General features: G+C 46.0%; 4 protein-coding genes across 7 annotated transcripts; all 4 read right to left on the bottom strand.

Moving 5' to 3' along the window:
• Positions 1-250: 250 nt before the first annotated feature.
• On the bottom strand, positions 251-1,189 carry LOC101941984 (olfactory receptor-like protein OLF1). The gene has a single exon (XM_005309751.3). It carries the CDS (start codon positions 1,187-1,189, stop codon positions 251-253), a length of 939 nt encoding a protein of 312 aa, XP_005309808.3.
• An 11,245-nt stretch (positions 1,190-12,434) lies between these two features.
• Positions 12,435-31,659, bottom strand: LOC135972124 (olfactory receptor 5AR1-like). 2 transcript variants are annotated; one of them, XM_065591222.1, is made up of 2 exons: positions 28,000-28,590; positions 12,435-13,373 (listed from the first exon to the last, which is right to left on the bottom strand). In XM_065591222.1, the coding sequence occupies exons 1-2, from the start codon at positions 28,588-28,590 to the stop codon at positions 12,435-12,437; spliced, it is 1,530 nt and encodes a 509-aa protein (XP_065447294.1). The 2 variants fall into 2 exon arrangements, with proteins under 2 accessions (XP_065447294.1, XP_065447295.1); XM_065591223.1 differs by lacking the exon at positions 12,435-13,373 and adding an exon at positions 31,651-31,659 and having other exon boundaries at positions 27,652-28,590.
• Positions 31,660-41,262: 9,603 nt separating this feature from the next.
• LOC101949314 (olfactory receptor 5AR1-like) lies at positions 41,263-62,263 on the bottom strand. 3 transcript variants are annotated; one of them, XM_065591219.1, is made up of 2 exons: positions 58,112-58,702; positions 41,263-43,278 (listed from the first exon to the last, which is right to left on the bottom strand). In XM_065591219.1, the coding sequence occupies exons 1-2, from the start codon at positions 58,700-58,702 to the stop codon at positions 42,340-42,342; spliced, it is 1,530 nt and encodes a 509-aa protein (XP_065447291.1). In that variant the 3' UTR covers positions 41,263-42,339. The 3 variants fall into 3 exon arrangements, with proteins under 3 accessions (XP_065447291.1, XP_065447292.1, XP_065447293.1); XM_065591220.1 differs by lacking the exon at positions 58,112-58,702 and adding an exon at positions 44,871-45,137 and having other exon boundaries at positions 41,263-43,349; XM_065591221.1 differs by lacking the exon at positions 41,263-43,278 and adding an exon at positions 62,255-62,263 and having other exon boundaries at positions 57,764-58,702.
• Positions 62,264-67,458: 5,195 nt separating this feature from the next.
• On the bottom strand, positions 67,459-68,397 carry LOC101943348 (olfactory receptor 5AR1-like). Its single transcript, XM_005309756.3, has one exon. The coding sequence runs from the start codon at positions 68,395-68,397 to the stop codon at positions 67,459-67,461; it is 939 nt and encodes a 312-aa protein (XP_005309813.2).
• Between the last annotated feature and the right edge of the window lie 2,719 nt (positions 68,398-71,116).

The raw sequence follows: 71,116 nt of genomic DNA, 5'->3' as shown, positions 1-71,116 counted from the left end.
TTCCCGTGTTCTCTGCACTGCTTATAGAATCAATCTCTCTTTCTGGACCTGTGATTCTTCCCATGTTTTGCCCACTGATCTCATTTGGGGCCTGCAGACCTTGTTGGAATACAAACAAATTAATAATAATAACAATAGAATAATGAACAATACTGCCATGGGCTGTGGGAAATTACATTGCAATGGACTGGGAGTTGAATTCACCTGTTTTCACTCCTCATCAAAAAAACCAGTACTAAGTTAAATTGATTCAAGAATTGCTTATGAGTTTATTCATTGCTTTCCTCAGGGAGTCCTTCACCTCCGTGTTCCTCAGGCTGTAGATGAGGGGGTTCAACATGGGGATCACCAGCGTATAAAACACTGAGGCCACTTTGTCCGTGTCCATGGAATAGCTGGAGGTGGGACGTAAATACACAAAGAGGAGGGTGCCAAAAAACAGGATCACAGAGGTCAAGTGGAAAGTGCAGGTGGAGAAGGCTCTGTGCCGGCCATTGGGGGAGCGGATCTGCAGGATGGTGGAGGTGATATAGACATAGGAGAGGAGGACAGGCACAAAGCTGATCACCTGAATGCCGCAGGTGAAAGCAAACATCACAATCTCATTGATGCGGGTGTCAGAACAGGAGATTGCCAGCAGTGGGGGGATGTCACAGAAGAAATGATTGATGATGTTGGAGTTGCAGAATGACAGCCGAAATGTAAAACACGTGTGTATCATTGAATCCACCACCCCCACAGCGTACACCCCAGCCACCAGCACTTTACAAAGCTGCCTGGACATGGTGACCGTATAGAGCAGCGGGTTACAGATGGCCACATAACGGTCATACGCCATCACAGCCAGCAACAGGCACTCAACATCTGTAAAAGCGATAGCGAGATACATTTGCACAGCGCAGGCAGTGTAAGAAATACTTTTCCTCTCAGCTAAGAAATTCAGCAGCATCTTAGGGGAAATTATCGAGGAAAAGCAGAGGTCACAGAAAGACAAATTACTGAGGAAAAAGTACATGGGGGTGTGCAGTCGGGGATCAATGGTGATTAATAAGATCATCCCCCCATTCCCCACCAGGGTGATACCATAAATCACTAGGAACACCCCAAACAGGGGAACCTGCAGCTCCGGACGATCTGTCAGTCCTGAAAGAATGAACTCAGTCGCCTCTGAGTGATTTCCCTTTTCCATCTCCTCTGAACAGAGATCAGACAGATACAGAGATGTGAATAGGGGGATGGCTTCGGCAACCCATCCCTTCTCTGTAATGAAGTGAGTGAAAATAAACAGAGATCAGTTTCTGAATGGACAACAGTACCCGCTCAGGGAAGGGCTTCGTCCACAGAGCCAGATGTTCACAGCTGGTCAATGCAATTGTTCGATAAAATACACACTGCGTAAATATAATGACATGCAGGTTAATCATGCCCCACACAGGAATGCTCCTGTTCACTAATCCAAACAGAAAACAGTGACTCGTGACTCTGCTGTGAGAGAATCAATCTGAAGAGATTATTCCTTAGCTAAAGAAGGGGTGAGAGTAAAGAAGTCTCAATCTTTCTACCCTCTTTGGGGAAGGGGAGCTCTGTGGCTTGGCAGGTCGGTTTGGGGTAACATTTCCTTACTGTGCTAATTAAGCTTTTTGGCATTTACTTTAGCCTGTATGAAAACCCAGAGACATAATGGAAAGCACTGGCTTAGGTGACTATGTAATTGGCTATTTTTTACAACCAAGGAGGTCGCTCCTTTAGCTGAAGAGGTAGCAGTTGGGGCTGAGGCTTTTAGTGCTGGAGGTCTTGAATTCAATACCTGCTGATCCCCATGGTGTCTGCGTGTGTGTGTGACTGTAATTCCGGACAATCGCACGTACCTGCTGAGAAGAGAGGGAGAGATGTGTTGGCATTTCCCCATAAATGGAAACTGCCAGATTGGAGCATTCGGGAAATTTTATACTGAGATCATTGATCTGTGGGACATGATCCCTGAAGCAACTGGGAATACCTGAGCTCCGAGAGCCATAACACCTAATAAAGGCATTCAGTGAACCAAAGCCACCTTCGGTGTAATTCATGCCCTGGGGATTAATTAGTCCCACTCTTTCCTACTGTGTTATTACATGATGCAATTTCTACCAGAATTACAGAGTATGAGGTTAGGGGTATATTTCATCCTGCTGTTTTCAGTGCAAGCCGGGTACTGCGTAGAGCTGATACACAAAGGGGGTTTGTTTGTGGAGACCAAAATCTTTTTGCTAAAATCTTAATATTTCGACGGGGGTACATCTGATACCGCACACCACCAATCTCTTCCATGGGCCAGGCCCGAGGTTGGACTACATCCCTCATGATGCATTATGGTTTCTCCTCTTGCTGAACTGCCCTGGAACATCAGCAGAGTCCCACAGCCATGCTTTGGGGAGGAGGGGAGTTTGGTCTCTTGATGGAAATCTTATAATTTCCAGGGAAAAGATGGAAATTCCAATTTCCCATCAAAAACCCTTCTCAAAAAAAAATTTCCACCAGCCTTAGCAAGAAATTTGGAATCAAAGGAACAGAAAGTTAGATACAGGTGAGACGTACTAATTGTTTGCATCTGTAGCTGATAGCTTCTCAGTCATTCCTGGTTTCAGAATCACCTCATTGTCTGGGCCCCAATAGGTGGAATGTAAAACCTGTAACACATGTAAGAGTACTCCACATTACCTAGCTATTTATAGCATGCCAATCACCATGGTATCCTGTGTCCTTCCCTTGTTAGGTTACTCCCCAAAGTAGGAAAGATAGATTCACTCATTTTGCCTGATAGAGACCACATGATGACCAGAGGAGCTCAGGAAGAAACAACAGCATGGTATGGAGTTCTGCAGTTCACAAAACTATCCCTCTTGCATGCCTATTATCTGGACACAGAGCTAAGCTTTAAGATGCTAAAAACTCTGAGTCAACTAAAAATACTCATCCTTTCATTGCAAATATTAATAAAAATTATTTTGATAATTTATGGGAAGTTATAAGATTTCAGTGTATCATGTTCTTAATACATGTTCAAAACTGAGGCTGGCAAACTGGTCTGTCTTAAACAAAGAAATGTGCGCTCTGCTTAATTTTGTGTCTAAACAGTAACCAGAGTGATTAAGCAGGAAGGGAAACAAAGGTGAGAAAAAAACAGCAGGGAACATCCTTCTACATAGACATTTTGTCTTCTGGTAACCAGGTGGAAATGTTTCTCAAAGGGGGGATAGGACTATAAAAAGAAGGGACAGACATCCCAAGACAGCTCTCTCTCTCTATATCTCAATTCACTGCATGGGAAGGGATAAAGGAAGCAGCCATTGGACTGGGGGAGGGGATCTGACCTAAGCAGTTTGGTCAGTAAGACGGCTGAAAGCATGTGGTGAGGAAACTTTTCCTTTAAATTTTACATCATTTGTTAACTTAGGCACAAGTTGCATTGTAGCTTTAGTTTTCTTGTAACCATGTCTGACTTCTATGCCTCCTTATTTGCACTCACTCTTTGTAGTCAATAAACTTTGTTTTATTGTTGTATCTAATCTACTGTGTTTAAATAAAAGTGTCTGAGGAAACTAAGTTGCATACATATTAGTGCTGTTAAAGAAATAATGGACAATGTAACTTGTATTGTCCAGGAGAGGACTGGGCAGCACAGGACATAAATTTTGGGAGGGAAATCGCAGACTATGGAGTGTTTTGGGGTCACCCTGCAGTATGACCAAGGGTGGTGAGAGCCTGAGTGTAACTCAACTATTCCTGGCCAGGCTGCAGTTACACACACACGCTCAGGGTGTGATTTTCATGCTAGACGGTTGTTTGTGAGTGACCCAGGTGGAAGCCCCTTCAGCAAGGCATTGCCAGGTTGCAGGCAGGTGTGACACAGCTGCTGATTAGTCTGGGTTGGACCCTGGTATGTCACAGCCACCAACCTAGAAACTATCCCAGAAACACCAAAGGTGTGGTGCTGACTGACAGTCGTGTTCGATTGACATGAAAGGGTGAGGTCACCACAGGGATGGGCCCATGCACTGATCCATGGCTGCAGATGCACAAGGATATCGTGGTCATCACCTCCCCACAAGGAGATCCATGGCAGGCCCAGTGATGACTCTTCTCTTCTTCACTATGGTAGCAGAAATTATCCCCCATGGAATGCTATAAGTTTTAGTGGGCAATGCTTCTACCCATCCTGAAAAGGAATCAATTATTACTAACAAGTATTGGAAATCCTTCTTTACTTCTTGGTAACTTGTCAATAAAATCAATCTGAACCCTATGCCAGGTCCCAAGCCTCCGTTGGTGTATCATGGGTTGCCAGTGAGGGAGTCTTGCTCTTTCCTGTGCACACCGAATGCAGTTCCTTACCCATGTTCTAACATCATCTTCCATGTTTTACCATTCTGCAACTTGTCTTAACCTATTTAAGGTTCCTTTTACCCCCTCATGCATGAACTGATGGGCTACATTAATCAGTTCTTGCCTTTCCACTTTTCCTGGAATTCGGTGATTTATAGCAGCACCCAATAGTTCAGGGGCATCAGTAGGGGCACTTTTAGCTTGACTTCTAGTTACAATCGCTATAGTGTGTTGTCCAGCTATAGTATCCACCCAAAATTTATCTCAGCTCCTTGCAGCTTCCTGGATGTATATGCTACTGGAACCAGTCTTCCATCTTCATTCCAAATGGCTTCCTTGCCTGTTCCCTTGTTGTGGGCTTTCACATGCCTGATTTTCAATTGCTTAGGATTCTCTGTTGCCCACTGGTAAATCTATTTCCACTCATCTAAGTATGTCATATCTTTACCATCCGCCGCCTTCCACCCATTTCTTTGCCAATCCTGCATCCAGAACTGAATTCCCTGTACGCAAAAATCACTATCAGCGTAAATATACACTGGTCATGGGGAGCCCTCATATTGTTTCAGAACCTGATAAACTGCATGTAATTCAGCATGTTGGGCTGACTCATGGTCCAGATGGCCCTGAATCATCTCCTTATCTAAATTGATTGCTGCATATTTTACACACCGTTTCCCATTTATTACCATTGCACTTCCATCAATGAACCAAATATGCTTCTCTTGTCCTACAGTATCCAATTCCTCTAGTGGGGGTGCCTCCACTAACGCAATTCTCTGTTCCAGAGTGACCTCCAGAAAGTCGTGACGGTTTCCTTTTTCAATTAAAGCATGTGTTAACTTACCTGGTTTGGACACAGTTTCCGTGGTTACCCCTCTGTTAATTAAAATCAGCGTCCATTGTGCCATTCGAGTATTAGAGACTTTCCTCCCCGTCAGTTTTCCTGACAAAATGTATGTTAGTGGAGTGTGGGTGCTTTGAATAGTGACTGGAGCTATTCCTGTGAGTGGCTCGAAAGATTGCACTGCCCAGACGACTGCCAGGCGTTCGCGTTCACAGGGATCAAAATTTATCTCAGCTCCTTGCAGCTTCCTGGATGTATATGCTACTGGAACCAGTCTTCCATCTTCATTATTTTGTAACAGTGTAGCAGCCAAGGCCGTATTGTTGGCAGCCAATCGAATAACAAAAGGCTGTGACTCATCGGGAAAATGCAGTGCTGGAGCTGTGAAGCCTTTTGCTTTAAAAGCCTTAAAGCAGCACCCTGCTCTTCCCCCCACTACCAATTTGCCTTTTTCTTTAGTAATAGTACTCTCAAGGAGAGTAACAAATTTTGCCAAGTCTGCACTTTTTTTCTGAAGCTTTGCTTCGGAACCCCAGGGATTATATACCACTTTGGTGAGAGCCCTCTTCAGCCGGGAGAGGTCCTCACCCCCCTTTGAAATAGGCAGCAGGGTCCTGTCCCTCTTTGCTGCCTCCCCTGTGTCTTGGGCATCAGGTCCACCTGCCTCCCGTGACACCAGCTGATTGGGCAGCTGGACCATCGTGTCCGCGCTCCCTAATGCCCGTACATCCAGCCCTGAACCCATCATTGATGCCATAGCCCACGACTGCGGGACTCCCGAGTCCGCAGCTGTACCCTTCTGTTTCCTGAACATGTTGTCACAATTCGTTAGTACCACTTTTAAGATTTTTAATTACTTGAGGTTTTACGTAGCCCACGCCGGCACCTTGGGCCGGAGGGAGAGAGGCTAAGTCTCCCTCCGTATTACTCGGCCCAATATTACTGAGGGCCCATACACCAAAACCCTTTCCAGGCAGAGCGAGACACCCTATGTTTTTCTTTTTAACTTAGGCATGCTACGGCTGAGGGTATATGCACCAAGGATTATATGCATGGAGCGAGACTCCCTGAGTCCTCCTCCCATTACCCAGGACTTTTACAACCTGGGAGTATACCCACCTGCACCCTACCCCTGCGAACTGGAGAAAGGAATGCTAAACCTTTTTTTTTGGTTTTTAGACCTGCTACGGTTGAAAGTGGGCACACCTTTAATTATAAAATTCTTAACATGTAATACAAACAGTGCCGGACAGAGCAAACATGAAATACCAAGGGCAAAACAGTTGGTGTGCTCCACAGGGCCCCCTCTTTCGCAATTCTCCACCAAAACTGTGACAGATTTATGTTACCAATTTGCCTGAGGTGTTAGGTGATCAGGCTGAAGCCGCAGGATTGTTTGGGGAGGAGATGACGAAACACACCAAGTGTTTAAATCATAGAATCATAGAATCATAGAATATCAGAGTTGGAAGGGACCTCAAGAGGTCATCTAGTCCAACCCCCTGCTCAAAGCAGGACCAATTCCCAACTAAATCATCCCAGCCAGGGCTTTGTCAAGCCGGGCCTTAAAAACCTCCAAGGAAGGAGACTCCACCACCTCCCTAGGTAACCCATTCCAGTGTTTCACCACCCTCCTAGTGAAATAGTTTTTCCTGATATCCAACCTGGACCTCCCCCACTGCAAAATAATAAAATAACTGCGGAGAGTGCTGGGGGTTCCCTACGTCACTCAGAGGAAGGAAGAAAGTGTTAGTGCCCCAAGCCCTAATCCACTTTCATACTTATACCCGCACTACCCGAGGCTGGCCAAGCCTGGGGTGTAACGTAAGAAGAAGAGGGGGTGGGGTGGACGGGAGTTTTTGTCCCGTGCATGGGTTGTTTAGGGTCCGCTGTGATCTCTGACTTGCTTTGGATTTTGGGAGGGTTTTTCAGTCCAGGGTTTCTTTGGGGGTGGTTTGTTTCGCGACCTCTGCTTTTGGTGTTTTTTGTACCAATTTAAACCGGCTTTTTGTGTGTGTTTTTTTTAACTTTCCCAAAACACACCGGCTAGACTTTGGTTTTTTGTTTTTTTCCCTCCATGCAGGCCTTTGCTTATTTTGCTTGTTATGGGCTGCCTCTGCAGATTTGTTTAGCTGCATCTTTCTTGGCAGGCAGCCAAGCGTCGGCTGTGAGCTGCGGCCTTGGGCTGGAGTTGGTGCCTATTTTTTGACTGAGTGAGCTGGAGTGTCGAGTTAACCTGTTTTTTGCTTTTTTCCTCCTTCCCCCTCTGGCCTCTTGCAACCTGCACGGGAATCTTTTATTCCACACTCACATACCTTTGACCCTTTTTAAAATGCCCTGTGATGCTTGCAACAGTGTTAGCAATATGCAATGCTGACCTGCCTCCCCCAGGGGAACCCCTTGAGGGAGGGGTCCATTGGGGTATGACACTTTAAATCAGTGGCCGATACTGGAACTGTGGTAACGGTTGTGCTACCCCCACCATCTATGGGAGTCATACCATCGTGCGTTGGATCGTTGCTACTGGGGCTATGGGAGTGAGCTCATCATGCCTACATGCCTGCGGATTGTCCCATATATCCCACTGTATTTATACCTTTTCACTTTCCCTCAGTCCCTCTGCACTGGGACTTTAGTCTTACCACCGTTGCTTTCAGTCACTTCTCATGTCTCTCATTTACTGGCTTGAATTATTTAATGTTGCAAAGTATCTGGAGTTACAGCTTGTGGAAGATCAAAATATAACGTGTTAAATAAGACCAGACAATTGATAACTGAGGGCCCTTTCAATGTGATGCTGAAGCGAAAAATGTAATTGTTCTCTGCAGAGGCTGCTACAAAATATCTCCAAACATGCCAGTGCCCTCCTGATTCTTTTGCTAATTTTATTTATTTCCTATATTTTTTAGTCCATGAAACAGAGTTTAGGAATAGGAGAAGAAGCAATGGGCTTCAATTACAGCAAGGGCGGTTTCGGTTGGGCATTCGGAAAAGCATCCCAACCAGGGCCGGCTCCAGGCACCAGCCGACCAAGCACGTGCTTGGGGCGGCACCTTGTAAGGGGCGGTGTAGCAGGGTGGACACCTGCTCCTTCCTGGAAGGGCCTGAGATAGTCCAGGGAGAAGGCAGCTTGAAGGCTGAGCTGATCGGGGGAAGTGGCTGCAGCTGGGGCCACGTCCCAAACAGACTCAGCTGGCCCTATAAAAGCAGGGAGCCAGGAGCTCAGACACAGTCTCTCTTTGTGTTCAGAGGGAGAAGGGCCTGGCTGCAGGGAGCTAGACACAGGGTACCTAAGTGGAGCAGGGCTGGGGAAAGGCTGAGGAGCTGGGGAGCTCCAGCCTGGAAAGCTCCAGGCTGCAGCCTAGGAGAAGGCCAAGGGGTACTGGGGGTTGCAGAGGGCAGTCCAGGGCTAGGCCAAGGCAGCAGGTCCAAACCCAACCTTGCCTGTGATGAGTGGCCTATACTGCAGTCTGCCCCAAGGAGGGGGGGCTAGCTGGAGACTGGCAGTGGCCTTATCCTGAGGTGAGGTAGGGATAGTGGGTGGGAGTTCCCCGGGGAGGGGAAACCCTAGTACTGAGGGGTGTACTGCCAGGGGGCAGCACCCCAGATAAAAGGGCACTGGGGTCTGGGAGGGACACGGGAGCCGGAGGACAGGTGGACCACCGGCCTGCAGCGGGCGCTCCAATGCTGGAATGAGCTAATTCACGGAGACGACCAGCAGGAGATGCCACAGGGGTTAGTCCGACACCTTACAGGCCAATCTTGGGGTGGCGGCGGTTGCTCAGGGGTTTTTTTTGTTTGTTTATTTTTTTTTTTTGGTTCAGCGGGGCAGCACTTGAGGGTTTGGTTTGTTTTGTTTTTGTTTCGGCCGGGCGGCGCTCGGGGGGCTGGATTGTTTTTGTTTCGGCAGCGCGGTGCTCGGGGGAGGCGTGTTTCAGCAGCGCGGTGCTCGGGGGAGGCGTGTTTCGGCAGCGCGGTGCTCGGGGGAGGCGTGTTTCGGCAGCGCGGCGCTCGGGGGAGGCGTGTTTCGGCAGCGTGGTGCTCGGGGAGGCGTGTTTCGGCAGCGCGGCGCTCGGGGGAGGCGTGTTTCGGCAGCGTGGTGCTCGGGGAGGCGTGTTTCGGCAGCGCGGTGCTCGGGGGAGGCGTGTTTCGGCAGCGCGGTGCTCGGGGGAGGCGTGTTTCGGCAGCGCGGTGCTCGGGGGAGGCGTGTTTCGGCAGCGCGGCGCTCGGGGGAGGTGTGTTTCGGTGGCGCGGCGCTTGGGGGTGTGTGTTTCGGCAACGCTCGGGGGGTGTTACGGCGGGGCGGCGCTCTTTTTTTTTATTAGGGCGGGAAAAAAGTTAGAGCCGGCCCTGATCCCAACACTGAGGGTGACTAAGCACTGGAATAAATTATCTAGGGAGGTTGTGGAATCTCCATCATTGGAGGTTTCTCAGAGTAGGTTAGAAAAACACCTGTCAGGGATGGTCTAGATAATACTCAGTCCTGCCATGAGTGCAGAGGACTGGACTAGATGACTTCTCAAGGTCCCCTCCAGTCCTATGATTCTATGGTCTCACAAAGGGCCCTGCACCGGGGGGGGGGGAGGGGGAGATGCCATCCTGAGCACTGGGCAGGGCAAGGGACATACACACCCACCTACACTTGACATTCAGCTCCACTGTACCCCCCATCACACACACAGTGCCCACTGCACACCAAACACACACAGAGACAGTGCACACCAAACACACACAGAGACAGTGCTCATTACACACACACACATACAGAGACAGAGTGCCCACTACACATGTGCACACACACAAAGTGCCCACTGCACACAAAACACACAGTGCCCACTGCACACACACACAGTGCCCACTGCATACCAAACACATACACACAGAGTGCCCACTACACACACAGTCTGACACGGAGATCAATCAGAACGCAGAATAATCTCTACTGGGAAGCTGGGACAGCTGGAATATTTCCAACTAGCCTGAAAAAAAGAACCAAAGGGGATTCTGCTGCCCTGGCAGGGAGATAGGACTGGATTTCACAATGAGGTTTTTCCATTGGTAGCTTCTCTGAGGCCTGATTTATGCTTTAAAATTAGATCAACAGAACTTCGTCACACCGGGCAGGGAAACTTTTCACACCCTGTGCGAGGCAGTTAGCTTGAAGTGACCCTCAGTGTAATTCTTCCATTGACCGAGCTACTGCCTCTCGGAGACGTGGATTAATTACATCGAAGGAAAAACCCTTCCATCAATGTGGAAACAATCTACACTACGGCTGCTGCACACCATAGCTGAGTCAATGTAATGGCTTTAGTAGAGACATTCCCTGAATCGATGGGGGGGTTTTCCCCCTTTCCTTTTAAAGCTATTTCTCTCTCCTTTTCCAGTCACTCTTCTCCCTCCCTTGGTAAAGCTCTTTCCTGCTTTTGATAGGTAAATATGTTCAGAAAAGTTTAAATTTCTCCTCTCAGGATAATTCCTTCCTTCCCTTCCCATGAATGGCTCACTGTCATTTCAATTAAAGGCCGAAATGCTCTGAAAATCACTTGTATGCCCATGACTTGGTGACACCTCTTTGTTTTCTCTCCCTTCACTTACAATGAGTTGAGGACGGAAGCAGTACCTGCTCAGAACCCTAAAATCAGACTTAGGGAAAGATTCGACTCTGTTTCCTAAACACACCAACGTTAGCCTTAATATCTCTGTAGCTGCTTCCTTTGGCGGCAGAGGTTAAATCTGGCTTTGATGACTTTGAGATTTGCTCCCTGGAGCATCTTTGCTCCTAGGAAAACAGGTGTGCACAGCACATGCAATTAATGTTGCTGTTTTTTTCCTTGTGGAAATGGAACACAGGGGGCCACAGCATGAGCTGGTCTGGATCGCTGTCTCACCCGTGAGGTCTTTTTAACATGATACAAAACTGAGCTGAATGTATTCCACTTTATTTGTTGGTCACTGCTCCAAATATCTCTTTAAGTAATTTCCCAGCATTGGGACACAAAGGTGTCTTGAAATGGGTGAATTTCTTCTGGACTAATAATTCATTGTCAAAAACAATACCGTTTGGATTGACCTGAAACTATTCACAAATGTGTTACAAATAATCCTAATAGCTTTGTCCCAGAACAATGTGTGTGTGCGGGGGGAGGATTTAGGTGCCGGTCGCAATGCAGCCACCATAGGAGACAGTGGTGGGCTTTCCCTTTGTAATTTTAGCCCAATAATTGGTCATAAAAGGCGTCGGATCAGAGAAGGATTTTACCTGAAGTAACAACTGGGGTGAGAAGTTAACATTTGTAACTCATTTCTGAGTGCATTTAGCTTAGCCTGGCGTGTTTTGTTTTATTTTGCTTTGTGATTTACTTTGTTCTGTCTGTTACTGCTTAAAACCTCTTAAATCCTACTTTTTATACTTAATAAAATCACTTTTGTTTATTTATAAACTCAGTATAAGTAATTGTTACCTTGGGGGGCAGACAGTTGTGCATAGCTCTCTTGCAGTGATATGGATGGTGAACATTTATCATTTTACACTGTATACACTTTATACAGAGTAAAAGGGATTTATTTGGGGTTTAGATACCGTTCGGAGCTGGGTGTCTGCGAGATGGAGACAGGTATCCTGCTGAGCTGGTTTCAGTCTAGATCTCCAGTTTTGCGTGTGTGGCCCAGACCTGGGTCTGTGCTGCAGCAGGCTAGCGTGTCTGGCTCAACAAGGCAGGGTTCTGGAGGTCCAGGCTGGCAGGGAAAATGGCCTCAGAGATAATTTCAGCACATCAGGTGACAGTCCCAATAAGGGTCTCTTTGACTAAATGTGTCACACTATGCACTTGGGTTTCCTGGATTTCCAGAAAACATCCCAGCCCCTGAATGATGTGCTCTTCCAGTCTGGGTTGCTCTCAATCTCTCTCTTCAAGGTTGTTCTACTGTGGTTAATTGGAAGAGAGATGTGAAGTTGACCATCTCACCCACTAGGTGGGAGTTCCTAGCCATCAGCCTACAGAATTATTCTCTGTTTATGGCCCTGTGATGCTTCCCATGTTTTGGCAACTGATCTCAGCTGGGGCCTGCAGACTTTGCAATACAAACAAATTAATAATAACAATAATATAATAATGAACAATATTCCCATGGGGTCTGCAAAATTGTTTTGTAATGGGCTGGGAATTCAGTTCACCTGTTTTCACTCCCCATAATTAAACCAGAACTGAGTTAAACTGATTCAAGAATTGGTTAGGAGTTTATTCATTGCTTTCCTCAGGGCGTCCTTCACCTCCGTGTTCCTCAGGCTGTAGATGAGGGGGTTCAACATCGGGATCACCAGTGTGTAAAAAACTGAGGCCACTTTGTCCGTGTCCATGGAATAGCTGGAGGTGGGACGTAAATACACAAAGAGGAGGGTGCCAAAATACAGGGCCACAGCCGTCAAGTGGAAAGTGCAGGTGGAGAAGGCTTTGCGCTGGCCCTCGGCGGAGTTGATCTGCAGGATGGTGGAGGTGATATAGACATAGGAGAAGAGGACAATCACAAGGCTGCTCATAATAATGCAGGATGTGAAAGCAAACATCACAATTTCATTGATGCGGGTGTCAGTACAGGAGAGCGCCAGGAGTGGGGGGATATCACAGAAGAAATGATTGATGATGTTGGAGCTGCAGAATGACAGCCGAAATGCAAAAAACATGTTTATCATTGAATCCGCCAACCCCACAGCGTACACCCCAGCCACCAGCACTTTACAAAGCTGCCTGGAAATGGTGACCGTATAGAGCAGCGGGTTACAGATGGCCACATAACGGTCATACGCCATCACAGCCAGGAAGAGGCATCCAACATCTGTAAAAGCATCAGAGAGATACATTTGCACAGCACAGGCAGTGTAAGAAATGCTTTTCCTCTCGGCTAAGAAATTCACCAGCATCTTAGGGGAAATTATCGAGGAATAGCAGAGGTCACAGAAAGACAAATTACTGAGGAAAAAGTACATGGGGGTGTGGAGTCGGGGGTCAATCGTGATTAACAAGATCATCCCCCCATTCCCCACCAGGGTGATACCATAAATCACTAGGAACACCCCAAACAGGGGGACCTGCAGCTCCGGACGATCTGTCAGTCCTGAGAGAATGAACTCAGTCACCTCCGAGTGATTTCCCTTTTCCATCTCCTCTGAACAGAGATCAGGCAGCTAGAGATGTGGGCAGGTGGATGGTGCGGAAAACCTGTCTCTTTTCTGTAGTGAAGTAAGTGAAGATAAATGGAGGTCAGTTTCTCAATGGACATCAGTACCCACTCAGGGAAGGGCTTAGTCCACAGAGCCAGATGTTCACAGCTGGCTGGTCATTCCAGGTTTTCGATAAGATGCACACACTGTGCAAATACACTGACACACAGGTTAATCATGCCCCACATACAAACACTCCTGTTCACTTATCCGAAAAGAAAACAGTGACTTGTGACTCTGCTGTAAGAGAATCAGTCTGTAGAGATTATTCCTTAGCTAAAGAAGGGGTGAGAGTAAAGGAGTCTCAATCTTTCTACCCTCTTTGGGCAAGGGAACCTCTGTGGCTTGGCATGTCAGTTTGGGGTAAAGTTTCTTACTGTTCTAATTAAGTTTTTGGCATTTACTTTAGCCTGTATGAAAACCCGGAGACATAGTGGAAAGCACTGGCTTCGATGACTATGTAATTGGCTATTTTTTCCAACCAAAGAGGTTGCTCCTTTTGCTGAAGGGGTAGGAATTGGGGCTAAGGATTTTAGTGCTGGAGGTCTTGAATTCAATACCTGCTGATCACCAAGGTGTCCGCGTGTGTGTGTGTGACTGTAATTCAGGACAATAGCACATACCTGCTGAGACGAGAGAGATAGATGTGGTGGTTTTTCTCCATTGACCGAAACTGCCAGTTTGGAGCATTCGGGATGTTTTATACTGAGATGTGTGATCTGTGGGACATGATTCCTGAAGCAACTGGGAATAGCTGACCTCAGAGAGCCATAACTCCTAATTAATGCATTCAGTGAACCAAAGCCACCTTCAGTTTAATTCATGCTCTGGGGACTAATTTGGCCTACTCTTTCCTACTGTGTTATTAAATGATGCAATTTCTTCTGTAGTTACAGAATATGAGCTTAGGGTGTATTTTATCCTGTTATTTTCAATGCAAGCCGGGTACTGCATAGAGCTGATCCATAAAGGGGGTTTGTTTGTTGTGACTGAAATGTTTTTGCTAAAAAGTTAATATTTCAGCTTGGAAATACCATGGGGTTTCATCAGATACAACACACCAGCAATCTGTTCCATAGGGCAGGCTCCCAGGCTGGACTACATCCCCTAAGATGCATGATGATCTCTCCTCCTGCTGAACTGCCCTGGAACATCACCAGAGTCCCACAGCCACAGTTTAGGGAGGAGGGGAGTTTGGTATTTTGATGAAAAGCTGATAATTTCCAGGGGAAAGATAATTTCATGGAAAAAATAGTTGAATGGAAACTCCAATTTCCCAACCAAAAAAGAAATAACATGAATCATGTTATTAATACATGTTCCAAACTCAGGCTGGCAAACTGCTCTGTCCTAACAAAGAAATGTGTACTCTGCTTAATTTTGTGTCTAAACAGTAACCGGAGTCATCAAGCAGGAAAGGAAACAAAGGAAGCCCAAAAAGGTGAGGAAAAAGCAGCAGGGAACATCTTTCTACATAGACATTTTGTCTTCTTGTAACAAGGTGGACCTGGCTCTCAAAGGGGGGGAAAGGACTCTAAAAAGAAGGGGGAGACATCCCAAGGCACCTCTCTCTCTCTCTCTCTCTCTCTTTCTTTCTTTCTTTCTTTTTTTCTCTCTCTCTGCCTATTGATTCACCGCATCTGAAGGGATAAAGGAAGTAGCCATTGAACTGGGAGAGGGGTACTGACTTAAGAAGTTTGGTCAGTAAGACGGCTGGAAGCATGTGGTGAGGAAATTTTTGCTTTGAATTTCACATCATTTGTTAACTTAGGCACAAGTTGCATTGTAGCTTTAGTTTTCTTGTAACCATGTCCGACTTCTATGCCTCCTTATTTGCACTCACTTAAAATCTATCTTTGTAGTCAATAAACTTTGTTTTATTGTTTTATCTAATCCAGTGTGTTTAAATAGAAGTGTCTGAGAAACTAAGTTGCATGCATATTAGTGCTGTTAAAGAAATAATGGACAATGTAGCTTGCATTGTCCAGAAGAGGACTGGGCAATACAGGACGTACATTTTGGAGACTGGGGAGTGTGTTGGGGTCACCCTGCAGTATGACCAAGGGTGGTGAGAGTCTGAGTGTAACCCAACTATTCCTGGCCAGGCTGCAGTTACACACACATGCTCAGGGTATGATTTGCATGCTAGATGCTTGTTTGTGAGAGGCCCAGATGGATGCCCCTTCAGCAAGGTATTGCCAGGCAGTTGTGACACAGCTGCTGATTAGTCTGGGTTGGACCCTGGTATGTCACAGCCACCAACCTAGAAACTATCCCAGTAACACCAAAGGTGTGGTGCTGACTGACAGTCGTGTTCGATTGACATGAAAGGGTGAGGTCACCACATGGATGGGCCCATGCACTGATCCATAGCCGCAGATGCACAAGGACATTGTGGTCATCACCTCCCCCCAAGGAGATCAATGGCAGGCCCAGTGATGACTGTTCCCTTGTTCACTATGGTAGCAGAAATTATCCCTCATGTGTGTGCAGGTTTGGCTGGTATTTTGTGTGCTCTGGGGCATGTCGGTGCCCCCTTCTCCTAAGTGGTGCCAACCTTTGAGGCATTGTAGTTTTGATTGTATTAGGATGAAAAATTGATGATATAAATCAGCTCCATTCTTTGGTATAATCCATGGGGGAGGGGTTACAAAGAATGTGCGCAAAATCCTGTTTCCTGGAACACCAGTAGAAATAACCAACAGCCAGCAATCTCTGTATTCAGAAACTCCCATGTCTGTCACTCCAGCTCTGTGCCCAGGAAACACTATGCCCCTACTTCCTCTAGGAGTCATGCTCATAACTCGTCCTCCTGGCTTCTCTGCCTCCTCTGACCTGGAAGTGCCTGGGACAGTCCTCACTGAAAATGCCAAGGTTAGGGCAGGCTGCAAAAAGGAATCTATTCCCAAAACTGGTGGTTAACACCGAAGATCTCTTCAGCATCTCTGCAGACGCTGTTCATAGATTCATAGACACTAGGACTGGAAGGGACCTCAAGAGGTCATCGAGTCCAGTCCCCTGCCCGCATGGCAGGACCAAATACTGTCTAGACCATCCCTGATAGACATTTATCTAAGCTACTCTTAAATATCTGCAGAGATGGAGATTACACAACCTCCCTAGGCAATTTATTCCAGTGTTTAACCACCCTGACAGTTAGGAACTTTTTCCTAATGTCCAACCTAGACCTCCCTTGCTGCAGTTTAAACCCATTGCTTCTTGTTCTATCCTTAGAGGCTAAGGTGAACAAGTTTTCTCCCTCCTCCTTATGACACCCTTTTAAATACCTGAAAACTGCTATCATGTCCCCTCTCAGTCTTCTCTTTTCCAAACTAAACAAACCCAGTTCTTTCAGCCTTCCTTCATAGGTCATGTTCTCAGGACCTTTAATCATTCTTGTTGCTCTTCTCTGGACCCTCTCCAATTTCTCCACATCTCTCTTGAAATGCAGTGCCCAGAACTGGACACAGTACTCCACTTGAGGCCTAACCAGAGCAGAGTAGAGCGGAAGAATGACTTCTTATGTCTTGCTCACAACACACCTGTTAATGCATCCCAGAATCATGTTTGCTTTTTTTCAACAGCATCACACTGTTGACTCATATTTAGCTTGTGGTCCACTATAACCCCTAGATCCCTTTCTGCCGTACTCCTTCCTAGACAGTCTCTTCCCATTCTGTATGTGTGAAACTGATTTTTCCTTCCTAAGTGGAGTACTTTGCATTTGTCTTTATTAAACTTCATCCTGTTTACCTCAGACCATTTCTCCAATTTGTCCAGATGATTTTGAATTATGACCCTATCCTCCAAAGCAATTGCAATCCCTCCCAGTTTGGTCGTCTGCAAACTTAATAAGCGTACTTTCTATGCCAATATCTAAGTCGTTGATGAAGATATTGAACAGAGCCAGTCCCAAAACAGACCCCTGTGGAACCCCACGTGTTATACCTTTCCAGCAGGATTGGGAACCATTAATATCAACTCTCTGAGTATGGTTATCCAGCCAGTTATGCTCCCACCTTATAGTAGCCCCATCTAAGTTGTATTTGCCTAGTTTATTGATAAGAATATCATGTGAGACCGTATCAAATGCCTTACTAAAGTCTAGGTATACCACATCCACCACTTCCTTATCCACAAGACTCGTTATCCTATGAAAGAAAGCTATCCGATTGGTTTGACATGATTTGTACTTTACAAATCCATGCTGGCTATTCCCTATCACCTTACCGCCTTCCAAGTGTTTGCAGATGTTTTCCTTAATTACTTGCTCCATTATCTTCCCTGGCACAGAAGTTAAACTAACTGGTCTGTAGTTTCGTGGGATATTTTTATTTCCCTTTTTATAAATGGGCACTCTATTTGCCCTTTTCCAGTCTTCTGGAATCTCTCCCGTCTCCCATGATTTTCCAAAGATAATAGCTTGAGGCTCAGATACCTCCTCTGTTAGCTCCTTAAATATTCTAGGATGCATTTCATCAGGCCCTGGTGACTTGCAGGCATCTAACTTTTCTAAGTGATTTTTAACTTGTTCTTTTTTTATTTTATCTTCTAAACCTACCCCCTTCCCATTAGCATTCACTATGTTAGGCATTCCTTCAAACTTTTCGGTGAAGACCGAAACAAAGAAGTCATTAAGCATCTCTGCCATTTCCAAGTTTCCTGTTACTGTTTCTCCCTCTTCACTGAGCAGTGGGCCTACCCTGTCTTTGGTCTTCCTCTTGCTTCTAATGTATTGATAAAAAGTTTTCTTGTTTCCCTTTATTCCTGTAGCTAGTTTGAGCTCATTTTGTGCCTTTGCCTTTCTAATCTTGCCCCTGCATTCCTGTGTTGTTTGCCTATATTCATCCTTTGTAGTCTGTCCTAGTTTCCATTTTTATATGACTCCTTTTTATTTTTTAGATCATGCAAGATCTTGTAGTTAAGCCAAGGTGGTCTTTTGCCACATTTTCTATCTTTCCTACCCAGCGGAATAGCTTGCTTTTGGGCCCTTAATAGTGTCCCTTTGAAAAACTGCCAACTCTCCTCAGTTGCTTTTCCCCTTAGTCATGATTCCCATGCAACCTTACCTATCAGTTCTCTGAGCTTACCAAACTCCGCCTTCCTGAAATCCATTGTCTCTATTTTGCTGTTCTCCCTTCTACCCTTCCTTAGAATTGTGAACTCTATGATTTCATGATCACTTTCACCCAAGCTACCTTCCACTTTCAAATTCTCAATGAGTTCCTCCCTATTTGTTAGAATCAAATCTAGAACAGCTTCCCCCCAGTAGCTTTTTCAACCTTCTGAAATAAAAAGTTGTCTCCAATGCAGTCCAAGAACTTATTGGATAGTCTGTGCCCCGCTGTGTTATTTTCCCAACATATATCTGGATAGTTGAAGTCCCCCATCACCAACAAATCTTGGGCTTTGGATGATTTTGTTAGTTGTTTAAAAAAAGCCTCATCCACTTCTTCTACCTGGTTAGGTGGCCTGTAGTAGACTCCTAGCGTGACATCACCCTTGTTTTTATCCCTTTTAGCCTAACCCAGAGACACTCAACACTTCCGTCTCCTATGTCCATCTCCACCTCAGTCCAAGTGTGTACATTTTTAATATATAAGGCAATACTTCCTCCCTTTTCCCCCTGTCTATCCTTCCTGAGCAAGCTGTACCCATCCATACCAACATTCCAATCATGTGTATTATCCCACCAAGTTTCCGTGATGCCAACAATGTCAAAGTTATATTTATTTATTAGCACTTCCAGTTCTTCCTGCTTATTACGCATACTTCTCACATTTCATAGAATCATAGAATATCAGGGTTGGAAGGGACCTCAGGAGGTCATCTAGTCCAACCCCCTGCTCAAAGCAGGACCGACACCAACTAAATCATCCCAGCCAGGGCTTTGTCAAGCCTGACCTTAAAAACCTCTAAGGAAGGAGATTCCACCACCTCCCTAGGTAACCCATTCCAGTGCTTCACCACCCTCCTAGTGAAAAAGTTTTTTCCTAATATCGAACCTAAACCTCCCCCACTGCAACTTTAGACCATTACTCCTTTTTCTGTCATCTGCTACCACTGAGAACAGTCTAGATCCATCCTTTGTATATAGGCATCTAAGATACTGATTTGATCTTGCCTCCCAGTTTTGCCCTGACCCTCCTTTCTCTCTGCCATTATAGCCCACGCTCCCTCCTATTTCCGACCCATCTCCCAGGTCTCCATGTTCTCCACTCACCTGTGGGCATTGCTCACCTGTCCCCGTTGAACCTAGTTTAAAGCATGCCAGCTCCCTCCCGATACTTTTGTTAATTTTATTTATTTCCAATAATTTATAGTCCATGAAACAGAGTTTAGGAATAAAATTGCACAACAATGGCGGAGAGGGGGAAGGATAGGACAAGAACTTATGGACTTCAATTGCAGCAAGGGCAGTTTAGGTTGGACATTAGGAAAACATCCCAAGAGTGAGGGTGGCTAAGCACGGGAATAACCAGGAAGGTTGTGGAATCTCCACCGTTGGAAATTTTTAAGAGCAGGTTAGACAAACACCTGTCAGGGATGGTCTAGATAATGTTTAGAACGGCCATGAGTGCAGGGGACTGGACTAGACGACCTCTCGAGGTCCCCTCCAGTCCTATGATTGTATGATCTCAAAAAGGGCCCTGCAACAGGGGAACGCCAGCCTGAGCACTGGGCACAGCAAGAGAACACACCTGCCTACACTTGACATTCAGCTCCACTGTATCCCCCATCACACACACACATACACATAGTGCCCACTGCATACCAAACACACACACACACATAAAGCATCAACTATATAACCCCACACAGAAACCACTGTACACCAAACACACACACACACACAGAGTGTCCACTACACACACACGCACAAGAAACACACCGTGCCCACTACACACACACACAGTGTCCACTGCACACAAAACACACAGAGAGTGCCCACTACACACACACAGTCTGACACTGAGCTCGGTCAGAATGCAGAATAATCTCTACTGGGAAGCTGGGACAGCTGGAATATTTCCAACTAGCCTGAACAAAAAGAACCAAAGGGGATTCTGCTGCCCTGGCAGGGAGATAGGACTAGATTTCCCAACTGGGATTTTCCATCGGTACTTTCTCTGAGGCCTGGTTTCTGCTTAAAAATTAGATCAACCGAGCTCTGTCGCACAGACTTTTCATACCATGTTCGAGGCAGTTAGCTTGTACTGACTCTCAGTGTAATTCTTCCTTGACCTAGCTACTGCCTCTCGGAGATGTGGATTAATTACATCAATGGAAAAACCCTTCCATCAATGTGGAAAACATCTACACTACGGCACTGCTGCACACCATAGCTGAGTCAATGTAATGGCTTTAGTATAGACATTCCCTGAATCGATGGGGGAGTTTCCCCCCTTCATATTAAAGCTAATTTTCTCTCCTTTTCCAGTCACTCTTCTCCCTCCCTGGGTAAAGCTCTTTCCCTCTTTTGATAGGTAAATATGTTCAGAAAAGTTGAAATTCCTCCTCTCAAGATAGTTCCTTCCTTCCCCTCCCAGGAATGTCTCACTGTCATTTCAATTAAAGGTCGAAATGCTCTGAAACTGACTTGTTTGCCCATGACTTGGTGGTATTTCTTTGTTTTCCCTCCCTTCACTTACAATGAGTTGAGGATGGAAGCAGTACCTGCTCAGAACCTTAAAATCAGTCTAAGAGTTGAATCTTTCCCTGTTTGCTAACCACACCAACGTCACCTTTAAAACCTCTCTAGCTGCTTCCTTGGGTGCTGGAGGTTAAATTTGGCTTTGATGACTTTGAGATTTGCTCCCTGGAGCATCTTTGCTCCCAGGACAACAGGTGTGCACAGCACATGCAATTAATGTTTTTGCCATGTCTTTCCTTGTGGAAATGGAACACAGAGGGCCAGAGCATCAGCTGGTCTGGATCTTTGGCTCTCCTGTAACGTTTTCTTAATATGATACAGAAGTGAGCTGAATGTATTCCACTTCATTTGTTGGTCATCTCTCCAAATATCTCCTTAAATATTTACCAGCGTTGGGACACAAAGGTGTCTATAAATGGGTGAATTTCTTCTGCACTAATAATTTATTGTAAAAAAAACCAAACAATTTGGATTGACTGAAACTATTCAAAAATATGTTACAAATACTCCTAATAGCTTTGTCCCAAAACATTGTGTGTGTGCGGGGCAGGGGGATGGGGAGGATTTAAGTGCTGGTTGCAACGCAGCCAACGTAGGAGGTGGTGGTGGTCCTTTCTTTGTAATTTTTAGCCCAGTAATTGGGGTGTTCACCTGTGAGGTGGGAGCTCCAAGTTCAATTTCCCATTCTGTCCAGTGCAGGGCAAAGCGATGTATGACATTGCACTCCATATACTTTATGAAAATATGCTTATGAATATGACATAACTGAAATATGCTTTATACTAAGTGCCCCATGTAACATATCATTGTAAGGTTATAATCTACTAAATGTGTTCATCCTATTTGTTTACATGGATTATGTCTCTGTCTGGAGTTAGGAGAATAAGGTATAAACCTGTATTACTGATGTAGACATATTAATTGGAGGCCATTAAGGGTGCTTCAGAATCAATGAACTGCAAATTGCTCTGTTTACCTGCAAGCCTTCCTGCGTATGTGTGGAACAAAGCAGGATACTGAAATCCATCTTGAAGTTTGTACCAAAAAAAACGGTTTTCTGCCTTAGGGTATGTCTACACTACGGGATTAATCCGAATTTACAGAATTCGAATTTTGGAAACAGATTGTATAAAGTCGAATGTATGCGGCCACACTAAGCACATTAATTCGGCAGTGTGCGTCCATGTACCGGGGCTAGCGTCGATTTCCGGAGCGTTGCACTGTGGGTAGTTATCCCATAGCTATCCCATAGTTCCTTCAGTCTCCCCCGCCTATTGGAATTCTGGGTTGAGATCCCAGTGCCTGATGGGGCAAAAAACATTGTCGCAGGTGGTTCTGGGTACAGCCTCACCCCTCCCTCCATGAAAGCAACGGCAGACAACCATTTCGCGCCTTTTTTCCTGGGTGAACACTGCAGACTCCATACCACGGCAAGCATGGAGCCCGCTCAGCTCAAGACAGCAGTCATGAACTTTGTAAACACCTCGCGCATTCTCATGCAGTTTATGCTGAACCAGGACCAGAAAAACGAGGCAAGGAGGAGGTGGCGACGGCAGCGCAGCAACAAGAGTGATGAGGACATGGACATGGACACAGAATTCTCTCAAACTGCGGGCCCCGGTGCTTTGGAGATCATGTTGTTAATGGGGCAGGTTCTAACCTTGGAACGCTGATTCTGGGCCTGGGAAACAAGCACAGACTGGTGGGACCGCATAGTGTTGCAGGTTTGGGATGATTCCCAGTGGCTGCGAAACTTTTGCATGCGTAAGAGCACTTTCATGGAACTTTGTGACTTGCTGTCCCCTGCCCTGAAGCGCCAGAATACCAAGATGAGAGCAGCCCTCACAGTTGAGAAGTGAGTGGCGATAGCCCTGTGGAAGCTTGCAACGCCAGACAGCTACCAGTCAGTTGGGAATCAATTTGGAGTGGGCAAATCTACTGTGGGGGCAGCTGTGATGCAAGTAGTCAAAGCAATCACTGAGCTGCTGCTACAAAAGGTAGTGACTCTGGGAAATGTGCAGGTCATAGTGGATAGCTTTGCTGCAATGGGATTCCCTAACTGTGGTGGGGCGATAGATGGAACCCATATCCCTATCTTGGCACCGGAGCACCAGGGAACCCAGTACATAAACCGCAAGGGGTACTTTTCAATGGTGCTGCAAGCACTGGTGGATCACAAGGGATGTTTCACCAACATCAACGTGGGCTGGCCGGGAAGGGTTCATGATGCTCGCGTCTTCGCGAACACTACTCTGTTTAAATGGCTGCAGCAAGGGACTTACTTCCCGGACCAGAAAATAACCGTTGGGGATGTTGAAATGCCAATAGTTATTCTTGGGGACCCAGCCTGCCCCTTAATGCCATGGCTCATGAAGCCATACACAGGCAGCCTGGACAGGAGTCAGGAGCTGTTCAACTACAGGCTGAGCAAGTGCAGAATGGTGGTAGAATGTGCATTTGGCCGTTTAAAAGGTCGTTGGCGATCGTTACTGACCTGCTCAGACCTCAGCCAAACCAATATCCCCATTGTTATTGCTGCTTGCTGTATGCTCCACAATCTCTGTGAAAGTAAGGGGGAGACCTTTATGGCGGGGTGGGAGGCTGAGGCAAATCGCCTGGCTGCTGATTATGCGCAGCCAGACACCAGGGTGATTAGAAGAGCACACCAGGAAGCGCTGCGCATCAGAGAAGCTTTGAAAACCAGTTTCATGACTGGCCAGGCTACAGTGTAAAATTTCTGTTTGTTTCTCCTTGATGAAAACCCGCCCCCTTTATTGACTCATTCTCTGTAAGGAACCCACCCTCCCCCTTCAATCACAGCTTGCTTTCAAAGGAAATAAAGTCCCTATCATTTAAAAATCATTTATTCTTTATTAATTGATTATAAAAAGAGGGAGAGAACCCGGATGGGGTTTGGGAGGAGGATCGGTGGGAAGGAAAAGGCCACTATAAAAAGGTTAAAAAAATGACAGCCTTTTGCTTGGGCTGTCCACTGGGGTGGAATGGGAGGGGGCACAGAGCCTCCCCCCCCCCCCCCCGCGTTCTTACATGTCTGGGTGAGCAGGCTATAGAACATGGTGAGGGGGGTTATACAGGGGCTGTAGCGGCACTCTGTTATCCTGCTGCCATTCCTGAAGCTCCACCAGACGCCGGAGCATGTCTGTTTCCTCATGCAGCAGCCCCAGCGTTGCATCCTGCCTCTTCTGATCTTCCTGCCACCACCTCGTATCTCGAGCGTCTCTCCTCTCCTCACGTTGGTCCCTCCTGTCCTCACGTTCACTGGCATCTTTCCTATACTTTGAAACTGTGTCCTTCCACTCATTCAAATGAGCTCTTTCCCTGCGGGTGGATTCCATGATTTCCGCAAACATCTCGTCTCGCATCCTCTTTTTCCAATGCCTTATCTGAGATAGCCTTCGGGATGAAGGAGGGAGGCTTGAAAAATTTGCAGCTGCTGGAGGGAGGGAAAAAAGGAGAGAATTTTTTAAAAAGATACATTTTACAGAACAATGCTTATACTCTTTCACGGTGACCAACACTATTCACATTACATAGCACATGTGATTTCTGTGCAAGGTTGCATTTTGCCTTTTAATATTGAGTGCCTGTGGCTTTGCTGCTAGAGATCACAGACGCAGGTCCGGGCAACAGAATTCGGCTTGCATGCAGCCATGGTAAGCCACTGTCTTTCGGCTTCTGTGCCCTCCTTTCCCACATACCAAGCAAAGCCCGTTGAGTGCTGCAGTTTTCCTGTTAACCTTCAGCAGCAGAAAACAAACTAACCCCCCCCCATCCAATTCTCTGGATGATCACTTTATCCCTCCCCCCACCGCGTGGCTGGTATCAGGGAAGATCCCTGCAGGAACCAAACTAACACCCCCCACCCCGCCATGAATTCTCTGGGATGATCGCTTTACCCCTCCCCCCACCATGTGGCTGGTATCAGGGAAGATCCCTACTAGCCAAATGTGAAAAGCTCAGGGCCAATTCCCCCCCCCACACACACACACGCTTGGCTAACTGCAGGGAAGGATTTCTTTTCAGCCACAGGCAAACAGCCCAGTAGGAATGACCACCTCTGTCCCCTTAATTAAATTCCCATATTTCAACGAGGTTACCATGAGCGATATCGCTTTCCTGAGGATTACACAGTGAGATAAAGAACGGATGTTGCTTGAATGCCAGCAAACACCGGGACCATACGCTGCCAGGTTGTCATGCAATGATACCAGATTACTTGCTACTAGTGGAGGACGGAATAAGGCTGCACTGCCCAGAAACCTTGTGGAAAGGCTTTTGGAGTACCTCCAGGAGAGCTTCATGGAGATGTCCCTGTAGGATTTCCACTCCATCCCCAGACACGTTAACAGACTTTTCCAGTAGCTGTACTGGCCGCGAATGCATCCCAAGTCCTCAGGGCAAAGTAATCATTAAAACACACTTGCTTTTAAAACAAGTTTTACATTTTAAAAGGTAAACTCACCTGAGGTCCCTTCCATCGGGTCATGGTCTTGTATACTGGCTTGGGAGGGTACTTCAGTCAGGCTGAGAAAAATATTCTGGCTGTTGGGGAGAATAGAGTGCTGTGTGCTCTCCGCAAGTTCATCCTCCTCCTCCTCCTCCTCCTCCTCTTCCCCGTCTGCAGAATCCTCAGGTATGGCTGATGAGATTATCCCTGCCTCGGAATCCACGGTCAGAGGTGGGGTAGTGGTGGCTGTGCCCCCTAGAATTGCATGCAGCTCAGCGTAGAAGCGGCATGTTCGCGGCTCTGACCCAGAGCGACCGTTTGCCTCCTTTATTTTTTGATAGGCTTGTCTGAGCTCCTTGACTTTCACGCGGCACTGATCTGAGTCCCTATTGTGGCCTCTCTCCATCATGCCCTTGGAGATTTTTTCAAATTTTTGGCATTTCGTCTTTTCGAACGAAGTTCTGCTAGCACTGAATCCTCTCCCCATATAGCGATCAGATCCAGTACCTCCCTCACGGTCCATGCTGGTGCTCTTTTTCGATTATCGGCCTGTATGATTACCTGTGCTGATGAGCTCTCTGTGGTCACCTGTGCTCTCCACGCTGGGCAAACAGGAAATAAAATTCAAATGTTCACGGGGCTTTTCCTGTCTACCTGGCCAGTGCATCCGAGTTCAGATTGCTGTCCAGAGCAGTCACAATGGTGCACTGTGGGATAGCTCCCGGAGGTCAATACCATCGAATTGCGGCCACACTAACCCTAATTTGAAATGACAATATCAATTTTGGCACTACTCCGCTCGTCGGGGTGGAGTAAAGAAATAAATTTTAAGAGCCCTTTATTTTGAAATAAATGGCTTCGTTGTGTGGACGGGTGCAGGGTTAATTCGATTTAACATTACTAAATTCAAATTAAACTCATAGTGTAGACCAGGCCTTAGGGAAGTTCTATATAAAGTGGGAGAAGCAAACAATGAGTGTCTTCAGCTGGCTTAAGAGACAGCCTCCCGACCCCACAGAGATACCTGCACGCACCTGGAAACAAAAGGACTGTAACCACAGGGGTGGGTGAGAACATGCTGGACCCAGGTCAAAAAAAGCATCTGACCTGAGAAGAATTTTACCTGAAGTAACAACTGAGGTGAGAAGTTAACATTTGTAAATAATTTCTGAGTGCATAAAGCTTAGCCTTGCGTGTTTTGCTTTATTTTGCTTTGTGATTTACTTTGTTCTGTCTGTTACTACTTAAAACCATTTAAATCCTACTTTTTATACTTAATAAAATCACTTTTGTTTATTTATAAACTCAGTGTAAGTAATGGTTACCGGTGGGGGGCGGGGGAAGAGTTGTGGATATCTCTCTTGCAGTGATATAGAGGGCAAACATTTATCATTTTACCCAGTATAAGCTTTATACAGAGTAAAACAGATTTATTTGGGGTTTAGATCCCATTGGGAGCTGGGTGTCTGCGTAATGGAGACATGTAACCTCCTGAGCTGGTTTCAATCTAGATCTGCAGTTTTGGAGAGGTGGCCCAGACCCTTGGTCTGTGTTTTGCAGCAGGCTAGCATGTCTGGCTCAGCAAGGCAGGGTTCTGGAGGCCCAGACTGGCAGGGAAAACAGGCTAGGAGGTTATTTCAAAACATTCGTTGACAGTACCAATTGGGGTTTCTGTGACCGAACCTGTCACACTCTGCACTTGGGTTTCCAGCATTTCCAGAAAGCATCCCAGCCCCTGAGTGCTGTGCTATTCCAGTCTGGGTTGCTCTCAAGCTCTCCTTTCAAAGTTGTTCTACTGTGGATAACTAATTAAATAACCCTTGGAACAAAGACGTGAAGTTGAGCACCTCACCCTCTAGGTTGGTGCCCCTAGCCACCAGTCTACAAAATCATAATTTCTTCTGGCCCTGTGGTGCTACCCGTATTTTGTCCACTGATCTCAGTTGGGGCCTGCAGACCTTGTTGAAATACAAACAAATTGATAATAACAATATAATAATGAACGATACTCCCACGGACTCTGCAAAATTATTTTGTAATGGGCTGGGAATTGAATTCCACTCCCCACCACTAAACCAGTACTGAGTTAAACAGATTCAAGAATTGGTTATGAGTTTATTCATTGCTTTCCTGAGGGCATCCTTCACCTCCGTGTTCCTCAGGCTGTAGATGAGGGGGTTCAACATGGGGATCACCAGCGTGTAAAACACTGAGGCCACTTTGTCTGTGTCCATGGAATAGCTGGAGGTGGGACGTAAATACATGAAGAGGAGGGTGCCAAAAAACAGGACCACAGCGGTCAAGTGGAAAGTGCAGGTGGAGAAGGCTTTGCTCCGGCTTTCAGCAGAGCGGATCTGCAGGATGGTGGAGGTGATATAGACATAGGAGAGGAGGACAGTCACAAAGCTGCTCAGTATAACGCAGCAAGCAAAAGAAAACATCACTATCTCATTGATTTGGGTGTCAGAACAGGAGAGCGCCAACAATGGGGGGATGTCACAGAAGAAATGATTGATGATGTTGGAGCTGCAGAATGATACCTGTAGTATAAAATAAGTGTTTATCATTGAATCCACCACCCCCACAGCGTACACCCCAGCCACCAGCTTTTTACAAAGTTCCCTGGACATAGTGACCGTATAGAGCAGTGGGTTGCAGATGGCCACATAACGGTCATACGCCATCACAGCCAGCAAGAGGCACTCAACATCTGCAAAAGCGATAGATAGAGACATTTGCACAGCGCAGGCAGTGTAAGAAATGCTTTTCCTCTCAGCTAAGAAATTCAGCAGCATCTTAGGGGAAATTATCGAGGAAAAGCAGAGGTCACAGAAAGACAAATTACTGAGGAAAAAGTACATGGGGGTGTGGAGTCGGGGATTAATCATTATTAACAAGATCATCCCCCCATTCCCCACCAGGGTGATACCATAAATCAGCAGGAACACCACAAACAGGGGAACCTGCAGCTCCGGACGATCTGTCAGTCCTGAGAGAATGAACTCAGTCGCCTCCGAGTGATTTCCCTCTTCCATCTCCTCTGAACAGAGATCAGACAGCTAAAGAGATGTGGGTAGATGGATGGTGCGGAAAACATGTCCTTTCTCTGTAACGAAGTAAGTGAAGATAAATGGAGATCAGTTTCTCAATGGACATCAGTACCCACTCAGGGAAGGGCTTAGTCCACAGAGCCAGATGTTCACAGCTGGTCATTCCAGGTGTTCGATAACATGCACACACTATGCAAATACAATGACATGGAGGTTAATCATGCCCCACACACAAACACTCCTGTTCACTAATCCGAACAAAAAACAGTGACTTGTGACTGTCCTGTGAGAGAATCAGTCTGAAGAGATTATTCCTTAGCTAAAGAAGGGGTGAGAGTAAAGGAGTGTCAATCTTTCTAATCTCTTTGGGCAAGGGGAGCTCTGTGGCTTGGCAGGTCGGTTTGGGGTAAAGTTGCTTACTGTGCTAAATGAGGTTTTTGGCATTTACTTTAGCCTGTATGAAAACCCAGAGACATAATGGAAAGCACTGGCTTCAGTGACTATGTAATTGCCTATTTTTTCCAAGCAAGGAGGTCGCTCCTTTAGCTGAAGGGGTAGGAGTTGGGGCTGAGGCTTTTAGTGATGGAGGTCTTGAATTTAATACCTGCTGATCACTGTGATGTCTGGATGTGTGTGTGTGACTGTAATTCAGGATAATAACACGTACCTGCTGAGAAGAGAGAGATGTGGTGGTTTTTCTCCATTGACCGAAACTGCCAGTTTGGAGCATTCGGGATGTTTTATACTGAGAGGTGTGATCTGTGGGACATGATTCCTGGAGCAACTGGGAATAGCTGAGCTCCGAGAGTCATAACACCTAATTAATACATTCAGTGAAACAAAGCCACCCTCGGTGTAATTCATGCCCTGGGGATTAATTAGTCCCACTCTTTCCTACTGTGTTATTACATGATGCAATTTCTACCAGAGTTACAGAGTATGAGGTTAGGGGTATATTTCATCTTGCTGTTTTCAGTGCAAGCCGGGTACTGTGTAGAGCTGATCCACAAAGGGGGTTTGTTTGTGGACACTGAGAGCTTTTTGGTAAAAAGTTAATATTTCAGATTGGAAATACCACAGGAGTGGCTCAGATACCTCACACCACCCATCTCTTACATAGTAAAGGCTCCCAGGCTGCACTACGTCCCCGATGATGCATGATGGTCTCTCCTCTTGCTGAATTTCCGTGGAACATCACAGCAATGGTTTAGGGAGGAGGGGAGTTTGTTATGTTGATGGAAATCTTATAATTTCCAGGTGAAAAAAGTTAGTTCAATTGAAAATCCAATGTCCCATCAAGAAAACTTCACAAGAAAAATTTCTAATCAGCTTTAGCAACAAATTTGGAATCAAAGGAACAGAAAGTTAGATACAGGTGAAACATACTAATTGTTTGCAGATTTAGCAGATATCTTCTCAGTCTTTCCTGGTTTCAGAATCACCTCCTTGTTCTGGCCCCATTTGGTGGAATGTAAATTCTGTAAGACACGTAAGAGTATCCCAGATTATCTAGCTATTTATAGCATGCCAATCACCCATGGTATGCTTTGTCCTTCCCTTGCTAGGTTACTCCCCAAAGTAGGAAGGATAGGTTAACTCATTGTGCTTGATAGAGACCACATGATGACCAGAGGAGTTCAGGAGGAGACCACAGAGTGCTCCGGACTTCTGTAGTTAACAAAACTATCCCTCTTACATGCATATTATTTGCACACAGAGCTCAGCTGTGAATGCTAAATCGATCTATGAGTCAACTAGAAATAGTCATGCTCTAATCGTAAATATTAATACAATATTTTTCGATAATGTGTGTGAAGATATAAGATTACACTGTATCATGTTTTTAATACATGTTCCAAACTGAGGCTGGCAAACTGGTCTGTCTTAAACAAAGAAATGTGTGCTCTGCTTAATTTTGTATCTAAATAGTAACCAGAGTCATCAAGCAGGAAGGGAAACAAAGGAAGCCCAAAAAAGGTGAGGAAAAAGCAGCAGGGAACATCCTTCTACATAGAGCTTTTGTCTTCCGGTAACCAGGTGGAAATGGTTCTCAAAGGGGGTGGTTGGACTATAAAAAGAAGGGGGGGACATCCCAAGGCACCTCTCTCTCTCTCTCTCTCTCTCTCTCTCTCTCCATTGATTCACTGCATCTGAAGTGCTAAAGGAAGCAGCCATTGGACTGGAGGAGGTGTGCTGACCTAAGAAGTTTCTTCAATAAGACTGCTGAAAGCATGTGGTGAGGAAACTTTTGCTAATTTAGGCACAATTTGCATTCTAGCTTTATTTTTCTTGTAACCATGTCTGCCTTCTATGCAAATCCACCATTGATTTGCTGTTAATCTTGTCTTTTGCTACTTCATCTATGGGTCAAGACAAAGGAGCTTTATTTTTCTTGTAACCATGTTTGACTTCTATGCCTCCTTTTTGCACTCACTGAAAAATTATCTTTGTAGTCAATAAACTTTGTTTTATCTAATCCAGTGTATTTAAATAGAAGTGTCTGAGAAACTAAGTTACATGCATTTTAGTGCTACTAAAGAAATAACGGACACTGTAACTTGTATTGTCCAGGAGAGGACTGGGCAGCACAGGATGTACATTTCGGGAGGGAAATCGCAGACTGGGGAGTGTGTTGGGGTAACTCTGCAGTATAACCAAGGGTGGTGAGAGCCTGAGTGTAACCCAACTGTTCCTGGCCAGGGTGCAGTTACACACACATGCTCAGGGTGTGATTTGCCTGCTAGACGGTTGTTTGTGAGTGACCCAGGTGGAAGCCACTTCAGCAAGGCATTGCCAGGTTGCAGGCAGGTGTGACACAGCTGCTGATTAGTCTGAGTTGGACCCTGGTATGTCACAGCCACCAACCTAGAAACTATCCCAGTAACACCAAAGGTGTGGTGCTGACTGACAGTAGTGTCCGATTGACATGAAAGGGTGAGGTCACCACAGGGATGGGCCCATGCACTGATCCATGCCTGCAGATGCACAAGGACATTGTGGTCATCACCTCCCCCCAAGGAGATCCATGGCAGGCCCAGTGATGACTCTTCTCTTCTTCACTATGGTAGCAGAAATTATCCCCCATGGGGGTACAAGCTTGGCTGGTATTATCAGTGCTCCGGGGCATGTCGGTGCCCCCTTCTCCTAAGCGGTGCCGACTTCTCAGGCATGGCAGGGTTGATTTTATTAGGAGGAAAAATTGATGATACATGTTAGCTTATTCTTTGGTATAATCCGTGGGGGAGGGGTCACAAAGAATGGACACAAAGTCCTGCTTCCCTGAACACCAGTAGAAACAACCAACAGCCAACAAGCTCCTTATTCAGAATCTCCCAAGTCTGTTACTCCAGATCTGTGCCCAGGAAACACTATGCCCCTACTTCCTCCAGGAGTCATGCTCATAAATCCTCCTCCTGGCTTCTCTGCCTCCTGTGACCCGGAAGTGCCTGGGGCAGTCCTCACTGAAAATGCCAAGGTCAGGGCAGGCTGCAGAAAGGAGGATATTCTCCAAACTGGTGGTATACACTGAAGATCTCTGCCGCATCTCTGCAGATGCTGCTACAGAATATCACAGAGTATGCCAATTCCCTTATGATTCTTTTATTAATTTTCTTTATTTCTTATAATTTATAGTTCATGAAACAGAGTGTGACGTTACAACCCATAATTCTTTATAGAAATATGCTTATGAATGTAAATATGACATAACTGGCATATGGTTTATGCTAGATGTGCCATGTAACATATCTCTGCAAAGGTTATGATCTACTGGATATATTCATCCTATTTGCATTCACGTATCATTTTTGTATTTGAAGTTATGAATACTGGCTATGTACTTGTTTGATTTTACCCTCAGTGAAGCAGTTAGTCAGCTTCTTGAGAAAAGACTATTCTCTGTAAGTGCCCAATCAAGAAACACTTAAGCTAACAATGAACTTTGAGAGACACCAATCCACTTCTGAGCTTTCCTGGGAATTTGGCATCCGCCTGTAAGGAACTGATTCATGTATGGACATGTGACTTGCCCATATGATTCCAAACCTCCATCTTGGAGCTGGATTCTGCATAAGAGAGGGGAAGGGAGAGAGACACACAAGAGAGAGTATATAAGCCCCTGGGGAAACCCCTCCATTTTGCCTTCAGTTGGCACAAAAGATAGCCTCTCCACACCAAGAAGATGCCTGAAAGAAACTGGTACAAAGGAGTGTGAGTGATTGCTGGACCCTGACTAGGAGGAAGTCTAGTCTGTAAAGAGACTTATTGGAACATCTCTGAGGGTGAGATTTACCTGCATATAGTCTTTACTGTTTTAGGCTTAGGCTTGCGGGTTTTATTTTACGTTGTTTGGTAATTCACTTAAAACACGCAAGTCTAAGCCTCATACAGTAAAAACTATATGCAGGTAAGATAGGGCAAGGACCTATGGACTTCAATTGCAGCAAGGTGGTATAGGAAAAACTTATAATAATATAGGTATTAGGAAAAACATCCCAACAGTGAGGGTGGCTAAGTATTGGAATAACTTGCCCAGGAAGGTTGTCGAATCTCCACCACTGGGGACTTTTAAGAGCAGGTTAGCCAAACACTTGTCAGGGATGTTCTAGATAATACTTCGAACTGCCACGAAGTTCGTGCAGGGGACTGGACTAGATGAGCTCTCGAGGTCCCTTCTAGTCCTATGATTCTATGACCTGACAAGGAGCCCTGCACTGGGAGGAGGGGGGACACCAGCCTGAGCACTGGGCAGGGCAAGGGACACACACCTGCCTAGACTTGACATTCAGCTCCACTGTACCCCCCACCACATGCACACACAGAGTGCCCACTGCACACCAAACGCACATACACACAGTGCCCACTACACACACACAGCCAGACACGGAGATCAATCAGAATGCAGAATAATCTCTACTGGGAAGCTGGGACAGCTGGAATATTTCCAACTAGCCTGAACAAAAAGCACCGAAGGGGATTCTGCTGCCCTGGCAGGGAGATAGGACTGGATTTCCCAACTGGTCTTTTCCATCGGCAGCTTCCTGAGGCCTGATTTATGCTTAAAAATTAGATCAACAGAGGTCTGTCGCTCAGGGCAGGGAAACTTTTCACACCCTGTGCGAGGCAGTTAACTTGTGCTGACCCTCAGTGTAATTCTTCCATTGCCCTAGCTATTGCCTCTCAGAGACATGGATTAACTACATCGAAGGAAAAACCTTTCCATCAATGTGGAAAGCATCTACACTATGGAGCTGCTGCACACCATAGCTGAATCAACGTAATGGCTTTAGTATAGACATTCCCTGAATCGATGGGGGAGTTTTCCCCTTTCCTATTAAAGCTATTTTTCTCCCCTTTTCCAGTCACTCTTCTCCCTCCCTTGGTAAAGCTCTTTCCTTCTTTTGATAGGTAAATATGTTCAGAAAAGTTGAAATTTCTCCTCTCAGGATAATTCCTTCCTTCCCCTCTGTTGCGGATTGTGGGGGAGTTAGGGCCCTGCACCCCTCTTCCCGAGATTCACTGCGACTCTCAGCCAGCCAGTAAAGCAGAAGGTTTATTTAAGGACAGGAACACAGTCTCAAGCAGAGCGTGTAGGTACGACCAGACCCCCTCAATTAGGTCCCTCTGGGAGGTTCAGGGAGCTTAGACCCCAGCTTGGGGTTCCCTGCGTTGCACCACCCAGCCCCAACCGAAACTAAACTCCAAACTCCTCCCGCTGCTCCTCTCCTTTGTTCAGTCTCCCGGGCAGAAGGTGTTAATTCTCCCCACCCCCGTTCCTGGCTCAGGTTACAGCTCAGGTAGCTTCCTTCAAGGGAAGTCCCACATCCCCACTGCAACCCCCCTGCAACATTCCCAGGTCAAATCTGCCCTGCTCCCTGCTCCGTCACATCTCTCCCCCCTTCGAGACTGAACTGAGCGGGGTCACTCTGACCAGTGACCTGGGGAAGTTCAGGGCTCCCTCTCCGGGACAACGCGTCCGCTATCAGGTTGTCACGTCCCTTCACATGGACCACGTCCATGTCATAATCCTGCAGGAGCAGGCTCCATCTCAGGAGCTTGGCGTTGGCTCCTTTCATCTGGTGCAGCCAGGTCAGGGGAGAGTGGTCGGTGTGCACGGTGAAGTGACGCCCAAAGAGATATGGCTCTAGTTTCTTGAGGGCCCACACCATGGCCAGGCATTCCTTCTCGATGGCCGCGTAGTTCTGCTCCCGGGGTAGTAACTTCTTGCTCAGGTACACGATGGGGTGTCTCTCCCCCTTTTCATCCTCCTGCATTAACACCGCCCCCAGTCCTGTGTCTGAGGCGTCGGTGAACACCATAAAGGGCTTGTCAAAGTCTGGGTTTGCCAGAACTGGGCCACTGACCAGAGCCTCCTTCAGCGCCCGGAGAGCCTCCTGGCACTCCTCGGTCCAGACCACTTTGTCTGGCTTCCCCTTCTTGCACAGCTCAGTGATGGGGGCGGCTATGGCGCTAAAGTGGGGCACGAACCTCCGATAGTACCCTGCCATCCCAATAAAGGCTTGGACCTGCTTTTTGGTTTGAGGAGCGGGCCAGTCTCTGATCACCTCCACTTTGGCTGGTTCCGGCTTTAGGCAGCCGCTTCCCACCCGGTGGCCTAGGTAGGATACCTCAGCCATCCCCACCTTGCACTTCTCCGGTTTTATGGTCAGCCCAGCCTTCTGGAGTCGGTCCAGCACTTGTCTAACCTGGGATATGTGGTCCTCCCAGGTCTGGCTAAAGACACAGATGTCATCGATATACGCCACGGCAAAACTCTCCATCCCCCTCAGTAGCTGATCCACCAGGCGCTGGAAGGTGGCCGGCGCTCCCTTGAGGCCGAAGGGCAGGGTCAGGAACTCATAGAGCCCCAGAGGGGTGACAAAGGCCGATTTCAGCCTGGCATCTGCATCCAGCGGCATTTGCCAATAGCCCTTTGTAAGATCCATGGTGGTAAGGTACCGAGCACCTCCCAGCTTGTCTAGGAGCTCGTCCGGCCTGGGCATGGGGTAGGCATCGGCTACAGTGATGGCATTGAGCTTCCAATAGTCCACACAGAACCGGATCGACCCGTCCTTTTTGGGGACCAGCACCACCGGCGAGGCCCAAGGGCTGGAAGACGGCTGGATCACCCCCAAAGCCAGCATGTCATTGACCTCTCTTTCCAGGTCCTGAGCAGTTTTCCCTGTGGCTCGGAAGGGGGAGCATTTTATAGGCGGGTGCGATCCTGTCTGCACCCGGTGGACAGTCAGATTAGTGCGTCCAGGCTGGTTGGAAAACAGCTGCTGGTACAGATGCAGCACCCCTCCGATCTCAGCTCGCTGGGCAGGGGTTAGCCGATCAGAGAGGGGAATTGCTTCCAGGGGGAAGCCAACTCTTGTCCCAGGGAATAGATCTACTAAAGGGTCATCTCCCTGCCCCTCCCACTGTCCACACACGGCCAACACCATATTCCCCCTGTCATAATATGGCTTCATCATATTCACATGGTACACCCGGTGGTGGTGTGCCCGGTTCGACAGCTCCACCACATAGTTTACCTCGTTTAGTTGCTTGACAACCTTGAAGGGCCCTTCCCAGGCGGCCTGGAGTTTGTTTTTCCTCACGGGGATGAGGACCATCACCTGATCCCCAGTGGCGAAGGCGCGGGCCCGTGCTGTGCGGTCATACCAGACCTTCTGCTTCCTCTGGGCTCTGGCCAGATTCTCCCTGGCCAGGCCCATGAGCTCGGCAAGTCGTTCCCGGAAGGTCAGGACATACTCCACCACCGACTCTCCGTCAGGAGTGGCCTTCCCCTCCCATTCGTCTCTCATCAGGTCCAGGGGCCCCCTTACCCGCCTTCCATATAGCAGTTCGAAAGGCGAAAACCCGGTAGACTCCTGGGGTACCTCCCTGTACGCAAACAGCAGGTGAGGTAAGTACTTGTCCCAGTCCTGCGGGTGCTGATTCATAAATGTTTTCAGCATCATTTTTAGCGTCCCATTGAACCTCTCCACCAGCCCGTTGGATTGGGGGTGATATGCTGAGGCCCAGTTGTGCTGGACCCCACATCTCTCCCACAAGCACCGGAGTAGGGCCGACATGAAGTTGGACCCTTGGTCCGTCAAGACTTCCTTGGGGAACCCCACTCGGCTGAAAATGGTCAGCAGCGCATCCGCCACAGTGTCTGCTTCAATGGACGATAAGGGCACTGCCTCGGGGTAGCGGGTGGCGAAATCTACCACCACCAGGATGTATTTCTTCCCAGACCGGGTCGTCTTGCTGAGAGGTCCCACTATGTCCATGGCCACCTTCTGGAAAGGCTCCTCTATGATGGGCAAAGGTCTCAATGCTGCCTTCCCCTTGTCCCGGGCCTTCCCCACCCTCTGGCAGGGGTCACAGGATCGGCAGTACTGCCGGACGTTGGTGAAGACCCCGGGCCAGTAAAAGTTCTGTAGCAGCCTCTGCCTGGTGCGCCGGATCCCCTGGTGCCCTGCGAGAGGGATGTCATGGGCCAGGTACAGTAGCTTGTGGCGAAACTTCTGGGGAACCACCAGCTGCCTCCTGATCCCCCACGACTCCACTTCCCCCGGGGGAGCCCACTCTCGGTACAGGAACCCCTTCTCCCACAGGAACCTCTCCTTGCATCCTCTCCTCATGGTCTGTCCCACACTGAGGTCAGCCAGGCCCCTTAGCTTCCGCAGGGAGGGGTCCTTCTGCAACTCGGCCTGGAACTCGGCGGCTGAGGAAGGGATGGGGACCTGCTCCCTCTCGTCGGCTGGGTCGGAAGCCCCAGCCACCCCGCGGCCTGTCCTTGGGTGTTCCCTCCCCACCCGGGAAGGGTTCGGTGCCTCCGGTGGGACATCCTTCCCAAGGTCAGGGCGTAGTGCCCCTCGCCGGCTCTGGCTACGGGTCACGACTAAGGCGGTCTGGGGGCTGCTTGGCCAGTCCTCTAGGTCCCCCCCCATCAACACCTCAGTGGGCAAATGGTGGTGCACTCCCACGTCCTTGGGGCCCTCCTTGGCCCCCCATTTCAGGTGTACCCTCGCTACGGGAACCTTGAATGGGGTCCCGCCCACCCCGGTCAGGGTCAGGAAGGTGTTGGGCACCACCCGATCTGGGGCCACCACCTCGGGCCGGGCCAGTGTCACCTCTGCGCCCGTGTCCCAGTATCCATAAACTTTCTTCCCATCCACCTCCAGGGGAACAAGGCACTCGCTCCGCAGGGACAGCCCCGCGCCAACCCTGTAAACGGAGAACTTTGAATCTGGAGCATCTGGCCCCCCAGAGAAGCTGGCCGGGGGCCCTTCTCTCTCTTGAGCAGTTGATAAGCTGCCAGCCCCTCTTGCGTGGGAAGCCTGCCCCTCGTCCGTCTGGGCCTCTACCAAGTTAACCCGGTGCGGGTTCGGTCTGCTCAGTCTGTCCTTGAGCTTGGGGCACTGGGCCCGAACGTGGCCTCTTCGGCCGCAGTAATAGCAGCTCAGGTCCCGTGGGTCCCCTCGAGCCGGTCGGTTGTCCCTGATGCTGGGCCTTCCCCGTGGGAGGGGATTCCCCATATTCCCCCTTTGGGAGGTCCCAGGGTGACTCTCTCTCTGCATCGCGGCGGGCCTGTTCCTTTGGGGCTCCTCCCTGCCACCCCCTGACCGGCTCTTTACAAACTCATCAGCCAGCTGCCTGGCGTGTCGCGGGTTCTCTGGCTTTCTGTCCACCAACCACAGCCTCAGGTCGGATGGGCACCGCTCATACAGTTGCTCCAGTACCAGCAGTTTAATCAGGTCCTCCTTCGTCTGGGCCCCACCAGCCCACTTGCTGGCGTATCTTTCCATGCGGACGGCTAGTTGCAAATATGAGATCTCAGGGGTTTTATCTTGACTCCGGAACCTTTCCCGGTACATCTCAGGAGTCAGCCCAAACTCTCGTAGCAGGGCCTTTTTGAATAGTTCGTAGTCCCCTTTCTCTGCCTCTCCCAGTTGGCGGTACAATGCCACGGATTTGGGGTCCAGTAAGGGGGTAAGGACCCGGAGTCTGTCCGCGGGATCAACCCGGTGCAGCTCGCAGGCCGTCTCAAAGGCCTCCAGGAAGTCATCCATGTCCTCCCCCTCCTTGTATGGGGCCATGATGCACTTATCAAAGCTCCGTGCAGTCCTGGGTCCCCCCTCACTCACCGCAGCCGGGGGTTCGCTGCCCTTCAATCTCGCCAGTTCCAGGTCATGCTGACGCTGTCTCTCATTCTCCTGTCTCTGTCTCTCTTCATGCTGTCTCTGTCTCTCATTCTCCTCCCGTTCATGCTGTCTCTGTCTCTCTTCACGCTGATGCTGTCTCTCTTTCTCCTCCCGTTCATGCTGACGCTGTCTCTCTTCATGCTGTCTCTGTTGTTCACGATCCTCCAGCTCCCTCAGTTTTAGCTCTTTCTCCCATTCCAGCCAATTCCGCTCCCCGGATGCCGAACGTCGCCGAGAGGATCCTCTGCTGGCCGGCGAGCTTCGCCGGGGGGACCCCCTGCTGGCCGGGGGGGTCACGGCGCCTTCGGTATTTGCTGGGCTCCTCCCCACCCTTCCCCTAGGCATAGGAAGGAGGGGTCTCGGGAAGCCCTCAGCAGCGGGCTGACCACTCCCAGCTGGGACAGACACTGGTGCCTGCGCTGCATTTGCCAGGCTGCTTCCCTGAGACACAGCGATCAGTTCATTCGCGCGATCTTCCGCCTCCAGCTGGGCAATGAGCTGTTCTTTGGTGAGCCTCCCAATGCGCAGCTGCCTCTGCTTGCACAGCTCCACCAGGTCGCTCTTAAGCCGCTTGGCATACATCTTCCTGCTGGCCACTCACCGGCCTGTGTGCTCACAGCTCCCCACAGTTCCCAGGGGGACCCCTAGTGTGCCAGCCCTTCTCGAGGTCACCACCTCTCTGCCAGGGTCGAGCTGCAGACTCCTCCGCCCCTGGGACCACTCGCTGCGATCCCCCCGGGGGACCCTGTTACTGCAAAAGTCCTTCTCGCTGGTCACACACTCCCAGGGGTAATAACCGTCTCTCTCCCACTCTTCAGCGTGCCTGGTCCCCGTCAATCCCCCTTCGTTTTACTGCTCCCCAGTCACTTACTGCAGGAAGCACCGTCCACGGGGTGCAGTAGATCCCGCCGCTGCCACCAGTTGTTGCGGATTGTGGGGGAGTTAGGGCCCTGCACCCCTCTTCCCGAGATTCACTGCGACTCTCAGCCAGCCAGTAAAGCAGAAGGTTTATTTAAGGACAGGAACACAGTCTCAAGCAGAGCGTGTAGGTACGACCAGACCCCCTCAATTAGGTCCCTCTGGGAGGTTCAGGGAGCTTAGACCCCAGCTTGGGGTTCCCTGCGTTGCACCACCCAGCCCCAACCGAAACTAAACTCCAAACTCCTCCCGCTGCTCCTCTCCTTTGTTCAGTCTCCCGGGCAGAAGGTGTTAATTCTCCCCACCCCCGTTCCTGGCTCAGGTTACAGCTCAGGTAGCTTCCTTCAAGGGAAGTCCCACATCCCCACTGCAACCCCCCTGCAACATTCCCAGGTCAAATCTGCCCTGCTCCCTGCTCCGTCACACCCTCCCATAAATGGCTCACTGTCTGTTCAATTAAAGGCTGAAGTGCTCTGAAACTGACTTGTTTGCCCATGACTTGGTGGTCCCTCTTTGTTTTTCCTCCCTTCACTTACAATGAGTTGAGAAGGACGGAAGCAGTACCTGCTCAGAACCCTAAAATCAGACTTAGAGACGAATTTTTCCCTGTTTGCTAATGTCACCCTTAAAAACTCTGTAGCTGCTTCCTTGGGCAGCAGAGGTTAAATTTGGCTTTGATGACTTTGAGATTTGATCCCTGGAGCATTTTTGCTCTCAGGACAACAGGTGTGCACAGCACATGCAATTAATGTTGTTGCCGTGCCTTTCCTCATGGAAATGGAACACAGAGGGCCAGAGCATCAGCTGGTCTGTATCGCTGTCTCTCCTGTGACGTTTTTTCAATATGATACAAAACTGAGGTGAATATATTCCACTTTATTTGTTGGTCACCTCTCCAAATGTCGCTTTGTGTTCCAATGCTGGGAAATTATTTAAAGGTGACTAGGAATGGGTGAATTTCTTCTGGACTAATAATTTATTGTCAAAAACAATACCATTTGGATTGACCTGATACTATTCACAAAGTGTTACAAATACTCCTAATAGCTTTGTCCCTTTTACAGACTAGTCTCCTTCTAGTCTGGGTCCAGAAATCACTCACACCCCCTGTAGTTACTGTCCTTTTTTCTAGTTTCTTTCAGGTAGCCGCTCCACCCCGAAAGGATATCTCGTGAACCAGCTGAAGACAAAATGGAGGGTTTCCCAAGGGTTTAAATAGAGTTTCTCTTGTGGGTGGACACCCCTCTCTCCCCCTGTGTAGAATCCCAGCTCCAAGATGGAGTTTTGGAGTCACATGGGCAAGTCACATGTCCATGCATGACTCTGTTCCTTACCAGCCAAGCCACATTCCTGGGAAAGCTCACATGTGGATTGGTGTCTCCAATTGGCTTAAGTGTTTCTTGACGGGGCACTTACTGAGAATAGTCTTTTCTCAGGTAGCTACCAACTGCTTCACGGAGGCTATTTAAAATTAAACAAGTATATAACCAATATACGTATCTTTGAATACAAAAATGATACATGCATACAAATAGGAGGAATGTATTCAGTAGATCATAGCCTTTGCATAGATATGTTACATGGCATAGTGGCATAAAACATATTCTAGTCATGTCATATTTACATTCATAAGCATATTTCCATAAAGACTTTTGGGGTGCAACGTCACACTGGCGTCTTTCGGTGACATGTAACAATGTCAGCTGATACTGAAATCCATCTTGAAGCTGGTACTTTTCCAGAAGGACTGTAAGCAAAGAGGTGGATGAGAACAGGCTGGACCCAGGTCAGAAAAGGCATCGGACCTGAGAAGGATTTTACCTGAAGTAACAACTGGATTGAGAAGATAACATTTGTAACTAATTTCTGAGTCTATTAAGCTTAGCCTAGGGTGTTTTGTTTTATTTAACTTTGTGACTTACTTTATCATTTTACCCTGTATAAGCTTTACACAGAGCAAAAGAGATTTATTTGGGGTTCAGATCCCGTTGGGAGCTAGGTGTCACCATGCTGGAGACAGGTATCCTGCTGAGCTGGTTTCAGTCTAGATCTGCATCTTTCAGGCCGTGGCCCAGACCCTGGGTCTGTGTTGCAGCAGGCTAGTGTGTCTGGCTCAACAAGGCAGGGTTCTGGAGGTCCAGGCTGGCAGGGAAAACAGGATCAGAGGTTATTTCAGCACATCAGGTGACAGTCCTATTAGGGGTCTCTGTGACCAAACCTGTCACACTATGCACATGGATATGCCCCTGAATGATGTGCTATTTCAGTCTGGGTTTCTCTCAATCTCTCCTTTCAAAGTTGTTCTACTGTGGATAACTAATTAAATAGCCACTGGAACATAGATGTGAAGTTGAGAATCTCACCCTCTTGGTGGATGCCCCTAGCCACCAGCTTATAAAATCATTCTCTCTTTCTGGACCTGTGATTCTTCCCATGATTTGTCCACTGCTCTCAGTTGGGGCCTGCAGACCTTGTAACAATACAAACAAATTAATTATAATAACAATACAATAATGAACAATACGACCATGGGCTCTGAGAAATTACATTGCAAAGGGATGGGAATTGAATTCACCTGTTTCCACTCCCCATCACTAAACCAGTACTGAGTTGAACACATTCAAGAATTGGTTAGGAGTTTATTCATTGCTTTCCTCAGGGCATCCTTCACCTCCGTGTTCCTCAGGCTGTAGATGAGGGGGTTCAACATGGGGATCACCAGCGTGTAAAACACTGAGGCCACTTTGTCCGTGTCCATGGAATAGCTGGAGGTGGGACGTAAATACATGAAGAGGAGGGTGCCAAAAAGAAGGACCACTGCAGTCAAGTGGAAAGTGCAGGTGGAGAAGGCTTTGCGCCGCCCCTCGGCGGAGCGGATCTGCAGGATGGTGGAGGTGATATAGACATAGGAGAGGAGGACAGTCACAAGGCTGCTCATTATAATGCAGCACACTAAAGTAAACATCACAATCTCATTGATGCGGGTGTCAGAACAGGAGATTGCCAACAGTGGGGGGATGTCACAGAAGAAATGATTGATGATGTTGGAGCTGCAGAATGACAGCCGAAATGTAAAACATGTGTGTATCATTGAATCCACCATCCCCACAGCGTACACCCCAGCCACCAGCTGGTTACAAAGCTGCCTGGACATGGTGACCGTATAGAGCAGCGGGTTACAGATGGCCACATAACGGTCATACGCCATCACAGCCAGCAAGAAGCACTCAACATCTGCAAAAACAACAGTGAGATACATTTGCACAACGCAGGCAGTGTAAGAAATGCTTTTCCTCTCGGCTAAGAAATTCAGCAGCATCTTAGGGGAAACTATCGAGGAATAGCAGAGGTCACAGAAAGACAAATTACTGAGGAAAAAGTACATGGGGGTGTGGAGTCGGGGATCAATCATGATTAACAAGATCATCCCCCCATTCCCCACCAGGGTGACACCATAAATAAGTAGGAACACCAGAAACAGGGGGACCTGCAGCTCCGGACGATCTGTCAGTCCTGAGAGAATGAACTCAGTCGCCTCCGAGTGATTTCCCTTTTCCATCTCCTCTGAACAGAGATCAGGCAGCTACAGAGATGTGGGCAGGTGGATGGTGCGGAAAACCAGTCCCTTCTCTGTAATGAAGTAAGTGAAGATAAATGGAGGTCAGTTTCTCAATGGACACCAGTACCCGCTCAGGCAAGGGCTTAGTCCACAGAGCCAGATGTTCACTGCTGGTCATTTCAGTTGTTCGATAAAATACACACTGCATAAATACAATGACACACAGGTTAATCATGCCCCACAGACAAACACTCCTGTTCACTTATCTGAGCAGCAAGTGACTTGTGACTCTGCTGTAAGAGAATCAGGATGAAAACCATCTCAGTCTGAAGAGATTATTTGTTAGCTAAAGAAGGGGTGAGAGTAAAGGAGTGTCGGGTTGGGGTAAAGTTGCTTACTGTGCTAATTAAGCTTTTTGGCATTTACTTTAGCCTGTATGAAAACCCAGAGACATAACGGAAAGCACTGGCTTCGATGACTATGTAATTGGCTATTTTTTCCAAGCAAGGAGGTCGCTCCTTTAGCTGAAGTGGTAGGAGTTGGGGCTGAGGCTTTTAGTGCTGGAGGTCTTGAATTCAATACCTGCTGATTGACCCTGTCAGCAGGTAGGGGATCTTGGGGGACAACTACTGCACTGGTGGGGTGCAAAATAAACTTTATTAAGAAAATGCAAAAACAGGGAAAATTCAATAGTGAGGGGTACGGGGTTTGTTAAGGTAGACAATTGGGGAGGGGTTTCTTTTAGAAAGTAGGGTAGGGGGTTTCAATAGTGGGGTACAATAAAGTGGGGTACAATACAGTTGGTAACACATTTATACTTCAGTGTTAATTGAACAGGTAGCTAACAATTTCTATGTAAAGGGTGTGTCACAGCAGCATATAACCAACTAACAGTTATAGGTAAAATGTGTTAAATAACCAACAACTCTAGGTAAAAATGTGTCACAGTAGTGTAAATGTAAAATGTGAGGGGTGTTAGAGAGAAAAAGGGTAACCAATGGGGTTTTATGCTAGACTTCAGTAATACAATTGTGGTTTGGCAGCAGTAGGAGCGGGGTGAGCACGTGGGGGAAGGGATTGAGAGAGAGAGAGAGAGACACACACAGAGAGCAGACAGGCTGCAAGTTTAAACAGCAGAGAGACAGTTATACAGAACACAGCAAAATCTTATCTATGATTTAACTTAACCAAGACTACACAAATTAGCAAGTAACAAAACACAATGCAACAATTCTTTAAGCCTAACTTACAGAGTACAATGTAAGCAAGTTTCTAAACCTAACTTAACCACAGCTATGCAAAATGAAATTACAATTTATCTAGACTAAAGGCTAAACCTAACCTAATGGGTGCACCTTATACTAGGGGTAGTTCCAGAGGGCAGAGTGGTGTGTGCCCAGGATACAGCTCCAAGGGGGGAGGGGGGGGCTCAACTAGTGGTGGCTACAAGCAGGCTTATTTCTAGCAGCAAAGGCGCTGCGGAGTTAGAAGCAGATTACAGATACAGACCAAGGAGTTAGCTTGGGTCTGCCTGCTGGGGAAAGGAAGCCAGCAGCTAGAACAAGGGGTGTGTGCAAGAGGTTTTTCCTTACCAATCCCCAAAGCAGCAGCAGGAACAGCAGGTTCAGCATCAGAGGACGCAGAGAGGACTCGATTCGCTTACAAAAATCAGGAGATCTCCAGGCACAAATTCGTTGTTCATGGGAGGGGCGTTTAAAAACGGGGGTACGCTCAAAAACAAACGAGAGCAGGGAGAGGGCCCCCCAAAGACCCCTAGCTGATCAGACCAGGTGGCAAAGCAAGGACCTTCTCCGGGGGTCTGATCAGAAAATGTCTGGTTTTAAGGGCAAACTCAGGCAGTTTCCAGCCAGTAACTCTGATTGGTTCCCCTTAATTCAGGGGAGGAGAGAAGGTAGGGAAAAACTGCAGGTAGGCACAGGACATGGGCAAGTTCTGAGTCACAGGTATGACTCATATGCTCAGCTATGTGGCCACCTTAGGTCTCGCATACCTGGGCAGAGCACCCTACACTGAGCCGGGTCCGAACAAAGAAGCTAGACAAAGGAGCCAAAAGCCCCCCCCCCCCCTCCCTGAGCAGAGCAGTGGCTCCAGTCAGTCTGCACAAGCCTTTTCCATGAGCAGGGCCAGGTTGTGACTTTGGTCAGTTCCATGGCTGGGGGGCGGGGGGGCCACTCAGCACAAACAGAAAGGAGAGAGGAAAAACGAATGCAGCAGGGGGACAGCTGTAACAGACACTGATCACCATGATGTCTGTATGTGTGTGTGACTCAGATACTGGACAATCGCATGTACCTGCTGAGAAGAGAGAGGGAGTTGTGTTGGCGTTTCCTCATCGTCAGAGTCTGCCAGTTTGGAGCATTCAGGAAGTTTTATACTGAGATTTGTGATGTATGGGACATGATCCCTGAAGCAACTGGGAATACCTGAGCTCAGAGAGACACAACACCTAATTAATGTGCTCAGTGAAGAAAAGCCACCGTTGGTGTAACTCATGCCCTGGGGATTAATTCGGCTCACTCTTTTCTACTGTGTTATTAAATGATGCAATTTCTACCAGAGTTACAGAGTATGAGGTTGGGGAAGATTTCATTCTGCTGCTTTCAGAGCAAGCCTGGTGCTGCTTAGAGATGATCCACAAAGGGGATTTGTTTGTGGAGACTGAAAGCTTTTGACTGAAAACTTAACATTTCAGCTTGGAAATACCACGGGGGTACATCAGATACCACACACCGCCAATCTCTTCCATGGACCAGGCTCCCAGGCTGGAATACATCCCCCATGATGCATGATGGTCACGAGAGTCCCACAGCCATGGTTTAGGGAGGCATGATGTTTGGCCTTTTTGACGGAAATCTTATAATTTCCAGGAAAACGATAATTTCAGGGTAAAAATAGTTGAATTGAAAATCCAATTTCCCATCAAAAAAACTTCTCAAAAAAAATTTCCAACCAGCCATATCAACAAGTCTGGAATCAAAGGAACAGAAAGTTAGATACAGCTGAAACGTACTAATTGTTTCAGAATCATCTCATTGATCTGACCCCAATAGGTGAAATGTAAAAGCTATAAGACATGTAAGAGTACTACAGATCATCTATCTATCTATCTATCTATCTATCTATCTATCTATCTGATGCCAATCACTATGGTATTCTATGTCCTTCCCTTGCTAGGTTACTCCCCAAAGTAGGAAAGATAGGTTCACGCATTGTGCTTGATGGAGACCACATGATGACCAGAGGAGCTCAGGAGGAGACCACAGCCATCTGCCCTCCATTGTTAATTTGGTATTTCTCTGTAAAGCTAGAAATGACCAATGTTCCCTCTAATATTTTCCATCCATGTGCAGATAGAATGTTATTATGTGCAGCACCAATATCGAGGTAATTTATTGTGCATACTAAACCTAGATATCATATATATTTTTAAAAGTTCATGAGTATGGAAGAAGAAGAAAGAATATTAAAACAAGGGATAATTAACAAGGTGCACCTCTGAAGATGCTTATGTAATATGAAATAAAAAAAAGAGAAAATCAACACTGCCCTTGGAGTACATGTATTTTATCATCCTTTCTAACAACTCAAGCTAGTAAACACAGCAAAATGTGGCGTACTGAAAACAGGTATATAAATAAAACAAAGTAATTGTGGTCATTAAGTGAAAGCATAAAAAATATGCACCAGAGGCCCAATTAAATAACTTACTCCTACCACAGACCATTAAATCTTCAGGGAAAGCTGCTCTCGAAAAACGAAGCATCTGCCAAAACACTAGCATGCTACGGACTTCTGCCGTTCACAAAACCATCCCCCTTGCATGCATATTATCTGCACACAGAGCTCAGCTTTAAGATGCTAAATACATTTATGAGTCAACTAGAAATGCTCTCACCCCAAATATTAATACAATAGTTTCTGATACTGGAAAGGAGAGTAAAAGGCATTCACTCGGGATTATACAATTTCTCAGGAATGTCAACTCTTAATTTGATTAATACTTCACACAGAACAGTAAAAATAAGTAATAAAGCGACACAGACAGCAAAACAAAGCCACACAGAAACAAGTGACAACACTGAAAATACAAAGGGAAATAAAACATCAAGGCCTTGGCTACACTTACCGGCAAGTTCGACGGCTGGAAATCGAACTTCTGGGTTCGACTTATCGCGTCTAGTCTGGACGCGATAAGTCGAACCCGGAAGTGCTCGCCGTCGACTGCGGTACTCCAGCTCGCCGAGAGGAGTACCGCGGAGTCGACGGGGGAGCCTGCCTGCCGAGTGTGGACCAAGGTAAGTTTGAACTAATTCGAAATAAGGTACTTCGAACTTCAGCTACGTTATTCACGTAGCTGAAGTTGCGTACCTTAGTTCGAATTAGGGGGGGTAGTGTAGACCAAGCCCAAGTGGTTGATGATGGGTATTTTAAATGAGTGTTTAGGACCCACTCAGTGCAAGTGCAACAGAGCCCAGTAGAAACAGGAGAAGTTCTCCTGGTTTCACATTGTGTGTGTCACCAAGTTAAAAACTCGGAGTAGACTGACTCATTAGGTTTTTACACGCCCTGCAGGACATTAACACATGGCTTGGGAGTTTGCAGAGAGATCCCTAATTCAAAGAGCTTGCAAATAAGGTCTTTATCCTACAAAACACCTAGCACCTCCACCAAACCTAGTGCTGCTTACTACTTATGAGTCAATGGGAGTACTTTGAAGAGCCAAAACTATACCAGATAGCAAAGGTCTGGCCTTAATGGTTGCCAATGCCTCTCCCCAAACAAATCACTTGTCAGGAGCACTGGGTCTGCTAAATGTGTCCCCTGTCCTAGGTCCCCTTGGAAGGCCTTTTTCATGCACTGTCTAGGATGTGGAGGTAGATCCAAACTTCACAGAGACCAGACCAGACGTAAACAAGATTCTAATCCATCTTAACTCCTGCTGGGTCCCCTCCGCAGCTGGGTCCCCAGGTTATGTACCAATTGGGAGCAGGTTAAACACTATGAGCTATTGCTGTGTGTTTCTTCGGAGGTGGGAGGAATGGGAGTGAAGAGTTTCATGGCAGTAGAATACGTTCACATTCCCATAGACTTAAAGGGTGTTACTGTGCAATCTAGGGGTTGTTCCCATGGAATTTATCCTGATTGTGCTACTGATTACATAGGGCTATGGGTGTGGCTACGCCTGTTTGGTATGCTTCACAGACAGTAGTTCTCTCGCATTCTATGTTTCATATGTTTGAATAGCTGATTTTTTGTCTTGTATTTGGGAGAGTGTAGCTTGTGGTGGGGTGGAATTGTTTGTGTGGATTTTTTTGTTTTTTGTTTTGTTGGCTTTTTATAGTATGCATTATAATGTATCATTTGCTGATCAGTATTGTCCTGATAAAATATGTGTGGCAACTTTGTATGTGAAGTTATAGGATTACATTGCATGGTGCTTTCTGAAAACATCCACTCAATGTGCAGCGGCAGTCAAAAAAGTGAACAAAATGTTGGGAATCATTTTGAAAGGGATACATAATAAGACAGAAAATGTAATATTGCCTCTATATAAATCCATGGTATGCCCACATCTTGAATACTGCGGGCAGATATGGTCACCCCATCTCAAAAAAGATATATTGGAATTGGAAAAGTTTCAGAAAAGAGAAACAAAAATGATCAGGGCTATGGAATGGCTTCTATATGAGGAGAGATTAATAAGACTGGGACTTTCTAGCTTGGAAAATAGATGACTCATGAGGGGATATGATAGAGATCTATAAAATCATGACTGGTGTGGAGAAAGTAAATAAGGAAGTGTTATTTACTCCTTCTCAGAACACAAGAACTAGGGCCACCAAATGAAATTAATGGCAACAGGTTTAAAACAAACAAAAATAAGTACTTTTTCACACAGTGCACAGCCAACCTGTGGAACTCCTTGCCAGAGGATGTTGTGAAGGCTAAGACTATAACAGGGTTCAAAAAAGAACTAGATAAATTCATGGAGGATAGATCCATCAATGGCTATTAGCCAGGATGGGCAGGGATGGTGTCCCTAGCCTCTGTTTGCCAGCAGCTGGGAATGAGCGACAGGGGATGGATCACTTGATGATTATCTGTTCTGTTCATTCCCTCGGGGGCACCTGGCATTGGCCACTGTCGGAAGACAGGATACAGAATACTAGATGGACCTTTGGTCCGACCCAGTATGGTCATTCGTATGTTCTTAAGTTCTTATTAATACGTTTCAAACTGAGGTTGGCAATCAAGTCTATCTTAAACAAATAAATGTGTTCTCTGATTAATTTTGTATTGAGCAGTAAACAGAGTTATCAAGCAGGAATTGAAACCAAACAAGCTCAAAAAGATGAGGAAAAAGCAGAAAGGAAACATCCTTGCACATAGACATTTTGTCTCCTGGTAACCAGGTGGAAATGTTTCTCAAATGGGGGATAGGATTATAAAATAAATCACTCTCTCTCTCTCTCTGCATGTGAAGGGATAAAGAAAGCAGTCATTGGACTGGGGGAGGGGTCCTGACCTAAGCAGTTTGGTCAATAAGATTGCTGAAAGCATCTGGGGATAGAACTTTTGCTTTGAATTTTACATTGTTTGTTAAGTTAGGCACAAGTTTCATTCTAACTTTATTTTTCCTGTAACCGTGTCTGACTTCTATGCCTCCTATGTAGGACCTTTTGTCATCAAAAAGGACGTATTGAGAACTGTAATTATAGAGCCTCAGTTTGTCTTAAAGAAAATTATAATGCCTATACAGATATCCATCATTCCATTACATCTTCCATGTCCACCCTTTGTAACACCTTTATTGATGGGATGGAAAGTATGGTTAAAGGGTATTTAACCATCTTCTTTGCAACAAAGAAAGAAAAGAGATATAGTAGCCACGGTGCTTGGAGGTGTAGGAGCCGGACTTGGAGTGATTAATGCTATTAATCAGACCTCCTTGCTAAAAGAATAGGGGACCTAGGATATGATGCATCAACATTATCGGAGCCATTGTCGTCAGCATTGATGAGGTTAGGAACTACCAAATTTGATATTGTGGATATCCTACCTCATTGGCTAAACATCCAAGAAGAAGACCACCTACAATATTGGGGGCACTCTACATTTTACAATCGAATCTGCCCGAGGCACTTACCTGCATAGAGGCTCAACAATGGTTAATGGATGTGGCAAAATCCATCATAAGAGATAGTTTAAAAGGAAATATGCCCCTGAAATTAAACAGAATAATTGAAAGTAACTCTAATGATTTCAAGAAAAGGCATTCTGAATGGTAGAAACTTGTTAATTTTACCTACTATCCCCATAATAAAACCATTATAGCCTTTGTGCTTACCTTAAAGTCCGCTGTAGAGGATAATATCCATCCTCTAATTCCGCTAGGAATTTTCACCAATCGACCTTTGCTGATACCTATAGAGGAAAGTAAATGGGTGCACCTTAAAGACAAAAAGTATAAACCTATTAATCTAGAAGCGTGCACGGAACAAAAAGCATTGGTATATACTTGAACCTCGGGTATATGGGAGGAAGCCCAAGTGTGTTTAAATTCTTTATCGGGGACATGCAATTATGAATTACACCACCATTCATTGGACAACAAGTCAGCCATAGTACAGGTGGACAAACATTGTATTTGTATAAGAAGTTTATATCCAATGTTTGTTGTAAATAAGTTTTATAATATAACCAATAATTTCATGGCAAATATGTGTTTATGTCAAGTATTCAGTTTAACAGGATGTGATATGAACCTAACATTGCACGACATAGAATCAGAAGTTATCCAATCAGAATACCGATTATATCAGCATATAGAGCCCATACATATTGGAGCCAATTTGGAAGCTGTTAAAAAGTTATTGCATCACAAACAGCCCACCTACTACATTAATAACCTGAGAACAGAAGGCTTAAAAACTTTGCTTACAGTCCATCATTGTGTAAATAATATTAAAAGGATCTTTAAGAAGGTGAAAGATTAATCTACTCCGTTACATTGGTGGGAAGGTATCTTCATCACTAATGCAGGTGAAGCTCATGCAGCCTGGATTATTATGCTTCATCCAATCATGGTACTCTTGATTACTCAGTTTCTTTTAATTATATATGTGATTATATTAAATGTTTTCTTATGTAAGCTCAGAAAAGTTAAAAGGAGATCTAGACAGATTCCCTTTAACATCTCTGTTTTAAATACCCTGTAGATGCTTGCCTATAATGTTGCTTGTGAGTCATATATATATATATATGTATTGTTCTGTTCATACTTATAGTTATTATCGTTCTACATTATATCAAGGTTGTTTGGGACCTTTTATCCTTGGTTAAGTAAAAAGGCCCCAAGGAGGGGATATGTTGGGTGTGTTTTGTTTTAGTGTTATAGTCTATTAAAATATGTATATATTAAATCCAATATGTAGTTTGTATATATATAGCAGCAATCCAAGATGGAGTTTCAACTGCCATCTTATGACCGCCATCTTGTTGTTTACTGTTATCATGGCCCAGTTTTAACTGGATCCAACTGGTTTTTCCCACCACTGGCAACTCCAAGGGCAATTTTACCTCAGACTGTTTCCTGCCTTTTTTGGGACTGTACCATAATTTCCCACCACTAAAGGCATAAAGGGACTGAACTCACCGACAAGTGGCGCAGTCCATCCCAGTGACTGTGCGTGCGCGGTTGAGGCCTTCACAGCACCAGTGCATTGTTGAAGGGCACCACCGTTCCTGACGTGACGAGAAAGGGAAGAAGACGTTCCATCTTACCTGCTCCTGTTCCTGGGTGCAACATCACCAGAGGGTTTCGGTCGCTTCTTCCACCCTGAGACATCGAGGGACTCTCCAGTGCTCCTCCTCTGCGGATTCCAATTACCCAACGAGTGAAGATCCTGGACTTCACCGCCGCCATAGACGAGCTGACAACATAGTGAGATAAATGGGGTTCTCTCAGTGGGGCGTTTATATGTGTTATTGCCAGGGTGATTTGTGTTTTGGGCCTGAGCTTCATGCTCCTGTTTTAAAGCTGCTGTTTCACTGGGGTTTTTTTGTATTGTTTATCTAGTTACTGCTTATATCACAATTACCCCTTCCCTGATTTGTAAATTTATCCCCCAATACACTTACCTGTTGTTTTTACCTTTACCTATTGTCAGTTTTTATTATTTGCACTACACATAAGGAAGAGGGAGGGAGATCTGTGCACCAGTACACCGGTGAGAGACACGGCAGAGGGCGGATCTGCTCTTCTGAGTAAAAGGGGCTTGTTTTTTACATCTCGATACCTAGACCACTATACATCTAGAGTTACCTTGGCTCCCCTTTGAGGTAACACAAGGATATCGTGGTCATCACTTATCCCCAAGGAGATCAATGGCAGGCCCAGTGATGACTCTTCCCGTCTTCACTATTGTGAAAGTAGAATGAATTATATTGTAAAAATAGAATGGATTAAAGAAATGCTGTATGTACCTTTAAGCAGCAATAAGGAAGGCTGAAATACAGGTGTCAGGAAAAGGAACATTAAGGCATAAACAACGAGTCCACTTAAGCTAATGGTGGAACGTCAGCCGGAGATCTGTAAAAGTTAGTAAGAAAATTGAATATGTATGTCTAGCCTCAGGTAAACTTGCCAGTTCTGCTTTCTTTGTCCTCTTGTTAAGTTCACACCCTTTTTATCTGTATAAAATAAGGTAGTGTGGGTCTTGGATGGTGCTCACATTATCTGGGTGTTATTAGCAGAGCGCTGTGCTAATAAAACAGAGTGGTCTGACAAACTGTGAGTCCTGAGTCTAACTTTGACACTGTGGTAGCAGAAATTATCCCCCATGGGTGTGCAGGCTTGGCTGGTATCATCAGTGCTCCAGGGCATGTTGGTGCCCCCTTCTCCTAAGTGGTGCCAAGCTGTGAGGCATTGCAGGGTTGATTGTATTAGGAGGATAATTGATGATACAAGTCAGCTATATTCTTTGGTATAATCTGTGGGGGAGGGTTTTCAAAGAATGGAGACAAAGTCCTGATTCCTTGAACACCAGTAGAAACAACCAACAGCCAGCAATCTCTGTATTCAGAAACTCCCATGACTGTCATTCCAGGTCAGTGCCCAGGAAACACTATGCCCCTACTTCCTCTAGGAGTCATGCTCGTAACAGCTTCTCCTGGCTTCCCTGCCTACTGTAACCCGGAGGTGCCTGGGGCAGTCCTCAGTGAAAATGCCAAGGTCAGGGCAGGCTGCAAAAAGGAGGATATTCCCCAAACTGGTGGTTAACACAGAAGATCTCTGCGGCATCTCTGCAGATGCTGCTACAAAATATCTCTGAGCATGCCAGCTCCCTCCCGATTCTTTTCTTAATTTTATTTATTTCCTATAATTTATAGGCTGCTGTGTGGAAGGGGAAACTAAGGGACACCGGGCAGGGAAACGTTTCAGAATCTGTGCAATGCAGTTAGCTTCTACCGACCCTCAGTGTAATTCTTTCATTGCCCTAGCTACTGCCTCTCGGAGACATGGATTAACTACATCGAAGGAAAAACCCTTCCATCAATGTGGAAAGCTGCTGCACACCATAGCTGAGTCAATGTAATGGCATTAGTATAGACATTCCCTGAATCGATGGGAGAGTTTCCCCCCTTCCTAATAAAACTATTTTTCTCTCCTTTTCTAGTTACTCTTCTCCCTCCCTTGGTAAAGCTCTTTCCTTCTTTTGATAGGTAAATATGTTCAGAAAAGTTGAAATTTCTCCTCTCAGGATAATGCCTTCCTTCCCCTCCCATGAATGGCTCACTGTCATTTTAAATAAAGGCCAAAAAGCTCTGAAACTGACTTGTTTGCCCATGACTTGGTGGTACCTCTTTGTTTTTCCTTCCTTCACTTACAATGAGTTGAGGACGGAAGCAGTACCTGCTCAGAACCCTAAAATCAGACATACAGTCGAATCTTTCCCTGTTTGCTAACCCCACCAATGTTAACGTTAATACCTCTGTAGCTGCTTCCTTGGGTGGCAGAAGTAAATTTGGCTGTGATGACTTTGAGATTTACTCTCTGGAGCATCTTTGCTCCCAGGACAACAGGTGTGCACAGCACATGCAATTAATGTTAGTACTGTGTCTCTCCTTGTGGAAATGGAACACCGAGGGCCAGAGAATCAGCTGGCCTGGATCGCTGTCTCTCACTTGAGGAATTTTAATATGATACAAAACAGAGGTGAATGTATTCCACTTTATTTGTTGGTCTTCTCCCCAAATGTCTCTTTAAGTAATTTCCCAGTGCTGCGACGAAAAGGTGTCTATTTCTTCTGGACTAATAATTTATTGTCAAAAACAATACCGTTTGGATTGACTTGAAACTATTCACAAATGTGTTACAAATACTCCTAATAGCTTTGTCCCAGAACAATGTGTGTGTGCGGCGGGAGGATTCAGGTGCCAGGGGTCCTTCCCCTTGTAATTTTTAGCCCAATAGTTGGGGTGTTCACCTGTGAGGTAAGAGCGCCAGGTTCAATTCCCCCTTCTGTCCAGTGCTGGGCAAAGCTATGTGTGACATTGCACTCCATATGCTTTATGAAAATATGTTTCTGAATAGGACATAACTGAAATATGCTTTATGCTAAGTGCCCCATGTAACATACCATTATAAAGGTTATAGTCTACTAAGTGTGTTCATCCCATTTCTTTACATGTATTAGTTCTATGTCTGGAGTTAGGAGAATAAGATATAAATTTGTATCACTGATGTAGACATATTAAGTGGAGGCCATTAAGGGTGTTTCAGAATCAATGAACTGCAAATGGCTCTGTTAACCTGCAAGCCTTCCTTTGTACCTGTGGGCCAATCCAGGAAGAATATGACTGGTTGGATCACAGAAACCCCCTTGGAGCTGCCAACTGATGTGCCAAGACTACTTCTGCCCCTGCTTTAGCTGCCAATTTGGGACTCCAGAACCCTGCCTGGTTGTGCCAGACACACTTGCCGACTGCAAACACAGACCCAGGTCTGAACCACGTCCCCCACAAGCTGAAGGCTTAACTGAAAGCAGCTTAAAAACTGTTCTTGTCTCTCACACTCAGGCTAGGTCTACACTACCCGCCTGAATCGGCGGGTAGAAATCGACATCTCGGGGATCGAATTATCGCGTCTCGTCGGGACACGACAATCGATCCCTGAATTGAGGCTCTTACTCCACCAGCGGAGGTGGGAGTAAGCGCCGTCGACAGGAAACCGCGGAGGTCGATTTTCCCGCCGTCCTTACAGCGGGGTAAGTCGGCTCCAATATGTCGAATTCAGCTACACTATTCGCGTAGCTGAATTTGCGTATCTTAAATCGACCCCCCCCCCTGTGGTGAAGACCTGCCCTCAGATGCCCAACTCCTAATGGGGTCCAAAACCCAAATAAATCCGTTTTACCCTGGTAAACTCTTGAATTGGTCACCATCTATAACACTTATAGATAGATATACACAGCTGTTTGCCCCCCCCCCCGGTATTAATACATCCTCTGGGTTAAATAATAAGTAAAAAGTGATTTTTATTAAATACAGAAAGTAGGATTTAAGTGGTTCCAAGTAGTAACAGACAGAACAAAGTGAATTACCAAGCAAAATAAAATAGAACATGCAAGTCTATGCCTAATACAGTAAGAAAACTGAATACAGATAAAACCTCACCCTCAGTGGTGTTCTAGTAAGCTTTCTTTTACAGGCTAGTCTCCTTCTAGTCTGAGTCCAGCAGTCACTCACACCCCCTGTGGTTACTATCCTTTGTTCCAGTTTCTTTAAGGTATCCTTTGGGGTGGACACCCCTCCCTGTCCCTGCATAGAATCCCAGCTACAAAATGGAGTTTTGGAGTCACATGTCCATGCAAGAGTTCCTTACCACCCAAGCCACATTCCTGAGAAAGCTCAGATGCGGATTGGCATCCCCAAGTTTATTATTGGCTTAAGTGGTTCTTGATGGGGCACTTACTGAGAATAGTTTTTTCTCAGGAAGCTGACCAACTCCTTCACTGAGGGTATTTAAAATTAAACAAGTACATAGCAAATATTCATAACTTTGAATAAAAAAATGATACATTCATGCAAATAGGAGGAATGTATTCAGTAGAACATAACCTTTCCTGACATATGTTACATGGCATATCTAGCATAAAACATATTCCAGTCATGTCATATTTACATTCATAAGCATATTTCCATAAAGCCTTATGAGGTGCAACGTCACAATGGTATCTTACAGTGACATGTAACCATGTCACCTGATACTGAAATCCATCTTGAAGCTGGTACTTTTCCAGAGGGGGGTGGAATTCCAAACAAAGGGATGTTCTATTTAGAGTGGGGAAGGCAAACAATGAGTGTCTTCAGCTGGCTGAAGTGACAGCTTCCCCACCCCACAAACATACCTGCAAGCACCTGGAAACAAAAGAACTGTAACCAAGGAGGTGGGTGAGAACAGGCTGGACCCAGGTCAGAAAAGGCATCGGACCTGAGAAGGATTTTACCTGAAGTAATAACTGGAGTGAGAAGTTAACATTTGTAACTGATTTCTGGGTGTATTAAGCTTAGCCTTGCATGTTCTGTTTTATTTTGCTTTGTGTCTTACTTTGTTCTGTCTGTTACTACTTAAAACCACTTAAATCCTACTTTTTATACTTAATAAAATCACTTTTGTTCATTTATAAACTCAGTGTAAGTAATTGTAACGGGGGGGGGCAAACATTTGTGCATATCTCCCTTGCAGTGATATAGAGGGTGAAAAATTATCATTTTACTCTATATAAGCTTTATACAGAGTAAAATGGATTTATTGGGGTTTAGATCCCATTGGGAGCTATGTGTCTGCATGCTGGAGACAGGTATCCTGCTGAGCTGGTCTCAGTTTAATTCTGCAGTTTTGGGGGTGTGGCCCAGACCCTTTGGCTGTGCTGCAGCAGGCTAGCATGTCTGGCTCAACAAGGCAGGGTTCTGGAGACCCAGGCTGGCAGGGAAAACAGGATCAGAGGTAATTTCAGCACATCAGGTGACAGTCCCAATAGGGGTTTCTGTGACCAAACCTGTCACACTATGCACATGGATATGCCCCTGAATGATGTGCTATTCCAGTCTGGGTTTCTCTCAATCTCTCCTTTAAAAGTTGTTCTACTGTGGATAACTAATTCAATAACAATTGGAACAGAGACGTGAAGTTGAGCATCTCACCCTCTAGGTGGTGCCCCTAGCCACCAGCTTATAAAATCATTCTCTCTTTCTGGACCTGTGATTCTTCCCGTGATTTGTACACTGCTCTCACTTGGGGCCTGCAGACCTTGTTGGAATACAAACAAATTAATAATAATAACAATATAATAATGAACAATACTACCATTGGCGCTGCAAAATTACATTGCAATGGGCTGGGAATTGAATTCACCTGTTTCCACTCCACATCACTAAACCAGTACTGAGTTTAACAGCTTCAAGAATTGGTTAGGAGTTTATTCATTGCTTTCCTCAAGGCGTCCTTCACCTCCGTGTTCCTCAGGCTGTAGATGAGGGGGTTTAACATGGGGATCACCAGTGTGTAAATCACTGAGGCCACTTTGTCCGTGTCCATGGAATAGCTGGAGGTGGGACGTAAATACATGAAGAGGAGGGTGCCAAAGAGCAGGACCACTGCAGTCAAGTGGAAAGAGCAGGTGGAGAAGGCTTTGCGCCGGCCCTCGGCAGAGCGGATCTTCAGTATGGTGGAGGTGATATAGACATAGGAGAGGAGGACAGTCACAAGGCTGCTCACTATAATGCAGCACGCTAAAATAAACATCACAATCTCATTGATGCGGGTGTCAGAACAGGAGAGCGCCAACAGTGGGGGGATGTCACAAAAGAAATGATTGATGATGTTGGAGCTGCAGAATGACAGCCGAAATGTAAAACACGCGTATATCATTGAATCCACCAACCCCACAGCGTACACCCCAGCAACTAGCTGTTTACAAAGCTGCCTGGACATGGTGACCGTATAGAGCAGTGGGTTACAGATGGCCACATAACGGTCATACGCCATCACAGCCAGCAAGAGGCACTCAAAATCTGAAAAAGCGTAAAAGAGATACATTTGCACAACGCAGGCAGTGTAAGAAATGCTTTTCCTCTGGGATAAGAAATTCAGAAGCATCTTAGGGGAAATTATCGAGGAATAACAGAGGTCACAGAAAGACAAATTACTGAGGAAAAAGTACATGGGGGTGTGGAGTCGGGGATCAATCTTGATTAACAAGATCATCCCCCCATTCCCCACCAGGGTGATACCATAAATCAGTAGGAACAGCACAAACAGGGGAACCTGCAGCTCTGGACGATCTGTCAGTCCTGAGAGAATGAACTCAGTCGCCGCCGAGTGATTTCCCTTTTCCATCTCCTCTGAACAGAAATCAGGCAGCTACAGATATGTGGGCAGTTGGATGGTGCGGAAAACCTCTCCCTTCTCTGTAATGAAGTAAGTGAAGATAAACAGAGATCAGTTTCTGAATGGACATCAGTACCCGCTCAGGGAAGGGCTTAATCTACAGATCCAGATGTTCACAGCTGGTCATTTTAGTTGTTCAATAAAATACACGCTGCATAAATAAAGTGACACACAGGTTAATCATGCCCTACAGACAAACACTCCTATGCACTAATCCAAGCAGCAAACAGTCACTTGTGGCTCTGCTCTTAGAGAATCAGTGTGAAAACTGTCTCAGTCTGAAGAGATTATTTGTTAGCTAAAGAAGGGGTGAGAGTAAAGGAGTGTCAATCTTTCTACCCTCTTTGGGAAAGGTGAACTCAGTCGCTTGGCATGTCGGGTTGGGGTAAAGTTGCTTACAGTGTAAATTAAGCTTTTTGGCATTTAATTTAGCCTGTATGAAAACCCAGAGATATAGTGGAAAGCGCTGACTTCGGTGACTATGTAATTGCCTATTTTTTCCAACCCAGGAGGTCGCTCCTTTAGCTGAAGGGGTAGGAGTTGGCGCTGAGGCTTTTAGTGCTGGAGGTCTTGAATTCAATACCTGCTGATCCCCATGGGGTCTGCGTGTGTGTGACTGTAATTCAGGACAATCGCACGTACCTGCTGAGAAGAGGGAGAGAGATGTGGTGATGATTCCCCATTGACAGAAACTGCCAGTTTGGAGCATTCAGGAAGTTTTATACTGAGATGTGTCATCTATGGGACATGATTCCTGGAGCAACTGGGAATACCTGAGCTCAGAGAGCCATAACACCTAATTAATGCATTCTGTGAACAAAAGACACCCTTGGTTTAACTCATTCCCAGGGGATTAATTTGGCCTACTCTTTTCTACTGTGTTATTAAATGATGCAATTTCTACCAGAGTTACAGAGTATGAAGCTAGAGGTATATTTCATCGTGCTGTTTTCAGTGCAAGCCGGGTATTGTGTAGAGCTGATCCACAGAGGGGGTTTGTTTGTGGACACCGAAATCTTTTTGCTAAAAACATAATATTTCAGTTCGGAAATACCACATAGGTGTATCAGATACCACACACCACTAATCTCTTCCATATTCCAGGCTCCCAGGCTGGACTACATCCCTCATGATGCATGATGGTCTCTCCTCCTGCTGAACTGCCCTGGAACATCACCAGAGTCCCACAACCATGGTTTAGCGAGGAGGGGAGTTTGGTATTTTGATGGAAAGCTGATAATTCCCAGGGAAAAGAGAATTTCAAGGAAAAAAATAGTTGAATGGAAAATCCAATTTTCCATCAAAAAATCTTCTCAAGAAAAATTTTCAAAAACTCTTAGCAATAAATTTGGAATCAAAGGAACAGAAAGTTAGATAAATGTGAAACGTATTAATTGTATGCAGCTGTAGCTGATATCTTCTCAGTCATTCCTGGTTTCAGAATCACCTTATTGTCCTGGCCGCAATAGGTGGAATGTAAAACCTGTAAGACATGTAAGAGTATCCCAGATTATCTAGCTATTTATAGCACGCCAATCATCATGGTATCCTATGTCCTTCCCTTGCTAGGTTACTCCCCAAAGTAGGAAGGATAGGTTCACTTATTTTGCTGATGGCGACCACATGATAACCAGAGGAGCTCAGGAGGACGCCACAGCATGCTACGGACTTTTGCAGTTCACAAACTATCCCTCTTGCATGCCTATTATCTGCACACAGAGCTCAGCTTTAAGATGCTAAATAAAGCTATGAGTCAACTAGAAATAGTCATGCTCTGATTGTAAATATTATTACAATATTTTTGATAATGTACAGTAACTCTCCACTTAATGTCCTCTTGCTTAACGTTGTTTCAATCTTACGTCGCTGCTCCATTGCAGAACCTCCTCGTTTAAAGTTGTGCAATGCTCCGCTATAACGTTGTTTGGCTGCCTGTTTTGTCCACAGCTGGCAGCCCCCCTATCAGCTCCCCTACGCCCCTGCAGTGCCTCCCGCCAGCAGACTGCATAGATCAGCATCTTCCCCCTGCTCCCTCCACCTTTGGCCCATGACTATCAGCTAGTTTGTGGCATTCAGGAGTCAGTGGAGGGAGGGGGAGGAGCGAGGATGCAGTGTGCGGCGTAAAGGGGGAGGAGGTGGGAGCTGAAAAGGCGGCTTAAGGGTGGGGTATTGGGGGAAGGGGTGGAGTGGGTGGGCCGAGGGCTAAGCCCCCGACACCTGGTGCTTGCACAGTAGGGGAAAATTCCCTGGAACCTAACCCCTGCCATTTACATTAATTCTTATGGGGAAATTGGATTCGCTTAACATCGTTTCACTTAAAGTCGCATTTTTCAGGAATATAACTACAATGTTAAGTGAGGAGCTAATGTATGAGACGTTATAAGATTACAATGTATCAGGTTATTACTACGTGTTCCAAACTCAGGCTGGCAAACTGGTCTGTCTTAAATGAAGAAATGTGTGCTCTGCTTAATTTTGTATCTAAACAGTAACCAGAGTTATCAAGAAGGAAGGGAAACAAAGGAAGCCCAAAAAGGTTAGGAAAAAGCAGCAGGGAACATCCTTCTACATAGACATTTTGTCTTCTGGTAACCAGGTGGAAATGTTTCTCAAAGGGGGGATAGGACTATAAAAAAAGGGGGGCAGACATCCCAAGGCATCTCTTTATCTCTCTCTCTCTCTCTCTCTCTCTCTCTGCATCTGAAGGGATAAAGGAAGCAGCCCTTGGACTCGGGGAGGGGTCCTGACCTAAGTAGTTTGGTCAGTAAGACGGCTGAAAGCATGTGGTGAGGAAACTTTTGCTTTGAATTTCACATCATTTGTTAACTTAGGCACAAGTTGCATTGTAGCTTTATTTTTCTTGTAACTATGTCTGACTTCTATACCTCCTTATTTGTATTCACTTAAAATCTATATTTGTAGTCAATTAATCTAATCCAGTGTGTTAAAACAGAAGTGTCTGAGAAGCTAAGTTGCATGGATATTAGTGCTACTAAAGAAATAACGGACAATGTAACTTGTATTGTCCAGGAGAGGACTGGGCAGCACAGGACGTACATTTCTGGAGGGAAATCGAAGACTGGGGAGTGTGTTGGGGTCACCCTGCAGTATAACCAAGGGTGGTGAGAGCCTGAGTGTAACTCAGCTATTCCTGGCCAGGCTGCAGTTACAAACATGCTCAGGGTGTGATTTGCCTGCTAGACGGTTGTTTGTGAGTGCCCCAGGTGGAAGCCACTTCAGCAAGGCATTGCAAGGTTGCAGGCAGATGTGACACAGCTGCTGATTAACCTGGGTTGGACCCTGGTATGTCACAGCCACCAACCTAGAAAATATCCCAGGAACATCAAAGGTGTGGTGCTGATGGGCTGTAGTATTTGATTGACATGAAAGGGTGAGGTCCCCTCAGGGATGGGCCCATGCACTGATCCATGGCTGCAGATGCACAAGGACATTGTGATCATCACCTCCCCCCAGATAGATCCTAGCAGGCCCAATGATGACTCTTCTCTTCTTCACTATGGTAGCAGAAATTATCCCCCATGGGTGTGCAGGCTTGGCTGGTATTATCAGTGCTCTGGGGCATGTGGGTGCCCCCTTCTCCTAAATGGTGCCAAGCTGTGAGGCACTGCAGGGTTGATTGTATTAACAGGAAAAATTGATGATACAAGTCAGCTACATTCTTTGGTATAATCTGTGGGGGAGGGGTTACAAAGAATTTACGCAAAGTCCTGCTTCCCTGAACACCAGTAGAAACAACCAACAGCCAGCAATCTCCTTATTCAGAAACTCCCAAGTCTGTCACTCCAGGTCTCTACCCAGGAAACACTATGCCCCTACTTCCTCTAGGAGTCATGCTCATAACTCCTTCTCCTGACTTCTGTGCCTCCTCTGACCCGGAGGTGCTTGGTGCAGTTCTAAGTGAAAACGCCAAGGTCAGGGTAGGCTGCAAAAAGGAGGTTATCAATATTGAAGATCTCTGCAACATTTCTGCAGATGCTGCTACAAAAAAACTCTGAGCATGCCAGCTCCCTCCCAATTCTTTTGTTAATTTTACTTATTTCCTATAACTTATAGTCCATGAAACCGAGTGTAATGTTGCAACCCATAATGCTTTATAGAAATATGCGTATGACTGTAAATATGACATAACTGGAATATGTTTTATGTCAGATAGGCCATGTAACAGATCTCTGCAAAGGTTACGATCTACTGGATATATTCTTCCTATTTGGTTGCATATATCATTTTTCCATTTAAAGTTATGAATATTGTCTGTGTACTTGTTTGATTTTAAGTAGCCTCAGTGAAGCAGTTGGTCAGATTCTTGAGAAAAGACTATTCTCAGTAACTGCCCAGTCAAGAAACACTTAAGCTAACAATGAACTTTGAGAGACGCCAATCCACTTCTGAGCTTTCCAGGGAACGTGGTGTCGGTCTGTAAGGAACTGAGTCATGCATGGACATGTGACTTACCCATGTGACTCCAAAACTCCATCTTGGAGCTGGATTCTGCATAGGAGATGGAAGGGGTTTCCATCCACAAGAGAGAGACTATATAAGCCCCTAGGAAACCCCTCCATTTTGTCTTCAGCTGGCACCCCAAGGAGATGCCTGAAAGAAACATGAAATAAGGACAGTAACTACAGGGGTGTGAGTGATTGCTGGACCCAGACTAGGAGGAAGTCTAGTCCATAAAAGAGGCTTATTGGAATATCTCTGAGGATGAGATTTACCTGCATTTAGTTTTTACTGTGTTAGGCTTAGACTTGCGTGTTTTATTTTATTTTGTTGGGTAATTTACTTTATTCTGTATTTCATTACTTCGAACCACTTAAATCCTACCTTTGTATTTAACAAAATCACTTCTTACTTATTAATTAACACGGACTATGTATTAATACCTGGGGGAGCAAACAGCTATGCATCTCTCTCTATCAGTGTTATAGAGGGCGAACAATTTATGAGTTTAAACAGTATAACCTTTATACAGAGTAAAATGTATTTATTAGAGGTTTGGATCCCATTGGGAGCTGGGCATCTGAGTGCTGGGGACAGGAGCACTTCTTAAGCTGTTTTCAGTGAAGCCTGCAGCTTGTGGGGGACACGTTTCAGACCTGGGTCTGTGTTTGCAGCAGGCTAGCGTGTCTGGCTCACAAAAAGGGAAGGTACTGAAGTCCCAAGCAGGGAAAACAGGCTCAGAGGTAGTCTCAGCACATCGGGTGGCAATGCCAAAGGGGTTTCTGGGATCCAAGCTGTCACACAGAGTTTGGGAATATAACTATAAAACAAAGTTTGTTGGGAGGAGGATAGGACAAGAACCGATGGACTTCAATTGTAGCAAGGGCAGTTTAGGTTGGACATTAGGAAAAACTTCCTAACTGTCAGGGCAGTTAAGCACTGGAATAAATTGCCTAGGGAGGCTGTGAAATCTCCATCATTGGAGATTTTTAAGAGCAGGTTGGACAAACAAACCGCTGTCAGGGATGGTCTAGATAATACTTAGTCCTGCCATGAGTGCAGGGGACTGGACTAGATGACTTCTCGAGGTCCCCTCCAGTCCTATGATTCTATGATCTCACAAGGAGCAGGGCAAGGGACACACACCTGCCTAGACTTGACATTCAGCTCCACTGTACCCCCCACCACATGCACACACAGAGTGCACAATGCACACCAAATGCACACACACACAGTGCCCACTACACACAACACACACAGTGCCGACTGCACACCAAACAGACACACACAGCCTCATATAGAGCTCAATCAGAATGCAGAATAATCTCTACTGGGAAGCTGGGACAGCTGGAATATTTCCAACTAGCCTGAACAAAAGGAACCGAAGAGGACTCTGCTGCCCTGGCAGGGAGACAGGACTGGATTTTCCAATTGGTCTATTCCATTGGCAGCTTCTCTGAGGCCTGGTTTATGCTTAAACAATAGATCAACAGAGCAAAGCCGTACGGGGGTGTGAGGGGGGACTTTTCACACCCTGTGTGAGGCAGTTAGCTTGTAATGAGCTTCATTGTAATTCTTCCATTGACCTAGCTACTGTCTCTTGGAGACGTAGATTAACTACATCGAAGGAAAAACCCTTCCATCAATGTGGAAAGCATCTACACACAATAGCTAATGTTAATGTAATGGTCTTAGCATAGACATTCCCTGAATCGATGGGGGAGTTTTCCCCCTTCCTCTTAAAACTATTTTTCTCTCCTTTTCCATCACTCTTCTCCCTCCCTTGGTAAAGCTCTTTCCTTCTTTTGATAGGTAAACATCTTGAGAACAGTTGAAATTTCTCACTCAGGATAATTCCTTCCTTGCCCTCCCATGAATGGCTCACTGTCATTTCAATTAAAGGCCGAAATTCTCTGAAACTGACTTGTTTACCCATGACTTGGTGACACCTCTTTGTTTTTCCTCCCTTCACTTACAATGAGTTGAGGACAGAAGCAGCATCTGCTCAGAACCCTAAAATCAGAACCATAAAATCAGAGTCGAATCTTTCCCTGTTTGCTGACCACACCAACATTACCCTTAATACCTCTGTAGCTGCTTCCTTAGGTGGCACAGGCTAAATTTGGCGTTGATGACTTTGAGATTTGCTCCCTGGAGCATCTTTGTTCCCAGGACAACAGGTGTGCACAGCACATTCAGGTAATGTCGTTACCGTGTGTTGAAAATAAAACACAGAGGTCCAGAGCATCAGCCAGTCTGTATCGCTGTCTCTCCCGTGAGGACATTTTAAAATGATACAAAACTGAGGCGAATGTATTCCACTTTATTTGTATGTCACCTCTTCAAAAGTCTCTTTAAAAAATTTCCCAGTTTTGGGACACAAAGGTGTCTAGAAATGTGTGAATTTCTTCTGGGCTAATAATTTGTCAAAAACAATACCGTTTGGATTGACCTGAAACTATTCACAAATGTGTTACAAATACTCCTAATAGCTTTAATCCAAAACAATGTGTGTGTGCGGGGGGAGGATTTAGGTGCCGGTCGCAACGCAACCACCATAGGAGGCGGTGGTGGTCTGTCCCGTTGTAATTTTTAGCCCAATAGTTGGGGTATTCACCTGTGAGGTGGGAGATCCAGGCTCAGTTCCCCCTTCTGTCCAGTGCTGGGCAAAGCTGTGTGTGACACTGCACTCCATATGCTTATGAAAATATGCTTCTGAATAGGACATAACTGGAATATGCTTTATGCTAAGTGCCCCATGTAACATATCATTATAAAAATCATAATCTACTAAGTGTGTTCATCGTATTTGTTTACATGGATTATTTCAATATCTGGAGTTAGGAGAATAAGATAAAAACTTGGATTACTGATGCAGACATATTAAGTGGAGGCCATTAAAGATGCTTCAGAATCACTGAACTGTGAATGGCTGTTTACCTGCAAGCCTTCCTGCCTATGTGTGGGCCAACCCAGGAAGAATGGAGACTGGACTCTTACAGTGACATGTAACCATGTCACCTGATACTGAAATCCATCTTGAAGCTTGTACTTTTCCAGACAGGGGTGGAATTCCAAAAAAATTCCACCTTAGGGAAGTTCTATATCAAGTTGGGAAGCAAAGAATGAGTGTCTTCAGCTGCCGTAAGAGACGGCCTCCCCCACCACACAGATACCTGCAAGCACCTGGAAACAAAAGGACTGTAACCACAGGGGTGGGTGAGAACAGGCTGGACCCAGGTCAGAAAAGGCATCTGACCTGAGAAAGATTTTACCTGAAGTTACCACCAGGGTGAGAAGTTAACATTTGCAGTTGATTTCTGAGTGTATTAAGCTTAGACTTGCATGTTTTGTTTTATTTTGCTTGGTGACTTACTTTGTTCTGTCTGATCCTACTTAAATCCTACTTTTATACTTAATATAATGACTTTTGTTGATTTGTAAACGCAGCATAAATAATTGTTACCTGGGGGGGCAAAAAGCTCTGAATATTTCTCTATCCGTGATATAGAGGGTGAACATTTATCATTTTACCCAGGATAAGCTTCATACAGAGTAAAATTACTTTATTTGGGGTTTAGATCCCATTGGGAACTGGGTTTCTGCGTGGTGGACACAGGTCTCCTGCTGAGCTGGTTTCAATCTAGAGCTGCAACTTTGGGGGCGTGACCCAGAGGCTGGGACTGTCTTGCAGCAGGCTAGCGTGTCTGGCTCAACAAGGCAGGGTTCTGGAAGCCCAGGCTGGCAGGGAAAATGGGCTCAGAGGTAATTTCAGCACATCAGGTGACAGTCCCAATGGGGGTGTCTGTGACGAAAATGGTCACACTCTGCACTTGGGTTTCCTGCATTTCCAGAAAGCATCCCAGCCCCTGGGTGCTGTGCTATTCCAGTCTGGGTTGCTCTCAATCTCTCCTTTCAAAGTTCTTCTACTGTGGTTAACTAACTAAATAACCATTGGAACACAGACGTGAAGTTGAGCATCTCACCCTCTAGGTTGGTGCACCTAGCTACCAGTCTCTAGAATCATTCTCTCTCTCTCTCTGTCCCTGTGATCCTTCCCATGTTCTCTGCACTGATCTCAGTTGGGGCCTGCAGACCTTGTTGCAATACAAACAAATTAATAATAATAACAATATAAACATGAGCAATACTACCATGGGCTCTGCGAAATTACATTGCAATGGGATGGAAATTGAATTCACCTGTTTCCACTCCCCATCACTAAACATGTAATGGGTATAACTGCTTCAAGAATTGGTTAGGAGTTTATTCATTGCTTTCCTCAGGGCGTTCTTCACCTCCGTGTTCCTCAGGCTGTAGATGAGGGGGTTCAACATGGGCATCACCAGCGTGTAAAACGCTGAAGCCACTATGTCTATGTCCATGGAATAGCTGGAGGGGGGACGTAAATACATGAAAAGTGGGATGCCATAAAACAGGACCACAGAGGTCAAGTGGAAAGAGCAGGTGGAGAAGGCTTTGTGCTGGCCCTTGGCAGAGCGGATCTGCAGGATGGTGGAGATGATATAGACATAGGAGAGGAGGACAGGCACAAAGCTGATCACCTGAATGCAGCAGGTGAAAGCAAAGATCACAATCTGATTGATGCGGGTGTCAGAACAGGAGATTGCCAGCAGTGGGGGGATGTCACAGAAGAAATGATTGATGATGTTGGAGCTGCAGAATGACAGCCGAAATGTAAGCCATGTGTGTATCATTGAATCCACCAACCCCACAGCATATACCCCAGCCACCAGCACTTTACAAAACTGCCTGGACATGGTGACCGTATAGAGCAGCGGGTTACAGATGGCCACATAACGGTCATACGCCATCACAGCCAGCAACAGGCACTCAACATCTGTAAAAACAATACAGAGATACAGTTGCACAGCGCAGGCAGTGTAAGAAATACTTTTCCTCTCAGCGAAGAAATTCAGAAGCATTTTAGGGAAAATTATTGAGGAAAAGCAGAGGTCACAGAAAGACAAATTCCTGAGGAAAAAGTACATGGGGATGTGGAGTTGGGGATCAATCGTGACTAACAAGATCATCCCCCCATTCCCCACCAGAGTGATACCATAAATCAGTAGGAACAGCACAAACAGGGGGACCTGCAGCTCCGGACGATCTGTCAGTCCTGAGAGAATGAACTCAGTCACCTCTGAGTGATTTCCCTTTTCCATCTCCTGTGAACAGAGCTCAGACAGCTACAGAGATGTGGGCAGGTGGATGGTGCGGAAAACCTGTCCCTTCTTTGTAATGAAGTAAGTGAAGATAAATGGAGATCAGTTTCTCAATGGACATCAGTACCTGCTCAGGGAAGGGCTTAGTCCACAGAGCCAGACGTTCACGACTGGTCATTCCAGGTTTTCGATAAAATACACACTGCGTAAATACAATGACACACAGGTTAATCATGCCCCACAGACGAAAACTCCTGTTCACGTATCTGAGCAGCAAGTAGTGACTTGTGGCTCTGCTGTAAGAGAATCAGGGTGAAAATTGTTTCAGTCTGAAGAGATTATTTATATGCTCAAAAAGGGGTGATACTAAAGGAGTCTCAATCTTCCTACCCTCTTTGGGCAAGGGGAGCTCTGTGGCTTGGCATGTCGGGTCGGGGTAAAGTTGCTTATTGTGCTAATTAAGCTTTTTAGCCTTTACTGTAGCCTGTATGAAAACCTAGAGACATAATGGAAAGCATTGGCTTCAGTGACTATGTAATCGCCTATTTTTTCCAAGCAAGGAGGTCACTCCTTTAGCTGAAGCGGTAGGAGTTGGGGCTGAGACTCTCAGTGCTTTAGGTCTTGAATTCAAAACCTGCTGATCCCCATGGTGTCTGCGTGTGTGTGTGTGACTGTAATTCCTGACAATCGCACGTACCTGCTGAGAAGAGAGAGAGCGACGTGGTGGCATTTCCCCATCAATAGAAACTGCCAGTTTGGAGAATTCAGGAAATTTTATACTGAGATGTGTGATCTATGGGACATGATTCCTGAAGCAACTGGGAATACCTGAGCTCAGAGAGCCATAACATCTAACAAATGTGTTCAGTGAACCAAAGCTACCTCGGTGTATTTTGTGCCCTGGGGATTAATTTGACCTACTCTTTCTTACTGTGTTATTAAATGATGCAATTTCTACAGCGTATGATGTTAGGGGTATATTTCATCCTGCTGTGCAAGTTGGGTACTGGGTAGAGCTGATCCACAAAGGGTTATTTTTTGTATGGAGACCGAAATTTTTTTGGTAAAAACTTAATATTTCGACTCACGGGGGTACCTCAGATACCACACACCACCAATCTCTTCCATGGGCCAGGCTCCCAGGCTGAACTACACCCCCCCCCCCATGATGCATGGTGGTCTCTCCTCTTGCTGTACTGTCCTAGAATTTCACCAGAGTCCCACAACCATGGTTTAGGGAGGAGGGGAGTTTGGTATTTTAATGGAAAGCTGATAATTTCCAGAGGAAAAATAATTTCATGGAAAAAATAGTTGAATGTAAAATCCAATTTCCCATCAAAAAAACTTCTCAAGAAAAATTTTCCACCAGCCTTAGCAACAAATTTGGAATCAAAGGAACAGAAAGTTAGATACAGGTGAAATGTACCAATTGTTTGCAGCTGTAGCTGATATCTTCTCAGTCATTCCTGGTTTCATAATCACCTAATTGTCTCAACCCCATAGGTGGAATGTAAAACCTCTAGCTATGTATAGCATGCCAATCACCATGGTATGCTTTGTCCTTCCCTTGCTAGGTTACTCCCCAAAGTAGGAAGGATAGGTTCACTTATTTTGCTGATGGAGACCACATGATGACCAGAGGAGCTCAGGAGGATGCCACAGCATGCTACGGACTTCTGTAGTTCACAAAACTATCCCTCTTGCACGCCTATTATCTGCACACAGAGCTCAGCTTTAAGATGCTAAATAAATCTACAAGTCAACTAGAAATAGTCATGCTCTCATCACAAATATTAATACAATGTTTTCTGATGATGTATGTGAAGTTATAAGATTACACTGAATTATGTTATTAATACATGTTCCAAACTGAGGCTGGCAAACTGGTCTGTCTTAAACAAAGAAATGTGTGCTCTGCTTAATTTTGTATCTAAACAGTAACCCGAGCCATCAAGCAGGAAGGGAAACAAAGGAAGCCCAAAAAGGTGAGGAAAAAGCAGAAGGGAACATCCTTCTACATGGACATTTCGTCTTCTGGTAACCAGGTAGAAATGTTTCTCAAAGGGGGGATAGGACTATAAAAAGAAGGGGTAGACATCCTAAGGCACCCCTCTCTCTCTCTCTTTTCCCTTTGATTCACTGCATCTGAAGGGATAAGGGAAGCAGCCCTTGGACTAGGGGAGGGGTCCTGACCTAAGAAGTTTAGTCAGTAAGACGGCTGAAAGCATGTGGTGAGGAAACTTTTGCTTTGAATTTCACATCATTTGTTAACTTAGGCACAAGTTGCATTCTAACTTTATTTTTCTTGTAACCATGTCAGACTTCTATGCCTCCTTATTTGCACTCACTTAAAATGTATCTTTGTAGTCAATAAACTTTGTTTTATTGTTTTATCTAATTCCGTGTGTTTAAATAGAAATGTCTGAGAGTTGCATGCATATTAGTGCTGATAAAGAAATAATGGACAATGTAACTTGTATTACCAAGCAAAATAAAATAAAACACGCAAGCCTATGCCTAATACAGTAAGCAAGTGATTACAGATGAAACCTCACCCTCAGAAATGTTCCAGTAAGCTTCTTTTACAGACTAGCCTCCTTCTAGTCTGGGTCCAGCAATCACTCACACCCCTGTAGTTACTGTCCTTTGTTCCAGTTTCTTTCAGGTATCTTTCGGGATGGAGAGGCTATCTCTTGAGCCAGCTGAAGACAAAATGGAG

Source organism: Chrysemys picta, chromosome 4 (assembly GCF_011386835.1).
Source record: "Chrysemys picta bellii isolate R12L10 chromosome 4, ASM1138683v2, whole genome shotgun sequence".
NCBI classification, from domain to species: domain Eukaryota; kingdom Metazoa; phylum Chordata; order Testudines; family Emydidae; genus Chrysemys; species Chrysemys picta.
This window is presented reverse-complemented; position numbering and strand designations above follow the sequence as displayed.

Bases quoted from the DNA above. Each gene is read 5' to 3' on its own strand.
- LOC101943348 (XM_005309756.3), bottom strand. From the start codon at position 68,397: ATGGAAAAGGGAAATCACTCAGAGGTGACTGAGTTCATTCTCTCAGGA.
- LOC101941984 (XM_005309751.3), bottom strand. From the start codon at position 1,189: ATGGAAAAGGGAAATCACTCAGAGGCGACTGAGTTCATTCTTTCAGGA.
- LOC101949314 (XM_065591219.1), bottom strand. From the start codon at position 58,702: ATGGAAAAGGGAAATCACTCGGCGGCGACTGAGTTCATTCTCTCAGGA. The intron at 43,279-58,111 runs GTGATGTTTATT...TGTTCAGAGGAG, and splicing joins ACACCCGCATCAATGAGATT to ATGGAAAAGGGAAATCACTC.
- LOC135972124 (XM_065591222.1), bottom strand. From the start codon at position 28,590: ATGGAAGAGGGAAATCACTCGGAGGCGACTGAGTTCATTCTCTCAGGA. The intron at 13,374-27,999 runs GTGATGTTTTCT...TGTTCAGAGGAG, and splicing joins ACACCCAAATCAATGAGATA to ATGGAAAAGGGAAATCACTC.